Here is a 72,089-nt window from a genome sequence, read left to right as displayed (position 1 = left end):
ATCGAAGTCCATTGTCTCACTTGTAATCGTTCCCCAAGTCCTAGATTAGGGCTTTGGAGGATCGAATTTGATCAGTGAAGCTGGTGTGGATTCTTGGACAGAGATGATGGGTGCGAAAGTATGAACCCTAGCTTCTACAGTCTACTACATCTTTCTTATCTCTAAGTCTCCTGATCTCTCTTTATGAATACATATAGAATGCGTATTTATTTATGAATAACATTGTATTCATCTATGAATAGCAATGCATTCATGTATGAATGAATGTAATTATTTATGATTAGAAGTATTGATTTATTCATTTGTCAATAGCAGGGTACTCATTTGTTAATAGCAGTGTATTTATTTGTGAATAGCAATGTAATCATGTATTAATGAGTGTATTTATTTATAATTAGAGGTATTCTTTTTATTTTCAGCTGATTAAAAAAAAAGAATTGGATTACTTGTAAATTAATATGTGTTCATTTGTGATTGGAGTAGTTTCAGGTTTTTTCAAAAAAAAAATCATTTGTGAATATAAATGTATTTGATTTGGGGTTGGATTTCTATTCTTTTTTTTTTTTTTTGAAGAAAAAAAACGTGAAATAGGAGAAAAAATTTTGATTTTTTTCATTTTTTAAAAAAATTTGGTAAAAATATTTTTTATATTCCATTGATAAGAAAAATAAAAAATCAAATATTTCATTCTTTTTGGTAACTAATCCTAAATTTAAGGGAATTTGATTGAATTTTATTTTATTTTAATTTAATTAAAATATACAATTACTTATATACCCTTATATCTTGATTGGTTCAGAACTATTCTCGTATTCTCAACCTTTTATTTATATATATATATATATATATATATATATATATATATATATATATATATATATATATATATATATATATATATATATATATATATATATATCCAATATCATATTTTGAATATGATTAAAAAACCAAGTGGACCACACCGAATTGGTCTTTGATGTCACCATACAAAGGATAACATTCTAAAATATTGTTTTAACTTGAAGCTTTCCCTTAGACTCTTACCCGATGACCTCCATACGTTCGGGTCCATTTTTCAAGATGCTTAATTCATTGACTTGCTCCACTGCGAATGAAAATGGATGGCGTCTAGGTACATGCATGTGTAATTTCTGATTGCATCATTCTCATCTAATTTTACTAAGCTGTTTTGTTTATTATTATTAGTGCAAATTACATAAAAATTGATATAATCATATGAACACTAGGTTATTTTTTGTTCAAATTTAGTCATAATTTTTTAGTTTTTATAATTTTGACCATTTAACCTGTCAATCCTGTTACGCGCTCACATGTTCATATTATGTAGTTACCCGCTAACATGGCATAACCGATCAAATTGTCAAAATTGCAAAAATTAAAAAACCTAGTGACTAAATTGTAATATATATATATATATATATATATATATATATATATATATATATATATATATATATATATATATATACACTAAGAAATTATAACAATTTATATGACAAGATCAATTACATTACAAACTCCAATAAAAGTAACTTGTTATGCTTTACATTTAAGATCAAATACGAAAAGCATCCGTTTGGAATCTTTCATCATACAAACTCCAATGACCATATCTTTCACCCTGAAAAGCTGACCTTGGAATATAGAAATTAGGCTTCTTAACAGTCTTCAATTTGGTCAAATTCGAAGTAGAATTTGCAATATCTCGGCTAGTTACATTGACACATCCTGATAGATCAATATACTCAAGGTTTTGACACCCTTTAGAAATCAAAGCAAGGCCTTTAGCTGTTAGTTTGGAGAATTGAAGTTCAAGGTGAAGTAATTGAGGCATTAGGGTTCCAATTGCAGCAGCTTCTGAATCACCATCTTGAGGGCAAGCGTTTAGATAGTCACTGGGTACGATTCCTAAGTGGCGTGAAGGGTCTAAATCATTCATGAAGTTACGTTTTAGGATTCTGAGATTGGTGCATTTTCTTCCCAGTGTGAGTAGAGATTTGTGAGAGATTTCATAGCAAAAGCTTATGTTGAGTTCTTGAAGTTTTGGGCACTCGGAAGCTATTTTTACCATGGATTCATCTGTAACATTTGGGCAGCTCTTGATTGATAGTACTTCAAGGTTAGGGCACCTATTGAACAAAGCAACGGAGTCAAACAAATCTACATGAAAGGCTTTCTGAATGCCTAATTTATCGAAGATCGTTTTCCGGCAAATTTAGGTTTAGGGTAGATCATGAGAAAAAATTACTCGATACCAGGATGATGATAAAGATATGAAACAATCTCAGGAAAACACTAGCTTGAACAAATTAAGGAGGAAAGGAAAGGATGTATTAATACCTTTGAGCAACGAGAGAAAGTGAGCGATCGGAGCAGTGTCTAACCCTGATTTTAGTAAGGCCTCCATCGCTCCAATTCACAACAGATCGGAGCATATTATCGATTTTTCTCTCGAATTGAGGACTCCACCAGCGAAACGATTCACGTGGGCGCGATTCGAAAGATGATTCGAAAGAAGATTCGAGGTCGAAGACGGAGTGAAGAGAAGGATCCTTGGAAGCCTGAAGCCATGACTTGCAGACAAGCATGATGCCTCGCCATCGATCCTCAACAGTGAGGCGGGTAAGGATGTTGAGGAGGCACTCGTGAGTCAAATCGGCCCAGCCGGAGTAGAGTTCTGACTCGTCGGTTTCTTCTTCTCGACGGTGGTTGTTCTCGGCCATTGGTGGTTGATAACTTGATACAACAATTCGATGGGTTTTTTTTTGTTAATTTTGTAAATCCCGTTTCCAACGAATCCGGACACGTGTCAGTATATAATTAATTTCGTTTTTATTTTTCATTTTTTTCTCTTTTCAAATGCTCAAAAAAGTCCATGACACAACCTTTTCTTGCACATTAAGATATATTTAAGGGTGGCTCAATGAGTTCGGGCTCCATACAAACCAAAATTTTAGGGCCTTTTAGCATTCAGTATATTTAATCGAGAAAGAAGAATCTGGGAAGACTATTCTACATCAAAGTTCAAAAAACAAATTTATTCCTTTTTTTGTGCAAAAATTTAAAACAGATTTCTACATCAAACAAATTTAATTTCATCAAAATAACAAAATTTATCATAGATTATCAAATTAACACAACACACAAATTCACAATCATAACAATGAACAATTATCAGTTATTAAAAAAGGAGAAAATGATGCATACGCCCTATGAAGTTTCTAGGGTTGACTCTTTTAGTCACTTAAGTTTTTCGTGGTTTTATGAGGAAACCAACTTGTGGGCAACCTGTTCTTTTAGTCCCATTTACTTATTTTAGCCGGTTTAGAAGACACATAGACAAAACTTGGGGCCCACCTCTCTCTCACACACACACCAGAAAAAACCCAGCAACAACCAAAGTTGTTGCCTTCTTCAACCCATCCTCTCGTCTTCCTTCTATTTTGATGGTAGACTGATCCAATCACCACCAAACCACCGCCATGGCCCGTTGAAGAAAGCCTCCGACCACAAACAGGACTATCGACACTGTTCACCGGAGAAGAAAAACCGGCGAGAATCACCATTTTCCCTCCTGTCTTCATCTCTTTTCGACCTTCAAGCAGCTTCCAATCATTTTTCCTTACTCCATCAATCTTAGGTAACCCTTTTTCTTTTCTATTTAGAACTCATTCAAAAATCTCCAAGAACAGTCAGCACCTATCATGGTGGTCGGTTACATGAATAGTTCTGACCCCCGGTGATGGGTTCGATCCTAAACAAATATATGTAGTTCCTCATTGGCAGTACTCTCTTCTGGTAGTCACCTGTTAGAGCCAAGAACTGTAGAAGTGATGATTGTTGAATATCATCGGTGATGATGGGTACCACCCACCACAACAACGGCGACGAGTGGTGGTAGTACAACAGCTCTGCTGCTTCCGCCTTCCTAATCCAGCTTTGATCGAATAGGAAAGAAGGTGCATATATCAGGGTTGTTTGGAGTGGGGCTGCGGTGGTTCTATGGCAGACGATGGTGGTTTCCAATGAGGAAGAAGATGTTGGCAATGGTAGAGAGAGAGAGAGAGAGATGTTGCGGGACCTTTTAGTTTTTTTAATTTATTAAAATATAAAAATAAATGAAGTGTCATATTCATTTTCTCAAAAATGACCTATTGGAACCGACAAAACTAAATTTGTTCCCTTAAAAAGCCATTTAAAAAGTTAAATTACCAAAAGAGTAAACCCTAGAAACTTCATAGGGCGTAGTTGTCATTTTTCCATTAAAAAATGGAGAATCAGAAGGACATACATTTTCACATTTTCAGAATTCGGCATTGTAGCATTGTCCACATAAATGAAGTGTTTTGGCTACATCATAGCAAACATAAAAAAATAAAAATAAAAAACTTAAATTAAGAGCTTCAAAATCCAATAATATCATTAAATAATATAAAGCATAATAGAGCTGCACCTTTTTCTACCACCTAAACAAAACACCTATATATCAGTTGTTTCACCAATGTAGGTACAAAACAATACAAAGGCAATTCTCTATTTATGTTTTAATCAATCGATTCCACACATTAAAAGGACCATCTAACAACTAGTTTTCAAATTCAGAGCATTAAATGTTAAACTAAAGATCCTTTCAAGAAAACAAGCTACCAAAGTTCAAATTGTGCAATCCCAATTTCAACAGGATGACAAGGGGGAAGAAGAATCGATCAGAGCCAGGAAGAAGAAGAAGAATCGAGAATCAGACTGGTAATAGTTTCTGTGGTTCTGAGGAGAATGAAGAATAAAACCAAAGATTCAGAGAAAGAAGAATCGATCAAAGCTAGGAAGAAGAAAATTTGAGATTTAGAGAATCAATCTGGTAATGGTTTTTGTGGTTCTAGGGAGAATGAAGAATGAAACAAAAGATTCAGACAAAGAAGAACAATCGCATTCAATTTCTGTCGAAAAATGGTTTATGTGGTTCTACTTCTGTCCGCGAATGGAGAATATAAATTGGCAATTCCCTAATATTTGGGTTCTCTGGGGCCTCTTAGAATTAGGGGCCCTAAGCAAGGGCTTAGTTTCAATCTATGTAAGGCCGACCCTGGATATATTTAGGCACTTTATTATTATATTGTGATTCTAAGGACTCGAATGCACAAGAAAAATTTATATATCAACGTATATTTTAGGTATTTAGTATTTAAATTGTAAGATCCGATTTTCTATCATTTTTATTTTACGATCAAAGGTCGGAAGTCGATTAGGTAAAGGTTTTGGGCCTTAAGAAGGTAAAATTTTAGTCCTTGTGGAAGGAGGTAATGATGGTTAATGTAACATCCGTTTTCAAGGATGGGTCAATTTAGGGTTTTAAGTAGTCAAAAGGTCGAATTTTTGAAGAAATGGAGCCTCACAACGTGAGCTTTGAGTGGTCACGACGTGAGATTAGTTATTATGGAACTTTTGTTCGGGATTAGTCTCACGGTGTGAGACATAGAGGCTCACAACATGAGAACTAATGCAGAACAAGCCCATGATCATTTAGGGTTCCCTTCGTATTTAAGTCCCCTTAAATCCATTTTAGGGTTCATTATCAGCCTCCAAACCCTCTTTCACCTCAGAAAACCCTAGACTTCACCCCTTGCATGATTTTTGGCCATTTTGGGAGCATTTCTTGGTTTGAAGAATAAGAGAAAAAGAAAAAGAAGGTCAACTTTTGAAGAGGCTTGCAAGGAATCATCATCATCATCACCTCACATTGTTTCTGGACCCTTATAAGTGTAAAGCTTCCACCTTTACTATTTTTTGTGGCTAGATGCAAGTTTTGTCCCACTTTTCTCCCTATTTGAGAAATTATGAATGAAGGAAAACCATAAAGTTGGGAACTTTATGGGTCTTTAGATTGTCTTGATGTTCAAATCTAGTGAATGATTGGGTTTTGAACCTTTTCATGAAAGTTGGATGATCTTTTTTCAATTTTGGTCCCAAATGAGATCTAGACATGTATTGGACATACATGCCCATAATGCATGAACTTTTAAATTTATTATGGAGTAATAAGACCTTCTGGAAAGTTAGATTAAAAGGCTTAATAGATTAAGGCTTAAATGGTTGGATTTGGACTTCAGACTGTGCTTATGACGTGAGACATAGGCAGGGGCGGACCTAGGGGTGGTCCACGGTGGCACCGACAACCCCTAACTTTTCCTGCCATAGTGGAAAAGTTTTCGAAAATTTTATTTTTTCTACTACCGTGCAACCCTAACTCTCCCGTGAAACCCCCACTGTAAAATCTTGCGTCCGCCCCTGGACATAGGGTCTTACGAATAACCCCGTTTTCTGTTAAGCTCCTTGGAGCTCACGACGTGATAGAAGGTTGCTCACGTCGTGAGGTCAGCTTAGGTGATTTCCTTAACTATGTTGGCTAGGTTGGGTCGAGACGAGTTGGAATCGGACCGAGTGAGCTCTCACGACGTGACCAAGGGCTGGTCATGACGTAAGGCTGAATAGTTGACTTTGGGTTGTTAACCTTGATTTTGATCATTGACTTGTGGCTTGGGTTGACTTTTGATCAATTTTTATTTTTAGAAGGTAGAGTTAGGGTTTACCATGTGTGGTTTGATTGAAGGTGTTAAGCACCCATCATTTGGCAAGAGAGCAGTTAGATGTGGTCAGCGCAGTATGGAGCTAAGTGTTAGTCGGCTTTGTGATTCATGTGAGTTTTCCTCACTGTACTTATGGGTCGAAGGCACCAATATCGGCCAACTCGATTATGTATCTTGATATATAGGATGTCGTTATGTTGTAGTGATATGTTAGATATGTATCCTCATATATAGGATGTGTTATGAAGTAGTGATTTGTAGATCTGCATGTTGCTTGTTGACTGGTTATATGATTATATGCTTGTTGAACATATGTTATATGTTATATGTCGACATGGTATGGTTGAGTTGAGACTTCACTGCTTTGTGTGGTTAGTCAACAAACTCAGGGCAAGCCAACCGAGAGGTTGTGGGCCAGGGTAATCAAACCAGGAGATTGTGAACCGATATGCAATATATAAGGCAAGCCAACCGAGAGGTTATGGGTCAGTGTAATCCAACACGGAAGTTGTGGACCCAGTATACAATATGTATGACAATCCAACCGGGAGGTTTTGGGCCAGGGTAATCCAACCGGGAGGTTGTGGACCCAGCATGCAGTATGTATATTTGTTTGGTTGTGTGTGGTACTTTGAAGAATTCAATAAACTTTGTGCTTACGTATTCAGTTTATTAATTCAGGTACTTCAAATGATCATGACAAAGCTAAGACGTAATCGTGCACATCTGCCGGTTTTTATGGTATTGGATTTTGGGACACTCTAATTATGGATTTTGTTTTTGGAACAATGATTTGTAAACAATTATGGTCTTTGAATTTGTTTTGAAAGATGAAAATTTTACTCTGACTTTTGGGATATTACATAAATAAAATTCATTTTTTTAGTATTTAAATTGGTTGAGATTATATCATGGTCTTTGACAATCGTTAATTCGTTTTTTTGATGAACGATTATGATTGAAGGCACTATTGGTCACCTTGCTCGATGATGACAAGGTCTCGGAGATGACATTGCCTAAATTTTTCCTGTGATGTTTTCAAGTGAGTGATGTATAGATGTATTGTATATCAAAGTTGCGACAAGATGTTCATATCAATTTCATATTTTCCATGTGAATTGTCCAGCAAAGTTACTTGTCTATAGTGAATGCGTCGAAATAAAAGGACTTGGACATATTTGACATGTTAAAATGAGTGCAAAGCAATATGGGTCATTTTAAGTGGGTCCAGTGTTGGGCAGAGTGCATCAATCTACCGACACTTTTGCTCCAAATCTTTTTTTCCAATTTTAAATAATTAATGCATAACACAAGCTTACAAAGACGTTATTATCAAAATAAAAAAAATAACTTTTAACAAAACAATTTGAGAGTTTATAAACATGTCTAATACGACCTTCGGTTAATTGAGCCTTATAACCCAGTTCGTTTGTTTATTATCTATTTAACATATTAAAACAAACTTGACACGATTAAATCGGTGTTTTTGATAAACACGTTAAAATAGTCACCTCTAATATATACCAATTGCCTCCGACTTTATCCGTTGATTTTCATCTAACAAGTCCATCGATGTTTCTTATAATTAATTAAAAGTTAAAACTGCAAATTTGAGCGATGTGATTAGTCGGTTTTTGTGCTTTTAGTCTTTGTGGTTTTGAATTTACAAATTCCGTCCTTTTAAATAGGTTTCATTGCGGTTTTGGTTCCTAGAGATAACATTCGTTATCTTTCATAACTCACCCCATGTGCCACTTGTGTGAGGGCATTTTAGTCATTCTATATTGCATATCTCCCCTCCTCTATTAGACTTATCTGTTAAAAATCTTAATTCCTCATCCTCGTCTATCTTGGTTCTATCTAAGGATATCAAGAAACATTACAAAGAAAGTCTCTCTTTAATGTTGACAAAGCTTGTTTATATGTTGATGTAGAAAATATGGCCAAACTGTTGTAAGGCATGCATGGGGATGCTAAGACTAAAGTAAGGAATTGTGTAATGGTCAATCTTAACTCAAGCAAATGAGAGTGATTTACATTTTAAGAGCTCACTTTATAAAGTTATTGCAAGCATAAAGGCAACTCATAGGGAATTCTGAAGTTATTTTCAAGGTGTAGATAGTGAAGTTAGTGTGGTATTAGAAGGTGGTTGGACAAGTGGGGAAATTTTTGATGTTTTAGTTTGAACTAGTAATTAAGTTCGCGTTTTGTCGTGGATTTTTACGTGTTTTCGTTAGATTGGTAGGTGTGGGCAACGTCCACACTGGCGTTATTGGGAAAAGGACAAAAAAACGAAGTTATAAAATGTTATGGTGGTAATGGGGAGCAATGCGCATGCTAATAACAGGGAAGGGGGCGGTGTTCACGTGTTATAACACCTAATAATGCCCATTGGGGCATTGCCCATACCCACCTCTCTTACATATTAGGAGTAAGAATTTATTAAACATTTGGCATTCTATCAGTTCAAAGTTGATGATCAAAGTAACATTGAAAAAAATATAGAGAGGTGGAAATGCATTTTATAAAGTAGATGACTAAACATCAAGTTTGAGTTTGGGAGAGGAAATTTACAACATCTTATGCATAATATACAAGTGTGTAAAGTCCAAATTTAATCCTTTAATGAGAAACCTTATGTTTTGTAGAATGAAAAAAAAAAAAATACCTACATTACCCTGTCAAAATATAATATTTTTCATCCCTTGATTTTTTAAACTATCACTTTCACCCCCTTCATTTTTCTAAACGTTTATGTTTCTCCCCCGTCCCCGTTTTCTGCATGACTAGTTTGTTTTTTAGATTTTCGTATTTATCCCCGTCCCTATAGTGTGCGGGTGTCTCTCTCTCTCTCTCTCTCTCTCTCTCTCTCTATATATATATATATATATATATATATATATATATATATATATATATATATAGAGAGAGAGAGAGAGAGAGACACCCACACACTACAGGGACGGGGATAAACACGAAAATCTAAAAAACAAACTAGTCATGCAGAAAACGGGGACGGGGGAGAAACACAAACGTTTAGAAAAATGAAGGGGATGAAAGTGATATTTTATAAAATTAAAGATGGAGGGGAAAAAGTGATAGTTTAAAAAGTCAAGGGATGAAAAATATTATATTTTGAGAGGGTAATGTACGTATTTTTTTTTCATTCTACAAAACATAAGGTTTCTCATTAAAGGATTAAATTTGGACTTTACACACTTGTATATTATGCATAAGATGTTGTAAATTTCCTCTCCCAAACTCAAACTTGCATTTTAGATATATTTGTAATATGTTTAGGGATTTTTTTTTTGAAATAAATCGATGATTTTGTTATGAATGAATATGGTTTAAATAATATTATATTTTGACAGGGTAATATACGTATTTTTTTTTTTCAGGTAACGCCATTTCTAATGGGTTTTTTTTACAACTTATTATTATTCGAATACAAAGCATAATTGTTTTATTTTTTATTAATCACTCAATATATATTAGTCAATAATATGTATTGTCATTTAACCCCTCATATTTTAGTTATATTCCAATTTCCTTAAATATATTTTAGTTTAAAATATTTATTTATTTATTTACATATTAATTATTTGTATTAAATATTTAATGATATTTCTTCTATGAAATATAAAATTATAATGATTATATAACTTTTTATTATTTTTTATGACCATTCCATAATAGTTTTTTAGTATTATTTTTTCCGAACAATATGTTGTAACATATTTCTTTTGAAACAATGTATCGTAATACTTTTAATAAAATTAAAATACAATATATGTTTAAAAAAATAATTAAATAAGGTGGTTTTATAAAACATTTTAGATATATATTGATAAATTAGTTAAATTTTTATTTAAAAAAAAAAAAGCAAAAAGCTATTATTATAAGAGGTTAACCATTGTAGTGATTATTTAATATTACATATTTAAACATGGATATTAAATTATGGTTATTAATAAATAAGTTGACCTGATTGCTTATTAAAAGTACAAAATTGTGTACAAAAGTTGATATACTTTGCTGATTTATATGGTTCCTATCTGAAAAGACAACTTTACCCTCATATAAAGACACGTGGGATGGGATGAGTTGATAGAAGGAATATAATAGAGATTATCTCCAAGGCGAAAACCACAAAGAACGCTACTAAAACTAATTAAGTTTACAATTTATAACCACATGGATTAAAATCCTAAAAACAACCATAGAGATCAAAATTTACAGTTTTATCTAATTAAAAACGTTTTAAACATTTAACCAATAATTAGGTGGGTGAGCAATCAAAATCAATTAGATCAAGAAATTAAGTAAACTGACTAGCTCATCATTTTGAACTTGACATGATCAAGTCAATTTGAAAAAAAAAAACGCCAATGTGAAAAAATCGAAAATTTTATTTTATCCAAAAAGATGAGGCAAAAAAAACTTGAACATCTTCCTCATTTCTATATTTATTGACAAAATTATAAACTCTCTAAAAAGAAAAAAAAAAAAAAAAAATCCAAACACAACGAAACATAAATCATCATCACCATACACCTAACAGTTAACATGAAATGTGATGTACACGTGTTACATTTATGAATTTCACATGTTCTATAGGTTACGATTTATCTAAAATATCTTCTGACATGGATCTCAAAAACCAAGATCAAATCATAAATCATAATTATAATCAATTTATGTCTCAATTATCCACACAGATTTGTCGACACCCACATAAAATTCCATATGGATTCACCAATCTTGAATCACCATAACAACAAAATATCAAAACTTGTCAAGATTCATCATCAAGATAAAAACTTTTCAAGAACAGAAATACCCAAATACATAACACATTCAAGAAGAGATTCACAAGTGTATAAAGTCACGAAAGTAAGCAACTAGAGATTAGAAAGGAAACACATGAACTTAAATCTTTTGGGCAAAGTATATCAAATACATGAATTGAATTTGAAATACCCAAATACATCACATAATTTCACATAGTAAAAACGAACATAGATCCAATATCGGAAGAATACCATAGTTCTACGCAAGCGAAGCGTAACGTTCATTATCATGATCGCGATCTGGATTGACACATAGGATAGCATAGAGGGCGTAGATTATGCCAGGAAGATAACCCAGAATAGTCAGCACCAAAGCAATAAAGAACTCAACCTGCAACAGCAAATATATCTCGGTTAGACATTTTTACAAACAGTTGGTGTGCAAAAACAAATCAACTTACAGTGCAGCAACCGTAACGAAGGCAGACGCCGAGAGGAGGAAGGAGGATCGAGAGTATGATCTCGCAAAGAAGAAGACATCCTGACGACATTTTTGGTCGAGATTGGAGCCGATGAATTTTGGATTCAGAAGATTGATTGATTTGTCAACAAAATTGTGGAGTTAATACTTAATAGATGACCACATGTCTGACATCGTGAATAAAATAATCAAATTACAAATAAGGTCCCTCATCAATGTTCGTGTTGTAAAGATTAGTCCCCGAAATATATGCATGTTTCAAGAGGTGGTTTATAAATTTATGAACTAAAGATGCGAATGGTGTTTTTAATACAAGATCTTAACAATCACGCTCGAGGGTGTTTGTTGAAAGGGATAATCATAATAAATACCAAATGAGGAGAAACGTTTTTTTATATATATATATATATATATATATATATATAATGCATGAGGAAATAATTATCTATGTTTGTAGAAAGGGTACTTATGAGATTTCAAAATGTTCAAAATAATTTATGATAAAATAAGGTTTTTGTGAATTGTTTGCAAATTAATTTTGATTTTGTGATATTTTTGAAGAAAACAATAAACCTTTAACTTTAGGATTAGCAAACTATATACCTGCTTGTCTACACGAAGAATCTTTAGTTTCTTAGTGACAAACGATTTGTTGTGTTATTTTTCTTGTATCTAATATCATTAAACATGAGTATAAATCAAATCATTCTTGTATATGTTCAATATTGGTCTCTTTATTTATGATGAATAAGATCAACATAATCATGTGGGTGCTAATCATGTGGATGCTGCCACAAGCTCATAAAGTCTACATATATCTCAGCTCAAATGACATTGATACTTAACTTTTTTTTTTTCAAGATTCACTTAGTTTCATGAAGTGACATTAAGGTGGGTTATTCCAATATTTATAAACAATGAATATATGTGAATTTGACTCTTTTCCCATATATTCATCGTTGCTTAATGTTCCAATACTCAAATATTTTAACAATTTACTAGTCATAAATGAGTTGTTTGCATAGCGAAGACCAATAGTTACCAATAGTCTTTATTCTTAACTTACATACTAGAATTCATTTGAGTTCACATATCAACATATATATCAAAAAGTATGGTGATTTCACGAAACACTTTTTTTAGCTGTGTCTGATTGGACACATCACATCTCTTTTCCGTTTAATTAAAAAAAAAAATCGAAGATATTTGTAAAATTCTCGAATCCTAGTTTGAGTTTGGAATCACATGCATGTTTATCCAAATCTCTCAAACTATGGTGATGATACCAACTTGTAACGTCCTAATTTTCATGATAAATTTTTCATTTTTATATAAGATAAATATCCATTTAATAAGATCATAATCAAGATAAAACCACTTGTTCATAAAACCATATGTGACATCTTCATTTTCATGGCAAGAAAATACCGATTTTGTTTATGCTTTATAAAAATCAGAGTATCTCTTTTAATAAAAATATTGCGGAACTTGTTTCCAGAAAAACATAATAATTTCATTATCAAAGCAGTTCCGAAGAAATGTATTTTTATTCATTTTAAAACATTTGAGATGTCATCGTCAATACATAAACATAAGCATAAACAGAACTTACATTCATTTACACTAGTGATCTATATCTCCTTAATCTCTCGGTGTAATGTAACTTCATCTCGTCACCCGTGATACAAGTAAACTGAGTAGGTCAAGTTGGAAAACCTGGTGAGTACATAGGGTTTTCAACCCACAATAATATAATTATTATGTTTAATCATCAAACAATTAACCCAATTACTCATCTTCATTATCTTCTTTATTCCTAAGTAACTTCCCTAAGGATTTATCCTAAGGATCGTCTCCTACATCATATTTACCTCGCATCTCCTTACATCGCATTTCCTTATATGTTTGTTCCTAAGGACTCTCCCTAAGGATCATCGCTTACATCGCATAGACAGTATTGATTCAGGGATTACTCTCTCAATACATGCCCAACAAGGGTTAGGGTATCATCGTACGAATATGTAGTTACAACATCGTCTGAACTCGTAATTCATAGTAAGGAGTTAAAGTATCATCGCATGAATACGTAGTTACAACATCGTCTGAACTCATAATTCATCACCTACAGGTTATGGGCATGTTGGTGTTTCCACGGGGGTGTCTATAATAGTCTGTGGTCGCCATCTATACTCTTGTAGATGACTACATCTCCAAATTGTCGGACAAGATTATAGTATCTTTCATCATACATCACCGATTCATCATCACCTATCTATCCTCACCTAATTATCATCACCTATCTCTCATCATTTTATTTCATCACACATCAGTTATTTCATCTACCCATGTTTTATCCCAATATATTTGTAGATATAAAATAAATATATAGTTTAAATCATTTAAAACATGTATAAAATCATTCATCCAGCATAGACAGCAAGTATCCAGATAGTATGCACACATGGCATGTAATTTATATAAAATACTTCATATCTATGTGTAAGATGAAAGTAACTATGCACTCACAGCACGTAATTCATATTAAATACTTCATATCTATGTGTAAGATGCAAGGGACCATGCACTCACTTGAAAAGGTGGTGATTCCGAACTCAGACAGCGCTTCGCTTCTTAAAAATAATTTCTCGACGAAACCTAGTATTATTACCACTAGAGTTTAGTCTATTATTCGCCGAGACTAATTAATAGTCTAGCTAGTATTACTATTATATAAGCGTTAAACAATACTTATATAACACATAATAATAGCCCAAGTACTTATTATAAGTTCCTAATAACGTTACTATATTTAAATAAAAGTTATATTAAAAATAGCGTAGGCGTAGCTCACTTACAACGGGTTTTGTAGAAAACCGGGCTTTGCTTGGAGCAGTGTTCTGGAGCCGAAAAGCTCTTCTTATTGGAGTCGTCAAGCACTACGGGGCTTCCGCCTCATGCTAGGGAGGTTCCCTAGGCTTTTCTGGGGTTTCGAGGCGAGAGAGAGATTCTAGAGAGAGAGTGAGTAAAGAGAAGAAAGAATAGGAAAGGTGTGAAGAAAATGAGGGTGAGAGAGGTTCTATTTATAGGGTGAAATATGGCTGAACTTGGTGCCACATGTCACCATCTGGTGGCAAGACTTAGGGAGAAAGCAATGGCCAAGATTGTGCCACGTCACCTATTTTCGCATAGTACACTTCCGACTTCTAAAATCCGTAACTTTCACATACGAGCTCCGTTTTTGACGTTCTTTATATCCACGCGTAGGTAAAAATAAGATCTATAACTTTCGTTTTGACTCCATTGGCTAATTCTCGACCGATCTTAAATTTAACAGTACAAGAAAATTAGACTGTTAAATGACCGCGAAAAATTCTTAACTCCTTCATACAGACTCCGTTTTCGTCTTTCTTTTTAACGTTGAGTTTCTATTAATAAGATCTTCAACTCTCATTTAGGTCACGTAAGCCAAAAACCACTCTAACTAAAATTCGAGTTTTGGGTCGTAGACTAGTATGCCAAATCTTAGAAAAATCATAACTTCCTCATACGAAGTCAGATTTGGACATTCTTTTTATGGACGTTCTCAGGTTAACATATTCTATGACTTTCATTTAGATCATCAAGGTTAAAAGTCGCTCTATCATAAATTCACTATTTACGTCTCCCCGGTGTCTTGTCGGTTCCGCCGTGAAACTTCGACGGGTCATAACTTCTTCGTTATAACTAAGATTTCAGCGCTCTTTATATGTACGGAACCCTTGAGACATATTATACAACTTGGTTAAGATTATTTATTCTAAACAATCTTTTGTCGAAAAGTCGTTTTCGACCTCTATTATCTCTAAATTGACTAGCCCGGATCTACGGGCATTACACCATAATCCAAAACTGGAGATGTAACGACCCAATTTTCACGTTCAAAAATTTCATTTTTAAAACATTACTTTAGAAAACGCTAATAATTAAAAACATTGTTTAATCAACCACATCACATCGTAAACCATGTCAAAAAGCCAAATCATACAACCAATCAAAATATCAGAGTATAAATCCCAGGGAAATCTAATAGATGCGGAAACCAGCATGTGTGCATGATGTGCCGCTACCGTGCCAGCTCCTTCCCCTTCAATGAAGAGGTACCTGAAACCAAAACTGTAAACTGTAAGCACAAAGCTTAGTGAGTTCCCCCATTGTACCATATACCATACAATCACATAACATACATAAATTGTCAGGCATATCTGGGTGCCCGACCTAGCCCTTCGGTCCTCTCGACCGGATACTGCCTAACATATTTGGGTACTGGCCTCCCCTTCGATCCTCTCGACCGGATACTGCCTAGCATATCTGGGTGTTGGCCTTCCCTTCGGTCCTCTCGACCGGATACTGGGGACTAGTTCACCCCCCTACTACTACCACATAACACATATATCACATAGTCTATCTAGCATGGCTGGGCATGACCGCCCCTTCGGCCCTATCAACCGGTATTCTGGGGGACTATCTCCCCCTACTGTCGCTAACACATAACATAACACAGGTAGTAGCAACCCTAGATGAATATCACAAAGACAATCATCTAATCACACATCTCCTATTGATGGGTCGGCATTGTGGCCTTAGACCCACCGCTACTGGAAGGTAACTCACCTCGTAGTAGCTGCTGATCTGTGTGGGAATAGTCTGTCTGTCTACTGCTGCTCCAGAAATCCTTCGGCTGAAATTCCCACCAAACACTTAGTCAAATACTGCTAACTGTCCTTTAGGTAAAATGACCATTCTACCCTTGATCACGCCTTAAGTCAAAGTCAGAGTCAACTTTTAGTTGACCCGACTCGCCGAGTCCATGTCCAAACGAGTGACCTGAATTCTGCTTCTACTCGTCGAGTTAGGCGTTGACTCAACGAGTTCTCCTTCCAAACTGATGTTCAAGTCCTTCATCCTACTCGCCGAGTTGTATGAACAACTCGTCAAGTTCATCTTCATCCGATGAACAATTTATTCTGTGACTTGCCGAGTTGTATGAACAGCTCGTCGAGTCTGTTCTTGATCTAAGGAGATTGCCTTGAACTCGCCGAGTCTGGGCATCGACTCGCTGAGTTCCATTATGGGTGACTTTTGGCTTTCAACTCACCGAGTCCACCCTAGACTCACCACACAACTCGACACAGCTAAAAGGGGACAATCGCAGAGACTCGCGATCAGACTCGCCGAGTCAAATGAGTGACTCGCAGAGTCTGCTTCATGCAAGAGCCATAAACGCGATTTTGCTCGAATCCAGTCCATGCCATTCGTAGATCTGGGCTCCTAGAGCATTAATAACACGTAAAGTTTCCAACTTTACGTGTAAATATCCATCTATGAGGGTTTTAGGGTTCAAAATGCACCAAAAGAGTAGATCTAAGGTTTTCATGCAACATGGGTCCATAAAGGCAGTAGATCTGAGCTCTTGGAGCTCAACCATGCCCAGATCTAGAGGTTACTCAGCTTATTATGAACCCCCACACATACACAAGCTTGGAAATGGTTCAAGAAAGGCTTTAATGGATCTATAAGGGACTATAAGCATGAAAGCAAGGGGAAATCGAGTCATGCCTTACGGAACACACTGAGAAAGCTCAAAGATGCTTGACCTCCTCTTCTTCTTCTTGATCTACTCTTTTTCCCACTCCAAAACTTCAAGAGAGCACACCAAATGCTTCAAACTCACAAGGAAACAACTCTTGAACAAGGTATAGAGCTCTGAGGGTGAATGGGGGTGATATTGGGGCAGAATGAGAGTTTAAATAGGGTGCAAACCCTTGAAACTTAGGGTTTCATCCAACAGCGGTGACTTGCCGAGTCCAGGATATGGACTCGCCGAGTCGCCAACTTATAACGTGTCCCGGGTCCCAGCTCTACTCGGCAAGTCGGACCTATGACTCGCCAAGTTGCAAGGCTAAAAATGGAAAACACTCAAATAAGATTTACATACCAGGAACCAGGTGCTACAAATCTCCCCCACTTATTTTAGACTTCGTCCTCGAAGTCTGTTGCTCGATCCTGAAACAGCTCGGGGTAATGCTCCATCATCTCTTCCACTGGCTCCCATGTCCACTCCGAACCCTTGCGGTGGTGCCATTGCACCTTCACTAGTTCCACCCTCTTGTTCCTCAAATCCTTCGACTTCCTGTCGAGGATTGCGACTGGGCGCTCAATGTAATTTAGGTTGTCATCAACCTGAATATCCTCCAACAGCATCACTGCTGAATCATCCACTAAGCACTTCCGCAGCTGAGAGACACGGAAAGTGTTGTGGATCTGGCTGAGCTCGACTGCCAGATCCATCCTATATGCCACCTTGCCCACCCGGGCTACGACCCTGAATGGTCCGATAAATCTCGAGCCCAACTTGCCCCGCTTCCTGAATCGAATGACGCCTTTCCAAGGCGACACCTTCAGGAGAACCATTGTGACATCCTCAAAATCATGGCCAGAAAAGACCGATTTTGTTTATGCTTTATAAAAATTAGAGTACTTCATTTTATAAAAAGGTTGCGGAATTTGTTCCCAGAAAAACACGATAAATACGTTATTAAAACATTTTTGAAGAAACGTATTTTTATTCATCTTAAAACGTTTGGGATGCCATCGTTAATACAGAAACATAAGCATAAACAGAACTTGCAATTATTTACACTAGTGATCTACATCTCTTTAAATCTCTCAGTGTAATGTCACTTCATATCGCCACCTGTGATGTAAATAAACTGAGTGGGTCAGGTTGGGAAACCTGGTGAGTACATAGGGTTTTCAACCCACAATAATATAATTGTTATGTTCAATCATCAAACAATTAACCCAATTACCCATCCCCGTTATCTTCTTTACTCCTAAGAGTCATATATTTTGCATTCGTTATTCCAAAGTCCCTTACTTCCAGGGTTATAGGACTGGCACTAAATCCATAGCTGCCGATATTCATTCGTAAAGCACTAATTCCATAGCTGCTATATCTTACTTATCGGGTACTAAATTCATAGCTACCAGTGCTCAACAGGTACTAAGTCCATAGCTACCAATTCCTACAGGTACTAAATCCATAACTACCAGTGTCTAACTAATAGGTACTAAGTCCATAGCTACCAATTCCCAACAGGTACTAAATCCATAGCTACCAACGTGTAACAGGTACTAAGTCCATAGCTACCGGTGTTTGTCACATAGGCACTAAGTCTATAGCTGCCAATGTATACTCACGTCATCTTCTATCTCTCATCATTCATCTACCCATCATCATACCCAACATATTCGTGTATATAAAATACATATACAGTTTAAATCCTTTAAAACATGTATAAAACGTTCATCCAACATAGACAGCAAGTATTCAGATAATATGCACACATAGCACGTAGTTTATATAAAATACTTCATATCTATGTGTAAGATGAAAGGGACTATGCACTCACCTGATTAGGTGGTGATTCTGAACTCAGACAGCACTTCGTTATCTCAAAACAATTTTCCTCGACAAAACCTAGTATCAATACCACTAGGGTTTAGTTTTTAACGTTAACCACGACTAATTAATAGTCTAGCTATTATTACTATTATATAAGCGTTAAATAACACTCAATATAACTCATAATAATAGCCCAAATAATTATTTTAAGGTCCTAATAATGTTACTATAATTAAATAAAATCTATATTAAATATAGTATAGGCGTAGCTCACTTACAACGAGTTTTTATTAAAAAACCGGGCTTCGCTGGAGCAGCGTTTCCAAGCCGAAAGCTTTTCTTCTCGGAGCCGTCGGGCGCTCCGGGGCTTTCTTCTCGTGCTAGGGAGGTTCCATAGACTTGGGAGGGGTTTAGGGAGGCTAGAGAGAAGTTAGAGAGAGAAAGAGAGGCTTATGGTGTGAAAAAAATATGAGGAGTTCACCCTTGTATTTATAGGAGTTTTATAGTAAAGTAGTCTCTAAGCTTCGTCCGTAACTTTTGCATACGAGCTCCGTTTTTGTCTGTCTTTTTACCGTTGAGATCCTATTAATGAGATCTTCAACTTTCATTTAGACCTCGTTAGCTAATTCTCATTCTATCTCGGATTTACAAAACTGTATCGAATTCGCCACGCTCGAAAAGTAGAGACTAAGCTTCATCCATATCTTTCGCATACGAGCTCTATTATCGATGTTCTTTATATCTACACGTTGGTATTTACGAGTACTACAACATTCATTTAGATCCCGTCGGCTAAAAATCGACCGATCTAAAATTAAGATTTCGGGTTGTGCACTGCTATGCTAAATCTTAGAAAAATCATAACTTCCTCATACGAAGTCAGATTTGGGCGTTCTTTTTATCGATGTTCTTAGTTTAACATATTCTACGACTTTTGTTTAGAGGTCTAAGGTTAAATCTCGCTCTATCGTAAATTCATTATTTACGCTTCCCGGTATCGTGCCGGTTCTGTCGCGAAACTTCGACGGGTCATAATTTCTTCGTTATAACTCGGATTTCGGCGTTCTTTATATGTACGGAAACCTTGTGACATATAATATAACTTGGTTAAAATTATTTATTCTAAATAATCTTTTGCCGAAAAGTCGTTTTCGACCCATATTGCCTCTAAATTGACTAGCCCGGATCTACGGGCGTTACAACCATATCCCCGACTTGGAATTCCAAGTCGGATCGACGCTTGTCGACGTAATTTTTCTGCCGGCTCTGAGCAGTCTGAAGCCTGCTCCAAACCTGTTGGATCCTCTCTGTCGTCTTGAGCACCATCTCGGTGCTTCCCATGACCCTCTGGCCAACCTCACCCCAGCATATCGGGGTCCTGCACCTCCGTCCGTACAACATCTCGAATGGGGGTTGGTTAATACTCGCGTGGTAGCTGTTATTGTATGAGAACTCGGCTAAGGGAAGATAGGTATCCCAGCTACCACCGAAATCTAACACACATGCCCGCAACATATCCTCCAAGGTCTGGATGGTCCGCTCGCACTGACCATCCGTTTGCGGGTGAAAGGCGGTGCTAAAATGCAAACGAGTGCCCAACTCGTCATGAAATCTCTTACAAAACCTGGAAGTAAAACGCACGTCTCGGTCTGATATCACTGACACTGGCACCCCGTGTCGCGCTACTATCTCCCTGATGTAGATATCGGCCAACTTTTCGGCCGAGATGCTCTCCTGGATTGGAATAAAATGGGCGCTCTTGGTCAATCGGTCCACGATGACCCAAATCAAATCTACTCCACGTGCAGTCCTGGGAAGCTTTGTGATAAAATCCATCATGATGTCTTCCCATTTCCACAACGCGATGTCCAACGGCTGCATCTTCCCATGCGGTCTCTGATGTTCGGCCTTGACCTTCCTGCAAGTCAAGCACTGCTCGACATACCATGCCACATCACGCTTCATGCAGGACCACCAATAGTCTAGACGAAGATCCCTATACATCTTCGTCGCCCCGGGATGAATAGAGAATCGGGACTTGTGCGCCTCCTCCATCAAGATCTGGCGCACGCCTCCATGGTACGGCACCCACACCCTGCGGTGTAGCGTCAATAGTCCTCGGCTATCATAATTGAAGGAGGAAACCTGACCCACCACACGCTCTCTCTTCCGATGTTCCTCCTTGATAGCCTCCTGTTGAGCCTCCCGAATCTGCTCCAACAGGGGATTCACTACAGTCATCCTCATGCAAATGTCCCTGATCAGCGCCGCCTTGCGGCTAAGCGCATCAGCAACCACGTTGGCCTTTCCCGGGTGGTAAAGGATCTCACAATCATAATCATTCACTACGTCCAACCACCGACGATGCCTCATGTTTAGATTCGGCTGATCCATGAGGTACCTCAAACTCTTGTGGTCCGTGTAAATGGTACACCGAACCCTGTAGAGGTAATGCCGCCAAATCTTGAGGGCGAAAACCACCGCCCCCAACTCCAAATCATGTGTCGGGTAGTTCGCCTCGTGAGGCTTGAGCTGCCTCAAAGCGTAGGCAATGACATGCCCCCTTTGCATCAATACCGCGCCCAACCCTGAAATAGACGCGTCACAATAAACCACAAAATCTTCTGCGCCCTCTGGCAGGGCTAAGATCGGCACCTCGCACAATCTCTGTCTCAGTATCTCAAACGTTGCCTGCTGCTCGGGTCTCCACCGAAAGACCACGGTTTTCTTCGTCAACCGTGTCAGGGGTACAACTATCTTGGATAAATCCTGAATGAACCTCCGATAATAGCCTGCCAATCCTAGGAAACTCCGAATCTCATATGGAGACTTCAGAACCTCCCATCTCATCACGGCCTCGACCTTGGCCGGATCGACCAGAATCTCGTTCTGGTTGACAAGGTGTCTGAGAAATTGCACCTCGCGCAACCAAAACTCACACTTGGAGAACTTGGCATACAAGCTCTCCCTCCTCAGGGTCTCCAATACCTCTCTCAGATGCTCCTCATGCTCTTCCTGCGTCTTGGAATAAACCAAGATGTCATCGATAAAGACTATCACAGACCGATCCAGCATCGGTCTGCATATGCGGTTCATGAGGTCCATGAACGCGGCAGGAGCATTGGTGAGCCTAAATGGAATCACCACGAACTGATAGTGGCCATAGCGCATCCGAAACGCGGTCTTCTGCGTATCCTCCTCCCTGACCCTCATCTGATGATAACCCGAACACAAATCAATCTTGGAGAACCAAGATGCTCCCTGAAGCTGGTCAAAGAGATCATCAATCCTCGGGAGTGGGTAACGGTTCTTCACCGTTACCTTGTTCAACTCCCGATAATCCATACACATCCGGTGCGACCCGTCCTTCTTCTTCACAAACAGAATCAGGGCTCCCCAGGGTGAACTACTCGGTCTAATGAATCCCTTGTCTAGCAGCTCCTGCAGCTGCGTAGATAACTCATGCATCTCAGGAGGAGCCAGCCGATATGGTGCCTTGGCTATCGGAGCCGCACCGTGAACGAGGTCAATCCTAAACTCCACCTGTCGCTCCGGAGGTATCCCAGGAAGCTCCTCTGGGAAAACATCTGTGAAATCCCGCACCACCGGAACCTCGCTCACGGTCTCATTACCCGCCTCCCGGGTATCCATCACATACGCGACATATCTTGCGCATCCCTGCTGAAGGTAGCGTCTAGCCCTCGCTGCTGAACATACTGCGGGTCCACACTGTGGCCTCTCGCCATGAATCACTAACTCTCCCCCACCTGGGGTCCTGACTCACACTAGCTGTTGCGCGCAATCTATCACCTCCCCATTGGGGCTCAACCAATCCATACCTATAATCACCTTGTTCCCACGCAACGGAATGGGAACCAAGTTTCCCAGATAACGCTCCTCAAATAACTTCAAAACACAATCCCTAAACACTGTTTATGCTCGCACAGATCGATCATCGGCAATCTCTACCTCTAAAGGGCAATCCAACATGCCCGAAGACTCCATGAACTTCTTGCTAAGCGCAAGGGAAACAAACGACCGGGTAGGGCCCGAGTCGAACAACACCTGGACTGGGATATCGTTCACATGGAACGATCCTAATACATATGTATACATAAACCGAGCACATATCAATATCATAACATCATATAAATAAATGAGAAGGAAAGAATCATACCCGTCACCACATCGGGTGCAGCGCGTGCCTCCTCGGCGGTCAGCTGAAATGCCCAGCTCCTCACCACGGGAGCCTCTACCTTGCCCTGCCGGCCATCTGTGATCCGCAGGGTCGCTGGAGCTGGCGCCTTTACCGGCGCTGAAACTGTCAACTGGGGGTAATTGGCCTTCTTGTGGCCCCTCTGGTTGTAAGGGAAACATAGCAACTCAGACGTCTGAATAATTGTTGTCAGAGCAGTGCAATCCCTGCTAAAGTGCCCAGACTTGCTGCACTTGTAGCAGCCTGATGATCCCAACTTGCATGCCCCCTTGTGCGTCTTGTCGCATTTCCTGCAGCGGCCCCGTCCCTGTTGGCCTTTCGGCCCCACATCTGATCCCTTGGGCTTCTTCCCCGAAGACCCTCCTGGCTGACCCTCCTCCGCCTTCCATTTCCGGATGTGCTCCAAATCTATCTCCTTCTCCCTCGCCCTGGCAATCATGGAGTCCAAGGTGGGGCAAGCTGAAAAACTAACATGCTCCCAGATATCAGCCCGGAGCATGTCATGATAGCGGGTCCTCCTCATGTCCTCATCACCCGCATATTGAGGCACCAACAGTGCCCTCTCCCGGAACTTGGTGGTGATCTCTGCCATAGTCTCTGTTGTCTGTCTCATGTCAAAAAACTCCCTGGCCAACTGCTGAAGCTCGACAGCCAGCGCAAACTCTGCCCTGAACCTGGTCACAAAGTCCGACCAGGTCATAGCCTCGATAGCTGAGGATCCCAAAGAGTCACTCACTGACTCCCACCAATCTTGAGCTCAGTTTCGTAAACACCCTGCTGCATACCTCACCTTCGACCCCTCGGGGCAGAAGCTAGTCAACTGTGCAGACTCGATGTCTGCAATCCATCGCCTGGCAACAATGGGGTCCTTCACCCCATGGAAATCCGGTGCACCACTGCCCCTGAAGTCCTTAAAGGATAGTGTGCGAGATCCCGACTGGCCAGATGCCATGTCACTCCTGAATGCCTGGAGGCGATCCTCCATCATCTCCAATATCCCCTCCTTGATCGACCCGAAGATAATGGGGGTCGACTTAAGGATACCTCTGGTGATCTCTAACGTGATAAACTCGCGCAGCCTCTCATCTACTGGCTCAGAACCTGATCCCGAACCCGATACCTCTCCTGAACTGCTAACTGCTGGCCTCGGGCGTAGTACCACCATTCTGAAATACAAAGAAATAACAACTGTTAGCGATACTGATACCCCTGGAGGGATCCCACCCACTACAAGTTCCCTAGTCTTATCTTAGCCTTCCTCGGTTCGGGTACGGATCCTCTGGTTTCAGTAGTACGGGCCCATACTACCTTCCACATCTATCCATACCTTCCCCAAGGACCGTCTCGACTCAACCAGGTCCCTTCCCCTACCGCTGATCACTACTACTCTTTATCCTAGGCTTACCCTAGGAAACCTCTGACTCCACCCAACCCAGTCCTTAGCTGTTGAAGGCATCTTGGTGATGTCAATTAACTATTACCTGAATACAATCACATGTGCTGAGGCTCGAATAATCCTTCGAGTAAGGGACTCATCTCTACAACGGTTAAGGCTCAAACAAGAGCTACGCAATATAATCAAATCCAAGACTCTGAGATTATTCAACCCTGATCACATGTGACTTTAACGTATTCACCTAACAGTTAACTCCCATCACTTCAAGGCCCACATAGCACAAAGCAAACAACATTTGGACGTAAGAAAAACAATCTCAAGCAACTCTATCCTCGAAGAGAGAACTGAACCAGCATACAATGCTAAACTCGTACTATCAGGAATAACCTAAACACGCTACCCTACTGCTGTCTACTCAACTCTAGCATGAAACTCTTTCATATACTGAAGCACATAAAGCAGGCACATAAGGCATCACTCCTAGATCCTTAGTCCTATTCTAGCATGTTGTTCTACAGAAACTGATAAACATAAATAAACTTGTATGGGTACATTGGGGAATACTTACTTGAGCTTGGTCGGTCGCGCACATCACACACATTGTTCTTTCTTAAAACCCGTTACTTAACCTTTTAGAAAACATTTTCTCCCTCCAAAATCTTTTAATCCCTCGATTTGAGTTCAAACACCCCTGAAGGTGTGTCCGAATCCCTCAAACCAGGGCTCTGATACCAACTTGTAACGACCTAATTTTCACGTCCAAAAATTTCGTTTTTAAAACATTACTTTAGAAAACGCTAATAATTAAAAACATTGTTTAATCAACCACATCACATCGTAAACCATGTCTAAAAGCATAATCATACAACCAATCAAAATATCACAGTATAAATCTCAGGGAAATCTAATAGATGCGGAAACCAGCATGTGTGCATGATATGCCGCTACCGTGCCAGCTCTTTCCCCTTCGATGAAGAGGTACCTGAAACCAAAACTGTAAACTGTAAGCACAAAGCTTAGTGATTTCCCACATTGTACCACATACCATACAATCACATAACATACATAAATTGTCAGGCATATCTGGGTTCCCGACCTACCCCTTCGGTCCTCTCAACCGGATACTACCTAGCATATCTGGGTGCTGGCCTCCCCTTCGGTCCTCTCGACCGGATACTGGGGACTATTTCACCCCTACTACTACCACATAACACATATATCACATAGTCTATCTAGCATGGCTGGGCATGACCGCCCCTTCGGCCCTATCAACCGGTATTCTGGGGGACTATCTCCCCCTACTGTCGCTAACACATAACATAACACAGGTAGTAGCAACCCTAGATGAATATCACAAAGACAATCATCTAATCACACATCTCCTATTGATGGGTCGGCATTGTGGCCTTAGACCCACCGCTACTGGAAGGTAACTCACCTCGTAGTAGCTGCTGATTTGTGTGGGAATAGTCTGTCTGCTGCTGCTGCTCCGGAAATCCTCCGGCTGAAATTCCCACCAAACACTTAGTCAAATACTGCTAACTGTCCTTTGGGTAAAATGACCATTCTACCCTTGATCACGCCCTAAGTCAAAGTCAGAGTCAACTTTTAATTGACCCGACTCGCCGAGTTGGCTCGCCAACTCACCGAGTCCATGTCCAAACAACTGACCTGAATTCTGCTTCTACTCGTCGAGTTAGGTGTTGACTCGATGAGTTCTCCTTCCAAACTGATGTTCAAGTCCTTCATCCTACTCGCCGAGTTGTATGAACAACTCGTCGAGTTCATCTTCATCCGATGAACAATTTATTCTGTGCCTCGCCGAGTTGTATGAACAACTCGCCGAGTCTGTTCTTGATCTAAGGAGATTGCCTTGAACTCACCGAGTCTGGGCATCGACTCGCCGAGTTCCATTATGGGTGAGTTTTGGCTTTCAACTCACCGAGTCCACCCTGGACTCACCACACAACTCGACACAGCTAAAAGGGGACAATCTCGGAGACTCGCGACCAGACTCGCCGAGTCAGATGAGCAACTCGCCGAGTCTGCTTCATGCAAGAGCCATAAACGCGATTTTGCTCGAATCCAGTCCATGCCATTCGTAGATCTGGGCTGCTAGAGCATGAATAACACGTAAAGTTTCCAACTTTACGTGTAAATATCCATCTATGAGGGTTTTAGGGTTCAAAATACACCAAAAGAGTAGATCTAAGGTTTTCATGCAACATGGGTCCATAAAGGCAGTAGATCTGAGCTCCTGGAGCTCAGCCATGCCTAGATCTAGAGGTTACTCAGCTTATTACGAACCCCCACACATACACAAGCTTGGAAATGGTTCAAGAAAGGCTTTAATGGAGCTATAAGGGACTATAAGCATGAAAGCAAGGGGAAATCGAGTCATACCTTAGGGAACATACTGAGAAAGCTCAAAGATGCTTGACCTCCTCTTCTTCTTCTTGATCTACTGTTTTTCCCACTCCAAAACTTCAAGAGAGCACACCAAATGCTTCAAACTCACAAGGAAACAACTCTTGAACAAGGTATAGAGCTCTGAGGGTGAATGGGGACGAGATTGGGGCAGAATGAGAGTTTAAATAGGGTGCAAACCCTTGAAACTTAGGGTTTCATCCGACAGTGGTGACTCGTCGAGTCCAGGATATGGACTCGCCGAGTCGCCAACTTATAACGTGTCCCGGGTCCCGGCTCTACTCGGCGAGTCGGACCTATGACTCGCCGAGTCCAGGGCTAAAAATGGAAAACACTCAAATAAGATTTACATACCAGGAACCAGGTGCTACAGGAGATCAGAGTATAAATAAAATCATCGTGGAAGTCTTAAAACATAAAAGTTGTTGATGTGTGTGTGCAGTCATGCATTCACTTTATCAAATAAGTACTTGAAAAATATTTAATTCACAATTATAAGTCAAAGCTTAGTTAATTCCTGAAAATATCACATATAACACATAAAACTTTACATACCAGTTTTGGGTCTGTTTCAACCCAACGAGACTATTTCAACCGAATGGGTCGGTTTCAACCCAACAAGTATATTTCAATAAAATAAAGCATTTAAACATACAAGCAACAAGCAAACCCTTAATAGATTATCTAATCATACAATCATGTTGCAACAACTATGTCATAAGTAATATAGTAAGAAAACTTATCTGAACTAAAGAGATGATACTAACTACTCGAAGTCCGGAGACTTACTGGATCTCTCCAGGGAAATAGTGGATAAAGTTTCCAACTTTATCCATTTAGAGAACTCTATAATACAATATCTTAAGCGTTAACACTAAATGGACTTCAAATGGTCACAAATCCATGCATGGATTGAAGAGAATGGAAAGCTCTCAACTTTCTAATACCAAATAATCCAAAAATCAACTTACAATCAATGCAAGGTCTTTAAGTTGATCAAACTCCAAGAACAAGAATAAAAAGGACAAAAATGACCTCTAAGTCACTAATAACCTAGATCTAGCAAGAAATTAGCATAAAGGTGGAAGTTTTGCATCATACCAAGGTCTAGAAGCGATTAGATGAATATGAAATCCAGTTGTTTTCCCATGGAGTTCATCTTCATCTAAACGTTTCTTTCTTATACTCCAATATTGAAATCAAAGCACCAAAAACATCAAAACTTGTAAAGAAATGGAGGAGAAACAATATGGAGGCTAGGGTTTACACTCAAGAGGCTCTGTGATGGGATAGGGCTTTTAAGTGGCCAAAAACACTGAGATAACACCTTTAACTACGGGATAAAACTTTAAATACATGGGCTTGAGATTAAACAACCTTCATGTCATGAAGTGTCTTTTCCAACAAGGCCCAATTCATCTTAAGCCTAAATTGTTTCCGACCCAAAACTAACCCTTTTAGTTTGAGCCTTATTCTCTTAGCTCGAAAGCCCCATTCCTTTAGGTCCAAAACTTCATCATTTAAAGCCCGAGACATTCTCTTGATCAAATGAAAGTTCATCTTTCCAGATAAAGAAACATCCTGAAACTGAATGTTATACTAATGTACAGTGAAACAAAGTTAGCATTTTACATATACTTATGGTACCCTAAAATAAAAGGTAAAGTTGTTATTGTTGTTGTTGTTGTATAATTATGCAATATGTTTATCTTTTTTGCTTTTTTATGTTGTTGTTGTTTTATAATTATGCAATATGTTTATCTTTGTTTTTTTCTATCTTGTAATTTTATGGGACAACATATGTTTATGATTTGTTAAATAGATCGTATATTTCAAATCATGGAATAAAGGTTGATCATAGTTTGATAGAACTAAGATGGGAGATGTTGTAGAAGTGCATTTATAATAATTGTCACTAAATGCTTTTTCTAGTAATGCATTTACAATAGTCCTTTGATATAAAACAATACAACATTACTTCAAAATTTAACAAATATTTTCGTACAAATTTTTTACAAATCAATAAATTCAAACAATATTTAATACAAATGTATGACAGGAAATAACCATCATTTGTCTCTTCCATTAGAATATGCACAATTGAAAGATTTCATATGTTTCATAAGAATATAATTCATTCCCTATAAACAAATAAGCTCATTACTTCTTAAACACAAAATCATGAATCATTTGAGTGAACCTCTTTGTATAGGCTTTGAATCGTGAGTACAAGATACATATAAGCAACGGCGGATGCATAATACTCCAAAGGGGTACATTGTAACGACCCAAAATTTAAGACCAAAAATTTCTTTTAATAAATCATTACTTAAAGTAAAGTCATTATTCCAAAACATATTATGAGTATAAGTTTTCAAAACACATGTTCATTATCAGAGTAAACATTCCCAGGCTGTCTAATCTATGGTGTGTGCCATGCGATCACCCCGAGGTCTTCCCTCTGCTACCGGAGGTACCTGAAACCAAAACTGAAAACCGTAAGCACGAAGCTTAGTGAGTTCCCCACCCTACCCCATACCATGCATAACCACATACTGCACATACTGGGCCACGCCCACTATCTTGGGCCTCGCCCCCTACCTCGGGCCTTGCCCGCTACAACGGCCCCGCCTGGCTTCGAGCCCCGCTCGGATACAGATCTGTTTTACTTAGGCCCCGCCTATCACAGGGCCTCGCCCGCCAACAAATAATAACACATAAACATTTCACAACACATAACTAACACATACAACTGGTTATGTCCTAAGGCCTCGCCTATCCTGGGCCTCGCCCATGTCCTGCTACTGATGAGCCATGGGACCCCGTCCACGCTCCTAATGGTAGTGACGTACGGGCCTAGCCCACTCTCACTCCTGTTCTAGTTCGGGCCTCGCCCCTATTCTGCTACTAATGAGATATGGAACCCCATCCACACTCTGCTACTGGTGAGATACGGGACCTCGCCCACACTCACCTCCCTACCAGGCACATACATGTATCACACAGACAACAAGTATAAACTATCATATAAACAATTCCTTGGGCACCCGCCCGCTATTACTGGACCTCATCCTGAAAATAATACTAGCATACTGTGCCTAAGGCTAACCCCCGGGTCTTCTACTCATAACTACATGGGTCGGTATTGTGGCCTTAGACCCATTCACACAAAGGGAAACTCACCTGTACTGGCTGAACTTGCTGATGATCTCACTAGTTGCTGCCCGACAACTCATGAAACTCCTGCTCCCCTTGCTCCCCAAACTACCAATTATCAATGCAACACTGAGTCTAACTGACCCCCGAAAGACAACCAAGTCCACCCTGGTCCAAGGTCAAGGTCCTGGTCAAAGTCAACCTTCCAGGTCAACCCTACTCGCCGAGTCACCCTACTGACTCGCCTAGTTCAAAATGATCAGATACCTTCCATTCGTGACTCGACTCGCCGAGTCAGTCCATGACTCGCCGAGTCTACCGATTTCTAAGTCCAGACCTGTCCAACTCACTAAGTCTCCACCCGACTCACTGATTCGAGTCACAACTCAAAGGGTTTGGGGTTTCGCGACCTGACTCGCCGAGTCCAAGAACAGACTCGCCGAGTACAAGGCAATCTTCATACGACTCGACGAGTTGTTCATCCCACTCGTCGAGTTTCTCCACAACTCCATGCTACTCGCTGAGTCCACTCAAAGGACTCGTCGAGTCCCTTCAGTTCTCCTTACATGCAGAGGACTTTTGAGTCATGCATGGACTCCAAACTGTAGATCTACCCTTCCCAAGCCTATTCCCTACATAAAGTTGCAATCTTTACGCGTAGAGAAGGAGATCTAGGCAAAACATGCCAAAAACTAGGGCTTAAGGCAAAAAGACTACATGATCCACTCAAGGGCTGATACTTTACGAAATTCTAGACCAAAACAAGCATGGATCTGAGGTAGCAACCTCAGATCTGGACCTCAAGCTTGAGATTGATTTCAAACATGGCTTAAAAGCCCCAAAACTCATAACCAAGGAAAATCTGGAGGAGAGAAACGACTTAATACCTTCAAATGCTCTGAAATGATCCCCAGACTTCGGATCCAATGCCACTCCTTGATGCTTCAAAGATTCCCACTTCTTCTTCTTCCTTTAAATCACTCAAAAATGGCCAAAAGCATGAATGAGCACAATGGGGGCTTAGGGCGCGGCGTTCTGGGTGTGAGAGACAGTAAAGGAACACTAGGAAGAAGAATGAGGCGATAAAATAGGCTCCAAGCCCCGGATTTAGGGTTTTCCTCGCACAGACCCTACTCGCCGAGTCGCCTTGGCCGACTCGCCGAGTTGGTCACTTATTCCTCGACTCGGATCCCGCTCGGACTCGTCGAGTCCTTCCTTGGACTCGCCGAGTCGACCCTTAAATTAGGGCTTTTCTTTCCTTTCTTGGCCTTTGAAACTTTGGGTGTTACATACATGGACTCCATTTAGCTAGGAATCTTACTTCCAATGTCAACTTAGGGATATGAGCGACAATAAATCATGACTCAGAGCAACACTCAAAAGTGGGGCATCAGTTATGGGTCAAACGATATTTGATAAACAATGAAAAACGGTAAAGTGATAAACCAAAAAAGGAAACGTGCCATCACCATTGGAAGTAGCAAGCTCGGTGCTAAATAGAATAGTAGGCTACATGGAGTAGGTACGATAAGTTCACCATACACTGTCCCCTCCCTTCAACATATTGAGCTCAAACTCAATTCTCCGCAAAAGATTGGAGAAGAGGGAGAAAGCTAAACTCAATTGTTTTTCCCACTTTTCAATCTTTTTTCTTGCAACTTAACCCATCCCTCATAACTAGCAAGTTCTACATGTCGTTTGGCAAAACCAATATGGCAAACAAAAGTTGAGGTGAAATAAATCATAGTGAATCACCGATTTCTGATTTGAGGACTCAAACTCTCAAAGAACAAGATTCAAAGACAAAGCCATATGCTCCCATGATTGCCTATTTGCATGAAGCTCTTTTGTGGTTAATAGTTATGCCTTTTAGGAGTTCAAACATCCAAAACAACAACATGCACGAGTCTAAGATGTGTATATGGTAACGTGAGTATAATGAGATTTTAAGGTAGTATTTGAGATTTATCTTTGTCGCTTTACTTCGCTTTTATTTTATTGGGGGTAATTTCATATGTTTTGATCCAATCTCATGTCTAGTTCTAGGGATTAATTGAAGCATTCTAGTTTGTGATTTGACAAAATTGCAAGAATGAGCCCTATGGTTTATCAAAACTAGCAAGTTTGGTCCAAAAAAGTTTGGACTCACAAGGGTGGTCCAATAGTTTGGTTTTGTTGCGAGTTTGGTCTAATTTGGTTTGAACTTTTTTTTATTGATGATTTTTCCCCTTATTATTTTATTTTTCATTTTTTTTATTACAACTATTAAAAATATAAAAAAAAATAGAATACATCTCTCTCTCTCTCTCTCTCTCTCTCTCTCTCTATATATATATATATATATATATATATATATATATATATATATATATATATATATATATATAGCTATATATCTATCTATCTATCTCATGCATAGAAAACCTACAACAACACCTAAACATGGTTTTCGAAGACCTGGAGCAGTGTGTCTTCTCGTTGGACCTCCCTTTCACAGATCGGAGGCATCAAACTCTCCACCGTCCGTCGTGGGAGGAGAAGATCTAGAACTCGATATATTGACAACGACTGAAAGGGGAGAAACCACCATTGCAAATCCAGCTCAATTAGGGTTCTTATATTTAGCCCCATCGTCTCCGCCATCACCAACCTCTGATCTCAAAGTCGTCGTTACCTAGAGAAACCCAAATTAATCTGAAGTCGTCGTCATCTAAATAGCTAGGATTTTGTTGTCAGCGGTAATCTGCAACCCAAGCACATCCTCCCACCTCTATGCTAGTAAGCTTGTTACAGTCACTACCTTAATTTTGTTCCGATTGATTTGCAAGTTTCAAAAGAAGAGGGAGAAGGGGAAACGGGGAGATCATTTTACATACTTACATCTCTTGGAATCGATTTGAGGCCATGAAATTGTTGTCTGAATTTGTATACAGGTGGGTCTCTTTTTACTCGATTTATTTGAAGACAGATTTGCAGGTGGGTCTCGATTTATCTTTATTCTTTGCTACCAGATTACCCAAACAAGGAGACCCCTAAAATTTCTGGTTCCATCATCTGATTTTGAATGTTTTATGTACTTATTAATTGGTGAATATTCATAGATAGATTGGTGCTTTTGAAATTTGAATCAGATTTTGGTTATGAATGCTAAATATTTGATGATTTAGATCGAATAACTTTTCTTTTGCAAGAATTTGAAACAAGAAACAAAAACATTTTTTTATTTCTGATTCTTTTATAGTGGTGGCATCCAGTGCTAGTAGTGGTGGCGAGAGGTGGTGATGATAGCTATAGATTGTGGTGGACGGTAGTGATTTAGATGGTCGAAGCAGAAGAAGTTAGGCACATCTGTCGGGTCCAATGGAGAGAGAGAGAGAGAGAGAGAGAGAGAGAGAGGTATTTTTTTAATAGTTTTTTTAATTGTTGTAATAAAAAAAATGAAAAAATAATAAAGGGCAAAATCATCAATAGGAAAAAGTTTAAATAAAATTGGACTCGCAACAAAACCAAATTATTAGGTCATCCTTGCAAACCTAAACTTTTTTTAGATCAGACTTGCTAGTTTTGACGTACCACATGAATCAATTTTGCAATTATATCTTGTGTTTACTTATATTATATAGGGTTTAGTTATTGGTTAAATAAGCTCCAGGATTAATAAATAAAAAAAAAATGATTTTGTGATATTTACATCAACCACGTTGTTTGGAATTTAGAAATTTGTGATATTTACCTTCACATCTTCACGTGTGTTCTGTAAGTCTATAGATTGTAATTTTATCTTGTCTTCGGTAGCTCATTCATCACTTATAAATGTGTTCTGACTTTTTACTTTTTACATTTAACTTCATACTTATTACTTCTGTGTCCAAATGTTTGTTGTTATTTTTGTAACTTATAATTTGTTTCTCAATGGCTCAAGCCAAATCAACTGGACAAACATGACCAGCTGACCAAATATTCAGAATTCAATGTGTTTTTTTTTTTCTTAATTTCATTGTTTATCATTTGTCAAATCACTCAAATTGGTTAAATAAATGTTTCAACAGTGTCAACACATCAAGTGCAACTCTGTATGCGTGCAATACCCATTTATTTGTTTGTATATTCTTGGTGTTTGTTATGAAGTAAGTGGCAAAATGAAAAAAATGATTTATCAATTGTTAAAGTTTTTCAATTTCTCGTTACATTTTCGTACACAACAGTTTTTATCCCTTTCACAACACCATTTTATGATTAACAAAGAGAGTACAATAATACAACAATTCCATTAAAATAAATAACCCCCCTTTGATTAATTTGCTCCATGCATTAGGTCTTTGGTATAAAAAGAACCTTTTGTTTCAGAAATATATAGAACACACATTTGTACATTTCAAGTTTCAACAACTCAAAAGAAAAATATCATGGTACACGAATCCACAATTAAAAAACTTAATGAATAATAGATAGAACACTTAAAAAAAACCTTCACAATCATTTCATCAATCACCCAAACAAACCAACAAAAGAATTGTTCTCTCCCATTCTCATAACCCACAAATCTAAGAAATTTCCTCTACAAAAAAGACTTTCCTTCTAAACCACAAAATCACTCTCAAAACCCTAGAATTAAACCACCATATAACATTTAACAAAAATCTAACTCATTTCTTTCCATATATAGCAAAACCCTCTATTTATACACCCCATACACTTAGAGCCACAGGATCTTGCCAAGATATCTTCCTCTTCACAGGCTTAACCCTCAAACCCGAACCCGACCCCAAACCCGTACCCGGACCCGGACCCAAATCCAAACCAGAACCACCCGGAACATTCCTAAAGATTGATAACCGCACATTTGTTCGATGATCAAACGGCTGACATTGATCTTGTAATTCCTCTTCTTCTCTCTACAATCAAGAAACATAAAATTAGAACAAGTGAAACAATTAATAAACAATAATAAAGTATGTAATAAAACATTGTATTAACTTACAGAAATCTGGTTCAAGTCGATTATGGGTTTTTTTTGACCCGTGGGTTCTGGGTATCCAAAAAGGTTGTTTTGCGGGTTTGAATCACGAAATGGGTTAATCTTTGGCCCGTTGATCCTGACCCGTTGGTTTGAAATTGCTCTTTGAACAGATTGTTCTTTCACATGTAAAGAATTTCCAAGATTCAAGTCGAATTCAGGAGCTTTTTTCTTGATGTTGTGTAAAGGTGATTGCTTTTCATGATTAACCTTCTCTTTTTTGCTTTTTTTGACTCGGGTTGGGTGCCATTTTGAAAATAATTGCTTTTTTGGAGTCGATGATGACTTGTTATTTGTTAGAAATTTGTATCTTTGCCTCAAGAACCTGTATTTGTAGACATAAACGAATGAGAAGAATAATCGAATAAGATGCTCTTTTTTTAATTAGTGCACTTAAAAAAAAAAAAAAAAAAAAAACAGGTTAATAGCACAAAATAAGTAAGTTTATACCTAACTTCGGCTTGTAAGGTTAGTTTCTTTTGTTTCAAAGCCATCAAATTGCTTCTTTGGGCTTCTGTTTCCTGTTAAATAACATAAAATATGTCAAAATTATAAAGAAAGAACAGCGAACACATATACTTGACTATAATCATCGAAAACAGACAGCTGAACACCAAATTAATGGTGAAATTTTCAAAAAGAAAAGATTTCGATTTATCGAAATTTGATGAACAGATAACTCCTCTCTTTCTTTCACAGAATCAATCAAGAACAAAAGCAAGAAAATAGATCATCGATCGAGCAAAACCCACAACATAAACGTTAAATTCATCAAGAAATCATTGGCACACAGATCAAACATATTATAGATCGTGGGAAAAAATAAGCACGAATCGATATTCCAAAAAAGATTAAAAAAAGATCGAAGGATATTAAAAACCCTAAACTATATCAACGCATAAGATCAAAATAACAAGAACCCTAAATAAGATCATCGACACAAATCCGACCCAGAACCCAAAAAAACAAGAGATCATTAGATCAAAAACAAAAGATAAATAAAGATCATCACCTGTTGTAACTCTATAAAATCTTGAAGAAGGGTTTGATGCTTAATTCTTGCCCTAGCATCCTCATACGACGCATGAGAAGACAAATCAAAAGTAACCCTTTTCATCTTCTTACTCATCAGATCTCAAGTTTCGTGAAGAAGAAATAAAAAGACAAGACTCTCGAGAGAGAGAAGGGTGTGGGGAAGATGAAGAAAGACTTAAATAAAGAAAGACGAAAGGGTGTGATGGGTGATGAGAAGTTTCTTGCTTTCCCTGTTTTCTCTGTTGTTGTTTGTGATGAATATGAATATGGATATCTGACCAAATAGAAAGCCCCAAAAAGACCACATTTTGGGGGTTGCAGAAGGGTATATCTGTCATAATCATAATTAAATCGGTGGGTTTGGTTGGAATTTGAAGACATCTCATCTATCTATCTCTCTTTTCTTCTTTTTCTCTGTATCTTTCAAGATTTTTGTTTTTTGTATTTCTTGTTCGACATAAATCTTGGTCCAAGTTGGGCCATTGATGAGGGGTGCGTGTTGACTCTTCGGCTCCATGTTTTGTTGATGATGGGTTCGTGGGTGGACAGCAAGATAAATAAAGGAAAAGATTTGTAGAGAGAGAAAGAGGATCAGGATGAAAGAGGTAGTGTGTAAGTGTGTGTTTTGCAGTTGGTGATCGTACCTTGTTTTTAGGCCTGAGAGTTTCCTTGCTGGCTGGTTTTAATTTAGATTGTAATCGTGATGGTGAATCGTGATCCAGTGTGTGAAATTACGTTTTTACCCTTCTGTTAGCTTTTTCTTGTTGAATGCCGGCTGTTTTCCCGGAACTCCGTATCTAAAGTTGAGGCTTGACATCATGAGAGAAGAGTTTCTTTTAACAAAATTACGAAATGTATCGGATTTTCTTTTTATAATTTTTTTTTATAAAGATGGTTTCTAAATTTGAAAAACCTTACAAGAAAAGTCATTATGGCTAACTAGTTTGTTAAGTTCGTTAAGTTCCGTTAAATGTAAACCCTTGCTATTGAAATGATAAATTTAACCATTAGACTCTCTTGTAACCAAACATTTCCGCTTCATCTCTGTGAAATCAGTAACACATCCTCGTTCGTCAATTCATTGCCTCCTCGTTCGAAATTTACTCACTCCGTTACGCATCGGAAAACCCTAACCCCTTTCATAAACCCCATTGTCGTCATCAAGGTCGGAAACCTTATCATAAATAACAATGAAGTTTGAAAGAGGTGATAGGGTTGAGATTCTAAGGAAAAATGTCGGTTTCAAAGAATCTTATCACGGACGATGGTTTTGTGTAACGACGTGAAATTTCAAAACAATTTTTTTCATTTTTAAAACATACTTTTAATCAATAAGTAATTCAAAACATGAGGTGTCCACTGTTATTACATCAAAACATTTCCCAAGATCTCATAACATAAACTTCATAAGTGTGTACGAATCATGTCGGTGCCTTCCCGCGATCATCACTGGTACCTGAAACACATACACAAACACTCTAAACATAAATGCTTAGTGAGTTCCTCAAAATACCACATACAGCACATACATCTTTCCAGGCCATAACTCTATAGGATCTTCCGATCCAAGTGTTTTAGGGGATTTCCATCATCCTAACATTCTGGTCCACATCATCATAATCATATCATAACATATCACATATACAACATGCATCACATATTCATCATACACATAAGACCTTCCGGTCACACATAATCACCCCATCGGGTAAGGCATAGTGAGAAGACTCACCTCGAAGATGTCGGATAAACACTCGTGCTCAATTTTCCGACCTAGCTTCCTCCTATAACATAAATACATCTCTAATTATTACTTCCTTGACTTAGTTTGACTAATACCCTTAAATCAACACATGTCAACTCTGGTCAACGCTGGTCAACGGTCAACTCTTGACCCAACTCGTCGAGTCATGCACCGACTCGGCGAGTTCAGACGTGAACTCCAATTCCTTAAATCCCATATGACTCACCGAGTCACTCACCCAACTCGGCTGGTCACCAACTGACATGAGTCACGGATCAACCCGGTCCGACTCGTCGAGTCTACTCATGGACTCGGCGAGTCCATTCCATACTCAAAGAAAAATAACCTTCTGAGGTCAGATCTATTCCTCTAATCCATAGATTTGTCCTTCCCAAGCTCAATAACCACGTAAAGTCTGAACCTTGACACTTGATATGAGCATATTTAGTTATAAACTTCATGCATTATCTTAATACTTTATGTTGTTTTTGTCTCATTTAATGAACAAAAGGTGCTTAATTAGTTTAGAATTTCATTTTTTAGCAATGATGACATGCTCAGATGGAAAAGGAAGCGGAACTAGCGATTGGAAGCTTGGATCTTGGATTTTGAAGAAAGAAGGACATTGCTAGACAGCTTGACCCCTCGTCAGTGTTTTGGCCATATCTCATGAACCGTAACTCCGATTGACGAGATTCAAAATGTTCTGAAAACTAGACACAATTTTGGACGACTTTCGTGTTTTGAGAAAATGTTGATTCCAAACGTACTCGGCGAGTAGGGTCGATTACTCGCCGAGTTGGTCAGAAGTTTCGCGATTCTGGACGTGCTGACTTGCCGTACACGGGTTTTAAGTGATGGACTCGCCGAGTAGGTCACTGGACTCGCCGAGTAGCCCCTGTTTTGTGAAAATCTATATAAAGGGACTTTCAGATCGATACCCTAGGATAGAGATGAACCCTTGGAGGCCAATTGTCGACTAAAGGTGCTATTGGAGCGTGGGAAGCAAGGGAATCAACCCTACATTCAATTTTAAGGAGAATCAAGTCAAAATCAAGTTTACTCTTACCTAATCTCTTGTTTGAACTATGTTTTTACCAATTGATTTCGTTTTTGTGCTTGTTTCTGCTGTAATCATGAGCTAAAAACTCATAACTTCTGTTTAGGTAGATGAATTTGTGAACATGGATTGATTATTTGATTAGGATTAATTTTAATTGGTGATTATGTTTTATTAAGCTTGTTAAAGAACCTTATGTGTTAACAATAACTATTCTTCTGTTAATAAATTAGTAATTAACTTGTATAAACATCTCTTAGTTATTAATTTCATATGATTTATTGTGACCACATAGTTGTATGTCTAGGAATAACGAATGTGAAACTAGAATTAACTAGAAGATAGGTAAGTTAATGTGTGAGATTGTTTGATGAACATCAGCAATAGGTTAATTGAAGGGCCAATTTAATTAACCATTACAAGTCTTATTTAACCCGAATCAATAACTAGGAAATTCGTTAATTTAGATAACTGGCCACCGCTTGAGTTAATTTGTTTCCTAAGGATTAGTAATAGCAAACGTGAAACTAATCATCTTAGTCGGTAGCCAATGAAGAATTAATCCGATACATTGAAATCATCCATGGGAACAAATGAGTCGAACCTAAACAGAAGTCCTCTTTATTATTGAATTTAGTTGATTTTTATTTGCTTAGCTCTTAGTTTGTTAGTTTAAGTTTTAGTTAATTGTTTAAGTTTCTAGTCTTGCAAAACTAGAGAAAACCCCTTTTCTATTATTTGTTTTATTTAGATAATATTAGCATTTATTTTAATTGTTTACCGTTCCTTGTGTTCGATACCCTACTTGCTTGAACTATATTACTAATCGATAGGTACACTGCCTTTCGTGTGTTTATTTTGTGTCTAAGTTAGTAGGATTAAAACTAGTTGGTTTTACACACATCAACACTCATGCAACGTCCATATGACTCTATTTTATGAAATAGCTTATAAAATGGCATTCTAGGTTCATTTCCTCCATGGAATAACATAAAGCATGATAAATAATGCTCTCTGGACCTCTAAAGGTCCAGATCCAGAGTCTAACACCCAAAGGGACAACTTATATATCATTACAAGCAAATAAAGGGGGTTGGGAAAACCCTAGATTCAAGGTAATTAACAATTACACGAGATTAAGCACAGATTGATAGCTTTATCAGCTCCATCTGACCAAAATATAGAAGATCTAAGCTCCTCAATCCTCCTAGCATGCCCTCCTTCCTTCTCTATTTCTTAAACACTCAAGAATGATGAATTAGCCTTCCTCTTGCTCCACAAACGATTTCTCTGCCCTCTAGGGTTTCTCAGGGGTGAAGTGGCCGCAAATGATGGCCATAAGGGCCCTTAAATAGGCTCAGGCCCTGAGATTTAGGGTTTCACATAACAGCGCGGACTCGTCGAGTCCCTTCATTAATCCAGTCAACCAATCGCGATCCTACTCGACGAGTCTAGACATCGACTCGTCGAGTCCCTCCTCATGACTTTAAAAGAAATACTCAAATTAACATGCCTGGAAATCCGGATGTTACAATTCTCCCCCACTTGAAATAGATTTCGCCCTTGAAATCGTTCCTCAAGCACATAGATAGAAATCAAACACTCATAAAGCACCGCTGAGAGGCTCTCCCATCAAACGTTATCTTTCTCCCTGCATACCTGAATCCGCCCAGGTACTCCAAATTTGGAACAGAACCGGATCCTCTGCTGCTAAAATAACCCTTTCCAACCTTCCCGAACAAGAAATCCTTGTGGCCTGGCCCCCCGCCAAACCGCCCACTCACGCTATCACCATGATATTCTCCCTTTGAACATCAAATCCTGATAACTCACTGCTCCTATGATTACCTCAAGAAAAAATCTGGTAATCGGCTACCAATCACTCATACCAACGTACCAAAACAGTCCAAATCACGCCCCAAAGAACGAAAGGTTTTACATCGAACCAGGGCTTATCCACTGAACCACTATCATAATCCATCTGAATCAGTAACTTTCAACATCCTGTCCTCTGACACAAAAGGACCATACCTGCTTAGAAGTCCTCCATCTAAAATCATAAGCCTCGGTTGCAACCTTCATATCCCTATTTAACACTAAGCACCAGGTCTGATCTTGACCCGAAAGTTGACCTCCAGGGTCACCCATTGCATTATCCCAACCGTCTCCAGGTTACTATCACCATATCGGCCCAATGCGACACCCAAGTAATGAAGTTCGCTCAACCCTAAGCGAATGCTACCTTCCCCAACTGGAGATCGACTCGACCCCGACTTCTGCCTTCTGATACTCATCGCTCAAGCAAATTATAGTACCTCTTGTACCCGAGTACTGACCCACATAGGTCTAAGACGTCAGATGACAGACAATACTCCTCATCATGGAACCCACCTCATAATCCAAAATCTCATCTCGCCTATCCCACGTACCACCAGAGCCAAACTCAAACTTGAGAGTCTGGTCCGACCTAGAGTTGGAACCACTCGTCCCAATGAAGCACTTAACTCCAAACTCATTTCCTGCAAATCATGCGTACCTCCCTCATCCCATTCCTTCAGATTGAGATAACCACACTTACTCATATCATAATGACTCCTTATCATTGAGGAAACCCCGATCTCGCCCCTGGTCCGACCACCAGGTTCCCAAAAACTCATAAATTAGGGCTACCCAATGCCTAAGACTCTTCTGCGTCATGCTCTGATCAAAGAATACCTTATCATGACAACTTCTCGCAGACTAGTGAGTACTACAGTTCCCGTAGCAACACAACAACCCCTGACCAGTGAGTACTACAGCTTCCCGTAGCATCACAACAACCTCTGACCAGTGAGTACTACGACTTTCAGTAACATCACAACAACCTCTGACCAATGAGTACTACGGCTTCCCGTAGCATCACAACAACCTCTGACGAGTGAGTACTACGGCTTCCCGTAGCATCACAACAACCCTGACCAATGAGTACTACGGCTTCCTGTAGCATCACAACAACCTCTAACCAGTGAGTACTACGGCTTCCCGTAGCATCACGGCAACCTCTGACCAGTGAGTACTACGGCTTCCCGTAGCATCACAGCAACCTCTGACCAGTGAGTACTACGGCTTCCCGTAGCATCACAACAACCTCTGACGAGTGAGTACTACGGCTTCCCGTAGCATCACAACAACCTCTGATGAGTGAGTACTACGGCTTCCCGTAGCATCACAACAACCTCTGACAAATGAGTACTACGGCTTCCCGTAGCATCACAATAACCACTGGCCATACCACTGAAACCGGAGCTTCCCGTAGTCTACCGTACTTTCTCTTACCTCATAACAATCTCATCCTCGCATTGACGCCATACCGCGATCAATAACTCATGCCCTGCACACCGACCATGCATAAATATAAACATCTACTCAAGTTATGCATTGCCATTTTTGATGACATCCACTATAACGAAACACCTATCCCTGTTGCAATCCTCATTCTTGAATAATCTCGCTTGATGTCCATTGGCCGAAAGGTCCCCACTTTCCATCTCCTTCTCACAACTCGAAATAATCCAAACGTAATGACATCATACTCAAACACCTCATGAAACCATCACTAAATCTCACGATTCCTTGCCTCCATTTACTAACCTCACGCTCACGACATCATACCCAAATACTGCCTTCCTTCACTAGATTCTAGCAACCGAGCTTCCTCTTGCAAAACTTGCATCCTCGAAATATATCCTTTCCAAAATAAACATAGGCCATCAACATTGACTCATAACCCGGCTATGAAAACTTGAAGTTTCACCCTCTGTTGATCGCTACTTACACAAAGTTACTCATACCGGAGAAGGAAAGACAGAAACGCAAATAGAGAAGGAAAGACATTACCGTGGAATGCAGAAGGGGCTGACAGCGGTGACGGGAAGGAGGAAGCTAAAGTCGGAAACACTTAATAAACCTCACTGGTCGCCGGTGGGAGTTGGAGACGATGAAAAGTCGCAGTCACCGTCGGAGAAGTTGTTGGTCGCCTACTCGATGGTTGCCTACTCGCTGGCCGAGAATAAGAATGAACGAGTCGATCGCCGGGAAGGAAGGAGGAAGCTGAAGTCGAAAACATTGAATAAAACTCGTTGGTCGCCGGTGGGAGTTTGAGACGATGACAATTGACAAGTCGGCAAGTCGCAATTGACGAGAATGAACAAGTCAATGACGGAACAAGGAAAGCTAAACTGCTAAAGTCCTAATTTCCTTTCCCATTTGTATTTTAAATTTTATATATATATATATATATATATATATATATATATATATATATATATATATATATATATATATATATATATATATATATATATATATATATAAACGGGGCACCCGCGGGAGTACAGGACGTAAATACTCACTCCCGTCCCTGGTCCCGAAAATAAACGGGAGTTAAAATCGCCCCCGCACCCACTCCCAATTTTTTTAAAAAATTAGTCTCGTACGGTATCGGGGTCCCATGGGAACGGGGTCCTGCGGGGGGTTTTTGACATCCCTAATCACAAGCTAACAAACCGGGAAGATTTTCAAAGTTAATGGACATAGATTTAAACCGTACTATGAGAGATTCCAAGTGAAGAATAAAGAGATGGAGGTGATTGAGAACCCTACATATCAACAATGAAGCATATTCAGGGGCCAAGTCGAGCCAACGACATAAAAAACGAGCGGCTAACCAGGAGGCAACCCGGGGGTATTTTTGTCTTTTCCTTAATTTTCCATTTTCTCAATAAATTTTCTTAGTTTCAAAGGTTTCAAGTTGTTTTTCATGTTCAAAGAGGTCAAAAAATCATTTTTCGGGCAGTAACGGATTAGCGGGTTGAAATTTGCAAAAAAAATGAAAATCAATAATTTTGTTGGCAATGCAGGGATTTACACGACCGTGTAAACTTTTGCCTATAATTAATTTACACGACCTGTGTAATCGACCAACTCACGTGTTTTCATTGTTCCATTTACACAGACTGTGTAAACTTAACCTTATTATTTACACGGCCCGTATAAACGTAAAAAATGGGTTGTCCGTTTTTAATAAAAAAAATCAATTCTTTCTCATATTCATCTTCAAAAAACTTGTGCACCTCTTTTTCCCTACTGCCTCTCTTCGAAAATTCTCTTAAAAACACTCAATCTTCCTCAATTTTGCTCTATATTTCAAGCTCTACGGTATGAAATTCTTCTCTTTTCTTCATATTCTTTGTCAAACAACTCAATCTCACCCTCCCATGGCCGATTTTGGGGTTTTAAGCAAACCCTGGAATTTTTGGGTTTCAAAATCTCGACTTAATACTTGCAATTTCTTGTAGGATAAGCCTGGGGAAAGCTTGGGGAAGCACTGGACATCACTCAAACTCCATTTACAAGCACACATTTGGTATAATTGTTCCAAACCCTTTTCTTTTTGCATATCATTAAGATCACATTTTTGGAGTGGAATTGGGTGTGATTGTTCACTTTTGGTCATGATCTAGTGTTTACAATTGTCCATCTATCATACATTGTGTAAATGAGTGTTTATTTCATTGGAGAATGCACATCCCGTGGCAAAAGGACTAGAGTTGGGACCTCCAACATAGGTGGTCAAGAGGCTCATGATGAACAAGACCAAGGTCCCATGGAAAATCCATACCAATTTGGCGATATTTTTTAGTCAAATTCGCAAGAAATCCTATACTCAAGATTTATCTGTAGGGAAAAAGGAGCCCAAAATTTTATGGATCTCCAAACTCTAAAAGACCTCTATATCTTCATAGGAGTCCAAATTTTTTTGAAAGACATAGGTTGGGATGGTCTTTTGAATATTAATGCAGTGAGTAACCAAACACCCATGTTGGAGTTTTTATCCTCTATCACTTTCAATTACCAAATGCACTTCCTATCCTTCCGTCTACTCAACCAATCTCATATGATTCATGTATACACCCTTTGTGATGTTATCGGTGAACCAAAAGCAAAAAAAAAAAAGATATGTATCAGGCAAAAGGTAGGATGAATGCCGAGTTTGAACCAAGATTTAGAGGATTTTGGAGTGGCATCTCTTGTGAACACGAATTTCAATCGGGTACTGCAAAAGCTTATGGCATCAAATATCCGATCCTTAAAGTCACACACCGGATCATTGCTTCTCTCTTGTTCCCTCAATAAGATATTAGTAAGGCAAATAAGATGGAACTAGAAGTCTTATGGTGCATGATTCACAAACCCGAAAAACTTCCTCACTTTGGGTGTTGGTTAATTCACAAGATGCTCAAAAACTCCATGAGCAATGGTGGCCAACTTCACTGTGGAGAAATGGTTTCAATAATAAGCAAACATCTTAGTCTCCGCCTCCCCAATAATCCCATTGACATAATCCTGGGCCGCACTCACTTATCCATTGAGGTCATGGAGAATATGCACCTCTTCCACCTTAAGCCAAACAGGAATGTTCACTGGACCGTAGATGGTCAAGGGCATCTATGTATTGATAGCCAGAACAAGAAGATACTCGCTGTAAATAACAACATTCCATCTACAAATTAGGGCATCTGGTAATTCTGGGTATTCTTGTAATCCGTGGGCTCCCAACCACTACATCCCATCCCCCTGCTCCACCCTCAGGTGCCTCCAGCTCGACTCGCCCCATTCCCTTTCCAGAACACAACATTTATATAAGCGAGTTTGCATGATTAGACAATCATTACACGAGCCTTCAGCAAGAGGTAGGCAAGATTTACACGGGTGTCGTTGAGCACACCTTCGAATTCCAGGACTACCACAATTTACAGGAGGAGCATTGGGCCTAGCAGGAGCTGTGGTGGGCCGAGTTTGATCAACGATGGGCCGCTCAAGAGAAGCATAACCGCAACATGTATCCTGCAGATTACTAGCCCTATTTCCCTCCCAGTTCCCGCCTTAACCTCCACCGCCTGGCCCTCAATAGGCCGACTATGCCTCTCTCTAAGCATCGAGGATGATGCTATATTTTAAGCTCGGGGAAGGGAATCTATCCATGCAAATAGATCCCGTTGCATGTAGGTTGCATTTTTGTACATATTGCATAATAACTTTTACTTTTTCGTTTTATTTTATTTTTCATTTTATTTTTTGTTCTCTTGTTTTCTGCATCTATTGCATCTCAATTTTTGCATTGCATAAATTTCAAAATAAATAAATAAATAAATAAATAAATAAATAATTTTATGTCTGTTTTCATCCAATCGAATCACTTGAATTTTCTTAAAACAGTTGAGTTGGTTGGTGCCTTAAGATTAGACTTGCTCTTTTTATTAAAAATCTCAAAGCAAACTAATCACACAAGAACACAAACTCCTGAATCTACTCGTGCAAAATAGAAAATGAAAAGGTTTTCAACATCGGAGCATAACGACAAGTATGAGTCAACCTTTGGGACATGTGACCGGTCTTATGAACAGTAAGTGCTCAATAGGACCCAAAATGCCAAATTCAAGAAATCATAAAAACAATATAAAATTTCAGTGACCTGAGCCTCCCAACACTCAAAAAAGTCCTTTCTGTCTATTACCTTTTAAATACCCTGCTTGGGGACACAATTTCCAACTTTACTTACGGGCATTTGCGTGTTGACATCAATCCCCCCAAAAAAATGTCTTAGAAGCCCCCCATGGTAATAGACCATGAGATGTTTCAACAATAGAAGAGTCGATGACGAAAATATAAAGAAATAAGCCTAGAAAATAAATTAAAAAGGGTATTATGAGTTGTCTGAGCTTTTAATTTCAAAAAAATATATATTATTAAGCTAATCTGTGACCTTTGGTAGTCGAATGAGTAAACTCCAAGGGGTGTTCTACACCTAATCGCCTAAAGCTTAATTGTTTGGGATTGATTGGGTTGAAAGTTCGGTACACGGATTCCATAGAAAGTCATGAACTTATATATATATATATATATATATATATATATATATATATATATATATATATATGTGTGTGTGTGTGTGTATTCAAATAAAGTTACTCCGTGGCCTTTGAGGTTCGAGCAAGTAAACCCGAGGGATTTCTTTAAATCTAGCACACTAAGGTCGTATGGTATGGATGTGTTGGTTGAAAGACCGTTACATGGATTTCAAAGAAAGCCATGAGCTTTATTTGTAGGAAAAATATAATTAGTTGTTATGTATATATAATGATATTTATATTAGTTCTAGTTTAATTGAATATCATGCATCATTGTATACACTCAAGTTAGGAAAAATGCTTGGCTGCTAAAAAGATTTCCTTGGACTTGGACTTGACCTTATGACGGTATGACTGACTGTTAATTACTTTGACTAGTGTAAGTAGTTTGAAATATGTAACAAATCTGGGTAAATTTTAGAGAATTTTTAGAAAAGATTTTTGAGAAAAAGATTGTTGTTAATCAACAAATAGCTAGAGTTGGTCATTATTATATTTTGTGAAATAAAGATGGTTGAGCATATTTTTCATCACCTGTGTTTTCACGAGAGTAATACCATAGTTTGTTTAATGTGTTGACTCAATTCTAGTAAGAGTGAACAAGTGTTATGACTTTGGATTCTATTGAGTTGCATTAGGGAGTGGCTAAATTTTTAGTTTTTACTGTTATATAATATTGTGAGACTAATGCCAAGTTGACTCAAGGCACGACAACTACATTCTCAACTATGCTACAAAAATGAGGTTAATTGGGTTGGATTACCTTCATATTTGTTTTGGTTATTGCATTAAGTTTCAAAAGTTTGAATTTTGATTTTTTTTGTGTTCTTCATTTTTTTGTTCTCTCTAGCCTAAACTTTTCTTGTTCTTTCTTGGGGACAAGAAAGGTTCAAGTTGGGGAGATTTGTTAGGTGCATCTCATGCACCTATTTTGTAGTTTTACTTCATAAAAAGTGCATTGCATTAAGCTAAACTCATGCATTTTTACATGTTTTTTTGGGATTTTTCAAGACAATATTTCACTCACAGACTTTTGTAATATTTCAAGGACTTTAGGGGTAGGATCTTGTTTGGGGAGATAAATAAGAGATGTAGACAAAATTTTAGAACTTGCAGAGCACCGGGGATGAAGATATTAAATAATTGAAGATTTTGGCAATGTAGGAGATTACACGGTCATGTAAACTATAACCTTGAGTTTACATGGACCGTGTAAACGAAGATTCTTCAGCAACGCACTTTAAAGGCCTGACAAAACCAAGCAATATACTTTTGCAATTACACGGGCCGTGTAAACGTGGTTATGGATTAAAAAGCAGTTTTTCTTCTCTCTTAAAAGGTGTAACCGATTTCATACTTTCAACTATTGATTTTGGGAGCTTTGGGGGCGATTTTATGGAGGACTTTAGAGTCAATTAACACTTGGAAACACTTGGATTTCATTTGGATTTCATATTGTAAGAACTTTAACTTCATTTTCTAGATTTGTGTTATTGTTCTAATCATGTGTAGCTAGAACCCTAGACTCTCCAACTTTATGTCTCGACATTTACGAGTGATTTCAATCATGTGACTTGATGTTTGTTTCGATTTCTATCTAGTGATTTTGGTTTTACTTCAATTGAATGTTTGATTTAATTGTGATTCTTATTGGCCATTTGAATTAGGATTAGGTCATTCAACTTATCTAATTGCCAAATCCGTAATTGTTTTGTAAATTGGACCAGTAAAGAAGCACTAAATTGATTTTTATTAAATGAATTTATTGTAAATCTTATTCACATGTTCTTACGCTCCCGAGATTGTGAGTAGTATTGAATGTTGTTGGGAACATTCACATAAAGTTTAATGGAATCTTTCAACTTAACTCTAAGAGCTTGTTTATATTAGATTGGTAAGATTATGATTAATCAAAGAGCTTATTTTGGTTAATTAATGTGGTGAACGGGAAATGCTAGAGCTTGTTAACATTTTCAAACACCAACTTAGATAAAATTAAACAAATATCATTTCATCTATGGAATCACATTACTAATTTGTCTTGCATAGAGTTGGAGTCCTTATAAAGCTTGAATTTGTTTTATTTAATTAACCATTTACTTATTGCTTTATTCTCTTGTTTAAATCATTGCATCTAACACCCCCTTTTGTGACCATCTTTGTACCTTATGCAAAAAGGTAAAAACACTTGTTCCGTGTCTCTGTAGATCGACCCTATTTAACTTGTATTAATTTTTTTTTGTGTAAAGTAACAGTGTTCTTGAAGTCATTTTGTACCCCTTTATTTGTTAGGTTTGACACACCTAACAATTTCCTTGAATATAATCGAGATTCAAGAAAACAAAGTCCCATGTGACCAAGAAAAAAAATCAGATTTAAATTGCTGCAAGGTGTTGATTTCACTTTTACAACTGGGTTTTTAACAAGAAATAATCAATTTCTTCTATATCATTTTTACATATGAGTTTTCCAAAACCCACCCCATTCTTGAGTCATCGTCTTCCCACTTTACCCTTAAAACCCACCATTGCAATACCATCTCATCGGTTAAGATCCAACACCAACACGACTGTCCACCATTTTCACACTTCATCATCATCTCCATCAGATATCAACACAATAGGTAATGAAGGGTAGATTGATTTCCCCTAAAGAAGAACCTAAGACTTAGGCAAAACAGTTACTCGATTTCCCCTAAAGCGATGATGGTCGTAGGGAACTCTAACTTGGTTGACGGTTCTTTGGTTTAGGGTTTGCAAACCCTCGCTCCGTTGACGACTCCCTGAAAACCCTCGTCGAAACGCTGTTGAAAGATGAAAGAAGGCGTTGGTGAAAAATCAAATGACAACTTTGGTGGTGGTTTCTGATGAGATTTGTGGCTGTCGATTGTTTCCGATGAGAATGGAGGCTGTTGCAAACGAAATATGGCAAATGTGGTGAGGCCGAATTGGATGAGAGATAGAAGAGGGTAAAAGATTAGATAGAAATGTTGGTGGTGGTTTCCGGTGAGATATGTGGTTATAGGTGATTGTTTCGGATACTGGGTTACGTCGGAGGGTGGAGTTGATTGGAAGGGCTTCCTTGTTCCTAAACCTGATAGAGAAGGAAGAAGGAGGGGTTGGTTATTTGTTTATTTGTTTATTTGTTTCAAGTTAAAAAAGAAAAAAGTTAATTATAAGGGCATAACTATCTTTTTAAGTATAAAGGGACCAAAATCAATAAAAATATCATATTTTGGACCATTGGCGCATCGCCAAAACTTTTTGGACCAAAACTGCAAAATTTTGCCAGCCACAGGGACCGATTTTGCAATTTTTTCAATCGAAAATGAAAAGGGATTAAAGAGTAGGACAAATGTTGATAGTGATCGGAGGGTAGCAACGGAGGGCGGCTATGGTATGCATCGGTGACGGTGCTTTGACTAGGCGGTGGTGCTCCAACAGGAAAGAGGAGAGAAAAGATGGAGTTGATATATTAAAAAAGAAAGGGTTGGCATGGTAGGTTATTAGGTTTTTTTTTTCATGTTTTAATTAAATATTTAAGTAAATAAGAAAAATGGAAAAGAAAAACAGGAGGAAAAAAATATTATTTTCAAATGCATTCAAATTTTCAAGGAACCAACATTTCATCATATTTAAATTTTGGATCTGCGGTGCATGGTGAACAATAAATTGGCCTCAAACTGCACTTTTCAAAAACCACAGGGACCAAATTTGAAATTTCTTTGAAGTGTTTGAGTTGCGTTTATAAGTCCGTGACGAACGTTATAACTGGTCTGTCTTTCCATAGAAATGACAAACCTGTTATTTTAAACACAACAGCAAAAAGATCGAGCAAAAATAAATAAAATATCCATTAAACAAACCTCGATACTCTATCCTTCCATTTTCATCGTCTCCAAACCCTCACTTTGCGCACGGAAAATGGCGTCGGCGAGTGCTTTCACAGCTCAGATTTCGAACTTCAATGGAGGAGCGTCATCTGATAGAAAAACGTTCATTACTTTGTCATCCTCTTCATCATCCTATTCCCGTAAGCTCTTTTTTCACGGTCATATTAAACCCCCTTCCGATGGGTTATCACGGATACTTTGCTAGCCTGTAATTGATTTGTTCTTACAATTCCATGAAACTTAAAGCTTTTGCTCCAACAGTCATTGCAATTTCTTCGCTGATTTTCGATTTGTAGAGTCCTGATTTGAAATTGGAATTGTCGAACCTACTGTTTCCTCAATCTAATTACTGTATTTTTATTTAGTTTTACACCGTTTTTTCTTCAATTCGTGGTGCTTCTCTCTGTTATAGTTACCGATTTTGAGCTAAATTTAGTAACATTCATATAACACAAATTAGCTCTTACAAACACAAAAAGGTTTGTCAATTTCTACACTTTCCATCGTGAATCCTTGTGATTTTACCAACGGAGTCATAATCAAACGCATTGCAGTTGCCATTTCATACAATGAATAACAGTTATAACAAAAGACTCGCCTGTTTTCCCTTCCAATTTACACAAGTGTCTATTCGTTTCCCTGTTTCCCTTCTTCTCTTGAATAACTTGTTTCTTCTTGCTACATTCACAGAAAAACTAAGCTTAAAACCAAATTCAGTTGGTATGAGGACCCTATCTCACTCTCATAATCAAAAACTTGTTGATAATCCCCGATCTCTTCGTGTATTTGCCCTCTTTGGAGGAAAGAAAGATGGTGACAAGGATGATGGAAAGGTAAAATATTGTCATTTTTCTCCAAAACTATAACATCTTTGTTTGATAGTTGTTGATCCAAGGGTCAAATTGGGAAACTTTGATTAAAACTAATAAATTTGATTTGATTTGACTTTAGGCAGGTGTGTTTGGAAACATGCAAAATCTATATGAGACTGTAAAGAAGGCACAAATGGTTGTCCAGGTTGAAGCAGTGAAAGTGCAAAAAGAACTTGCAGTGTAAAATTATATTTATATTTCATTTATTTATTACATAATTTTAAACTTTATTGTTTCTTTCTTTATTACAAAAGCTCATAAATGAAGATTCTACTTCTTTTATATTTTGTAGAGCTGAGTTTGATGGTTACTGTGAAGGTGAACTAGTAAAGGTATGTAGCTCTATAGATATTAGATTAAATTACATAAATGGTCCCTCAACTATTACTTAACTACCACTATTTGTCTCCTGTTGAATTTTTTTTGCATCTGTGGTCAACAAAGAGAAAATTAATAACATTTTAGTCCCTCAAGTCTATATTGTCATATGATAACCATTATGATCCCCATGTGTAAGCACCTTATAAAGGGCATTTTAGGTATTTCAACTCCAATTTCATGAAGTTTGAAATTGATTAGGTCACTCTCTCTGGGAATCAGCAACCTGTACGCACAGAAATTACAGAGGCTGCAATGGAATTGGGATCAGAAGTGAGTAATATTATAATATTTATTTAATTTTATGTTTTTCTATAAAATGTTGCATAAATCAGATAAATTAGTCAAATAATGATATATTGTATCATTATTTTTTTTTTTTTTTTGCAGAAATTGTCACTTTTGATTACAGAAGCATATAGAGATGCACATCAAAAAAGTGTCCAGGTTTGTATGATAATATAAAAGTACATTTTTATTTTTACCCTTGGAGTAATATATTTTGAATTTGACCATTTTGCCCCTGTTTAGGCCATGAAAGCACGAATGGGCGATCTTGCACAGAGCTTAGGAATGCCCCAAGGTTTGGGTGATCAGTTCAAGCAATAATTCAATCCCCGTTTTGCCCTCATCCTTCTGAAAGCTGCAGTTTTGTAGACTAACTGTGCCAAAAGGTCAATATTGTTATTACCCCTCAACTTTTAATAATAATTGTAGCAGTTCTTGTTCAGTTTATTGATTTTTTTTTAGGTTTGTTATCGGGTATTCAGATAAAAAAAGCAGTTTGTTGAATGAAGAAAAGAAAATGACAAGGACAATCAAGAAAGTTTAAATATGAAAGAGATGTAAAGGAACGAAAATTGCATCTCTTTCTGTGTTTTTTTTTGAGGTGTTGTTTGTTAAGTTATGATTCTATACGTTTGGTGTTGAAATTATTTGAGCACTTATACTGTGAGAAAAAACTAGAATTGCATATTTAATCTTATCCAAGTCATATTACTATACTAATCACTAATGCTTTTTGACATATTCTAATCTGAATAATGGGCTCAACCAATTTGCATTAAACCTTGTTTTTTGTGGGAAAGAAGGATCATCATCACGCATTTGTATGATTTTACTATTATACAAAGACCATTTTTGTAATTTTACATTCTCAACTCTCAAGTATTACACATGGACCATTTATGTAATTCTACCAATTTAATTCATTTTCCAAACAAAGAAAAAAGTTTTACATAGACGTGGCGGGTAAACGAGACACATGCTATGTCACAACTTCATTTTTGGATGACAAAATTAATTCTTTTAAAAACATCTATAGATTTTGGGGTCATAAAATTACTATGCATGACCCGTCGGACTTTATTGAGTAGTTCCATAGTTTTTGGCATAAGGAAACCGAAAGTATCAAATGCAAAAGATATAAACGTGTGTTGATTTTCCATGCACGATTTCTTATGTTTTGTCAGTTTGTATGAAATAGCTTTTAAAACAGTTTGCCTTATAGTGAAAATCCTACTCCCTAAGCCCACAAGAGGGGAAACTCATGTTAAATCCACACATGCATACTTCCTTCCAGTCTATCCACATACTAAAACATCAGCTGGTTTAAATGTTGATCTTCCTTCCAATGGGTCAATTAGAAAGTTCATAGATGTCTCTTTCTTGGTAGAAACTTCAGCGCGTCTAAATATGTCGAAAAGAACATTCCTAACCAGATTGTAACGATACTTGAAACCCGTGAGCTCTTTACAATGAATTGCATGCTCCCCAAATGAGTCGAAGCATGCCTTGCGGCAAACATGGCAAGTCTCATAAGCCGGAAATTGAGGGATCATAAGATAATACTTGAGGATGACGCGATACTCCACTGATGATATATGCTGACCAAGACTGTCAATAAAAATAGTCAGAAGAAATTCTTTAACATGTGAGACCCTTAGACGCTCAAAAATTGCTTTCTGCCTAATCGTCATGTCGAAGTAAACTTTCATGTTTTGGACAATTTTACTAAAAATGACACTCGTCGGTATTAATGTATATAAAAACATTATTACCTGAAATACAATATCATAAATATTAATGTATATAATGCCACATTTTGTACTCACTTCTACAAGAGTCGACTTTAACTCTTTCTTATAGTTTCTCTGATAATATGATATTAAGTCTAAACCATACTATTCGGACGTGTACATAAGCATGAGCGTTGTGTAAATGTATTATTTTTAAATATTATTATTATTATTATTATTATTATTATTATTATTATTATTATTATTATGTGTAGCCCTTTCATTGATTAGCCGTTTATCTTAAAAGGCATTTTGCATTGTATTTTTGTGAACTTCAATGGGGATGCAATCATAGCCATTCATTTTGAAGATAAAAAAAAAATATTTTTAAAATGCAAAACAAATGAAAATTTTCGATTTTTAAAAAAAAAATATTATTTTCGTCATTTATTTTATCATTTTTTTAAAAAAAAAAATATACGCGAAATATTCTAATAGAATATTATAATGTAAATATTAAAATCGCATTTTAGAATGTTAGAATTTTCTACTAGAATAATATTCAAAAAAATTATAATAGAATATTAGAATATTCGAACAAATCTAACAATTAACGTAGAATATTAGAATATTTTATAATATATATCAATTTGATTTTTTACAGTGTAATATTCTATTAGAATATTTTACTTATATTTCGAAAAAATAGTGGTTTTTTATTATTTTTTCTGAAATTTTATTTAATTTTTTTGGATAAATTAAATAACGAAAATAATATTTAATTTTTTTTTGGATTTTTCCTTTTATTTTGCAAATTATATATATATATATATATATATATATATATATATATATATATATATATATATATATATATATATATATATATATATATATATACACACACACACACACACACACACACACATATACACATGAATTGTCCATGTGGTTTGGTGTAATTTGCGTGTTTGATCCTTAATTTTTTTTACTCTGAAGGTCCTTACTGTTCGTTTTTCTTGTGCGTTTGGTCCATATATAACCTATAAAGACTATTATGCCATTGCTACTTTCTTTTTAGTTTTTTGTTATTTATTATCATTTTTAAATAAAAGAAAAATAAAATAAAAGAAAAAGAAAAAGGAAATAAATAGAGCTTTAATGTAAACCATATACCCTCTTTCTCTCTCTTTAACATAGCAAACCTACACCAGCTCTTATGTCATTCCGTGTCTCCACCATTCGTAACCTACCAATCGTCGAACGCCTCTCCTACTTTTGGGTTCTCAAGTTTCCCGGATAACTGGTTTCATGAAACACAGATAACCATCTCCATATCAAAATACGCTTTTGTCTTTGTTAGGGAAATCTATAGAAAATTGTCAAACTATTGGGAAAAGTGTTAATAAAGTCATAAATGTTTTTTTGAACAAAAAAGTCCTGATTATTTAACATTTGACCAAATTAACAAAAAAACCATTTTTTAATATTTGACCAGCAAATGACAGATTTTATGATTTTCTCAAAATAATGAAACTTTTCTGTTTTTTTTTTTAAAAGGATTTTATTGAAACTTTTCACAAAAGTTTGAGATTTTTCTGTAGATTTTCCTACTTAGTCTGACCTAAAAAGATTATTATACCCTTGCTACTTTTTTTTATTTTTTTGTTATTTATTATCGTTTTTAAATAAAAGAAAAAAAAAGAAAAGAAAAAAGAAAAAAGAAAAAAAAGGAAATAAATAAAGCTTCCCACCCCAACAATGTAAACCATATACCCTCTTTCTCTCTATTTAACATAGCAAAATCTACACCACCTCTTATGTCGTTATGTGTCTCCACCATTCGCCACCTACCAATCGTCGAACGCCTCTCCTACTTTTTTTTTTTTTTTTTTTTTTTTTTTTTTTTTTTTTAAGTTTCCTAGATAACTGCATTCATGAAACACAAATAAACCAGCTCCATATCAAAATTCGGTTTTGTTTTTGTTTCAAGATGTAATTAATGTAGAAAAGTCTCATTATTTTGAGAAATTTTTTAATAAAATCCTAAAAGTTTTTTTGAACAGAAAGATCCCGATTATTTAATATTTTGCCAAAACTAACAAAAAAGTTATTTTTTTATATTTGAACAAAAAATGACAGATTATGTGATTTTTTCAAATTAATGAGACTTTTCTGTTCAAAAAAAAGTTTAGGATTTTTTTGAAATTTTTTCCAAAAGTTTGGAATTTTCCGTGTATATATATATATATATATATATATATATATATATATATATATATATATATATATATATATATATATATATATATATATGTTTCTTATTTAGACTTTTGAAAATGCTTTATGTTTAGTAGTATTTTTACAAAGACAAAACTGCACGAATGGTCTTTTTGGTTAGCTAAAAATTATCACTTGGTTTAAAAAAATTTCAGCTAACACCAGAGATCCAAAAGTTTCATTTTGTTGTGATTTTGATCTAATTTGGTTTGAACGTTTATATAAAAATGATTTTGCCCCTTATTTTTTAATTTTTTAATTTTCTTTTACTACCAACAAATAAAAACAATTAAAAATATAACAAAATAAAATACATCTCTCTCTCTCTCTCTCTCTCCCTCTCTCTCTCTCTCTCTCTCTCTCTCTCTCTTTGTGTGTGTTTATCTTTGATAAACATCCAAGAACATCTTCATAAGCTCAAGAACATCTTCATGAACTCAAGAACATCTTCCGCCACCACCACCATTCGACCACCATCCGCCACCACCATAGTGATGATGTATTTAACACAAAATTCTTTTGATTCGGAAAAAGAACAAGATGATCAGATATGTAGGAACAACAAGATAAACGAATACAAAAAAAAACTTTAAAACAAGAAATATACATCAAGCACATGCTGAAATCCCTTTCATATCTCCGCCACGGGAATCGCCGAAGCTTGGATATGAAGTTGTTGATGTGCCGTCGGCGGTGGTCGTCGATTCTCATGAGGTTGGAGATCCATAAAGTATGTTCACTAGTAAGAACAACATGTCCATGTTCAATTCCAACCCTCCTACGTCACCACTATAACATACATCGACCATCTATCTTCCCTCTTTGTTACCGTTGCCATCGTTGTGTTTCGTCTGTAAAGACAAAGCTCCAGTTTGCAGCGACTCAACCATCGTCTTCATCGAGTTGCAGATCGGAGCGGCGACAGTTTCTAGTTGCTAGGGTTTACAGCGGAGGATCGAAGTCGGTCTGCAGGTGAGAGGAAAGGGGGTGGAGTCGTCCTTCTTGTTTGAGCTTGCATACAATGACGAATCAGAAACCCTAAACGGCGAAGGATGATTTGGTGGTAACAATGGTTTTGATTTTTTTTTTTTTTTTTTTTTTTTTGAGAGAGAGAGAGAGAGAGAGAAAGAGAGAGAGAGAGAGGGTGGGTATTTTTGCTTTTCTTTTTTTATTGTTGTAATAAAAAAATGGAAAATAAAATAATAAAGAGCAAATTCGTCATTATAAAAATGTTTAAAAGACTTTGTACCAAAATCACAATAAAATGAAACTTTTGAACATCTTGTAATTATCTAAACTTTTTTTTAGAGGAAAGACAATTTTTAGCTAACCATAAGGACCATTTATACAATTTTTTGTTGTGAAACATATACTTTTAGAAGTTATATAACTATACAATAAAATTAATTCAAAATGTATACACTCAAGCTTACAAACCACTAAGTATATATTTTATGAACTCAAACTTGAAAATAGAAAAGTAAGAAATTTTAACATAAATTTGTTATTAAAAGAATAATATATCAATTTAAGTGTTTTGTTTGTTTTTTTAAAACAAAATGTTTGCAGTTTGTGAGTCACATTTGCAAACCTCTATAGAAGAAGAATAGACTAAACGTCTGCAGTTTGCAAGAAGAAAATTACTTGTTTTTTAACGTTTATATAGACTGCTGAAATAAATTGAAATTTAAATAAACTGATTTTATAAACATAAAGTAAATTTTCAACACTGAAATTTACATAATGATTGTCTAACAACAGTGAAATAAAATAACAATTGTAATTTAAGACTCCATTTAGTAAACACATTTTACTAATATTACACCTTTTTACAAACTTTTTTTAAAACCTTTTTAATAACTATTTGAAACTAAATTACAAGCTTTATTAAAAAGTACAACCTAACGGAGCTGGAAAAGAAATTATAAGTAAAAAAGTTCAAAAAATTTGAACATAAGTAAAAATGTCTTAAAATGAATAACATAAGTTGCAAAAAAACATTTTGAAACTTTTCTTAAAAAATCTCTAAAAAGAAATTATCTTTTTTAATTTCAAGTAACATTTCAAACTTTTTAAAACATTTTTATTTTGTTTTTTTCAACCTTTTTATGTTATAGAAAAAGTTTAAAAAGGCTCTAAATTTTTTAAAAAGACTTGTGAAAAAATTTAAATATGTTATGAATAAAGATTGTAAAAAAGTTAAAAAGAATATGTAAAAGATGTTTTAAATGTTATTAAAAAATTTTAAAACGCTTTAAAAAAATACAACTGATGTTATAAAAAAGTTGTAAAACGGTAGTAAAAAATTGTTAAAAAAGTATAAAAATCTATAAAAAGTTTGTGCAAAAATTCTTTAAAAAGTTTTAACATGAGTAAATAAAATGAAAAAGAAATTAATTTTGGGAAACCTTTCTATAAAAAAAATTCAAACCAAATTTTTAGGTTTTTATATTTTATTTTTTAGTAGAGATCTGAGAGAAATGTTTTCTTGCCCGAAAACGTTGGTCCAGGTTTTTTGTAACGTTTTCACATGTATAATTTTAAAAAAATATGTCTTCCTACCTGCAGACATATGTTTTTTAAAAAAAATATATATTTTTTTTAAAAACAAACGACACATTAATATGTTGTATTAGCATTAAACTAAATTTGATATAGAAAATAATATTAGATGCAATAGATTTATATAATATTTTACAACAAAAATAATGTTAACACCAAATAAGATGTTTTTTAGAAGATCAGGAAGTATCACTATCATATATACACAATTATTATCATCAACAAAATCAATTTAAAGATAAGAGTATTTAACAACAATTTAGTTATTAAATGAAATTAATCCCACTAACAAAGAATAATAATATATAATACTAAATGGTTTAAATTTTGCTTCAAAGTTCAATCCTTTGGGTCAATTTGGTAACATGCTGGTTGACGTGCTGCACAAGCAACCACCTGCGCCCATTGCTTCAATCTTCTCTTCACCATTTCCGGATTCTCTCCTGAAATTAATTATTTCAGGATAATAAATACATAAATCTATTAAATAATAATATAAATCAAAAGATTTACCTGAGTTGAATAGGGTGGTGGTGGAGGCGTTATGAGGGCTACCAGGTTGTGGCGGCGAGTCACCGTGATTAGAGGTGGTGGCTGATGTATTTGAGCTTGACGTCGGTGGTGTTGAGGTGGCGTAATAGAGGTCAAGAGCCGGGAACGTCTTTGATAGTTTAGTTGGTTCCGATGCGAAGTTGAAACCCAGATCGACGCACCCTTTGAGCTCGTTAATGTCTTCGGTTGTTATCATTATCAAGCTCTTGCTCCGCCTATGGAGGTGGTGGCGCTGCTGGTGGTGATGCTGGTGATTGTCCTTCAGCTTCAGCCACGCCTCTTCACGATTATAGTCCGTAGACAATGATTTATGTTTGTGAAGCAACGGCGGCTTTGACAACCGCGATGGCGGAGAAGTTGTATTCGCGTCTGACATGAGTGGTGGCAGCGGTGGCGGTGGCGGTGGCGGTTCTGATACCGGCCGCCACGGGTCCGGAGACCAGTATGGGTTAGGTTGTTTGGAAGGTGGGTTATCGTTCAACAATGGAGGCTGAGTTTTTGTTTGAGAAAATGGGTTTGTGGTTATTTATATAATTGTGGGTGGCGGAAGTGGCGGCGTGTGGTGGTGATGGGTGGCGGGACCCGTACGCTAAAGACTGGTTGGTTTTTTGTGAAAATGATCTGTTTGTCAAATTAATTTAATTAGTGGGGTTATTTTATAATAAATAAAAGTTGGGGGTATTAATATTTTAGAACAACGTAATGGAAAAGGTTGCTTTAGGTTGGCCAATTGGAGAAAGCATAAAGCTAAAACAGGTCAAGATTGCAAAGCATAAAAACTTTTGAGCAAAACAATAGATTAAATGTACGTTAACATTCGGTTTCTTTTTATTTGAATTGCTTAATAATCTATGAATTGATTTACATAAGAAGCACTTGTAAATTGGAATACATGGACATTATTATTAAGATTTAATACTATAGTTAAAATAGTAACGGATCTAGAATGAAATCTAATTGAGTTCTATTATTCATAAAAAAAATTATACTAATAGCAAACCGGGTCTTCTTAGGGGGGGAGGACGGGCTGTTCATCGTTCGTCCATTTTCGTTATTGTTTAAAGTCTTGTTTGTTTGGTTGTTGCCAATATTTGTTCGTATTTGTTGTTGGTATTAATTTGTTTTGATTATAATTAATATGGATCTCACGGATAGACTAGCCCGCACAATTGATTTTAATAAAAGTGCTTAGTATAGACAAAAAGAACCATTGGAAGTCTTAGTGCCCATTGTTACCCAACAAGGGAAAGCAACAACATAGAAGACATACAATAGAAATGAATTTTCATGCCACCTCCACCCCACCTTTTGCCTTGGATTCTTAAGTTTTTGAGGAGTTCAGACAGTTTCTTGCTTACAACATAACAAAGGATGTGTACGGTTACGCCTTCACTTTCCTGCGGTCATTAGAAGTACCTGAAACAACAACTAAAAACCGTAAGCCAAAGCTTAGAGAGTGTCCCCCAAAGTACCAGTACATAAACATATAACATATACAACAACATGTTGGGTCCAATCAACCATCGGGTTGGAATACCCCAAACCCAGTCAACCTCCGAGTCCAGTCATCCTCGGGATGGAATACCCTAGGCTGGAATGCCAATATACAACAAAGTCACTCAGTCATCGAACTGGAATACCCTAAGGCCCTCAGTACGAGTCTGGCATGCCAACTGACCCTCAGCTCGTTTCTGGAATGCCCCCAAGCCCTCAATATGAGTCTGGCATGTCGACCAACCCTCAACTCATATCTGGAATGCTGCCAGGTTTGTTGGCTACATCACAAAGTAGTACAACCTCAACCCAACACAGTATATCGACATATAACAGATAACAAATATATTCAACAGACAAATAATCATGCAAACAAAAATCACAGGTAGTCCTATAAACCTACCAGTCTATGCATGTCAATAACTAGCATATAATCATACAGATCTAACTTATACTCAACATATCAATATATAACAGGATATTAATCCAATGGGTCGGCCTTGGTGCCTTAGACCCGTAAGTACAGTGAGGAAAACTCACCTTACAGTTTGAAGAATAGCTGATGAGGTATTGACTACGAATCTTAACTTTAACCGTTACCTATCGAACCATATGACCAATCCTTAATCACAACCCAAAATACCCTTAAGTCAAACTTGGTCAAAGTCAAAGTCAAATTGGTCAAAATCCATAATTCAACTGAGTCAACCCAGCTAAGTCAACTCACACGGGGCGTACTCAAGTCTTGACCGCAGTAATGTGAGTTGACCATGTCCGCACTACATACTCAGGTTACGTAGGGTGTACGCCCAGACTTCCCAAACTCCATTAAGAGCTTAATGCCTTAAGCTCTTATGACCCATTTTCAGATCTAAAGCTAAATTAACCTCAAGAGTCATAAAGTTTCCAACTTTATGACCTTGCATGTCCATTAAGTGCTTAACTCAACATCTTAATACATTAATACCTTCTAAAAATGCATGGAGCAAAATCAACCATTAAGACCCTGTTTTTATGGCTCAAGACCATTCCTGAGGTCTGAAAGGATGGCTTAATGGGTCAAGAACATGCCATGCTCAAGAATCACCATTTTGGGACCAAAACGATTCTTAAAAGAGTAAGAATCTAGATCTACAAGATGGAGTGGTAAAGTTGCAAGCTTTATACTTCCTAGAGTTGCAATCAAGGTAGAAATCCTAGATCCAAAGTGCTCACAAGCTCCAAGTTCTTCTCACCACCTTCTTAACGCTTTTACACACTTTCAAGGCTCCAACATGCTCTCGTTCTCTTAGGGTTTTCTTGGGGGATCGATTGCTGAATGAGAATGGGAAAGTCAGGTTATAATGAGGTTTAAATATGAGCCAAAACCCTAAAAATTAAGGTTGCACGATCTTCAAGTATGCCTTGTGTACGAGGTGTACGCCCAACGTACTAAGGTGCACCCTCTTAGCATACACACGTACGCACAACGTCCTCCCAAAATTCCAAATATACCGAAGTGTCACTATGGGCCCCTTTTGCACTCTTTCTCATACTTAGGGACCAAAATGTAGTATAATTCAATTATAGGGTCAAACTTAGAAGTACCTTTCAGTGGAACATGTGAAAGAGGTGGAGGATTGTTGGACCTTATCCGTAGTGATGTATATGGGATCTTCAGATTTGCTACAAGGGATGTAAATTGATACAACATGACGTTTACAAATGATTATAGCGGATATGGGTATATCTGCTTAATCAAACATAAATCAGAAACCTTTGAAAAGTTCAAAGAGTTTAGATACGAGGTCAAGAATAAATTGGGAATGAAGATAAAGATGCTCTGACCTGGTAGAGGCGGAGAGTATCTTAGTATCAAGTTCCATGACTACCGCAAGGAATGTGGAATAGTTTCACAATTAACTCCACCTAGGACACCACAACTTAATGGTGTGGTTGAGAGGAGAAATCAAACCTTGTTAGACATGGTTCATTTCATGATGAGTTTAGCTTCTCTTCCTATTTCTTTCTGGGGGTATGCCTTGGAGACAACCGCCTATATCCTAAATCTTGTTTCTACTAAAAAGGTTGCCAAAACACCCCATGATACATGGACAGGAAAAGTGTCCTCACTCGCACATATCAATTTTCGGGGTTGTGAGGCTCTCGTGAGATGAGAAACTCATAACAAACTAGAACCCAAAGCCGAGAGGTGTATTTTCATTGGCTACCCACAAAAGTCTTTTGGATACTTGTTCTACAGACCTAGTGAGAACATGGTCTTTGTAGCTTGAAGGGGAGTCTTATGTGAGAGAGAACTTATATTCAAAGGGAACACTGGGAGTGCAATTGACCTTGAAGAAATTCAGGAGTCAAATAGTGAAGGAACCTTGGAAGACACCAACTCTCAACCAGAGGATGAGATTCCTATTGATCTCATTGGTAATTCATTACCTCTTCGTCCATCCAGTAGGGTTAGAATGCCACCTTCGTTCTATAGTTTCCATATTACATCGGATGGTGACATGTTTATCAGTGATGGAACACTAGTAAATTTGGATGAGCTAGCTAACTACAAAGAAGCGATGGTAAGTTCTGATACTGCTAAGTGGAAAGAGGCAATGGATAGCAAGATTTAGTCTATGTATGAAAACCACGTTTGGAATTTGGTTGATCATGTACTAAGTCGAAAAACAGTTGGGTACAAATGGATCTTCAAGAAGAAGACCGACATGGATGGAAAGGTGTACACATTCAAGGAACGACTAGTTGCGAAAGGCTTTAATCAAACCTAAGGGGTTGACTATGATGAGACCTTCTCACCAGTGGCTAAGATAAAGTCTATCAGGATAATGCTAGCAATAACTGCGTTTCATGATTATGAAATATGGATTATGGATGTTAAAACCACTTTCCTAAATGGGAAGTTGACTAGGGATGTTTATGTAACGCCCGTAGATCCGGGCTAGTCAATTTAGAGGCAATAGGGGTCGAAAACGACTTTTCGACAAAATATTATTTAAAATAAATAATCTTAACCACGTTGTAGAATATGTTACAAGGTTTCCGTACATATAAAGAACGCCGAAATCCGAGTTATAACGAAGAAGTTATGACCCGTTGAAGTTTCGCAACGGAACCGGACGACACTGGGGAGCGTAAATAATGAATTTACGATAGAGCAAGATTTAGCCTTAGCGATCTAAACGCAAGTCGTGGAATATGTTAGACTAAGAACATCGATAAAAAGAACGCCCAAATCTGACTTCGTATGAAGAAGTTATGATTTTTCGAAGTTTCGGATTAGCAGTGTACAACCCGAAATTCGAAGGTTAGATTGGGTGATTTTTAGCCGACACGACCTAAACGAGAATCAAAGATCTCGTTAAGAGTAGCATAACGAGAAAAAGATGGGCGAAAACGGACATCGGATGAAGAAGTTATGAGAATTTAACGGACCAATCCTGTCCCGGTCTGTTAATAATATAAAATTTAAAATCGAGCCAAAATTAGCTGATGGAGTCTAAATGAAAGTTGTAGACTACATTCCCACCTTTACGTGGATATAAAGAACGTCGAAAACGGAGATCGTATGCGAAAGTTATGATTTTTCTAAGTCGGGAGGGTGTTGTGCGAGTTTGGGTGATGTGGCACGATCACAGCCGTTGCTTCCTCCCGAAGGCTAGCCACCAGATGGTGACACGTGGCACATTACGCCCAACGTAATTTTGAGTACACTCAGTGTAACCATTATGCTTAGTGTAATTTTTTAGTACGCTCGGCGTACTCGGCGCTGACAGCCTATAAATAGAGGCGAAAATCTCACATTTTCTTCACAACTCTCCACTTCTTTCCTCCCAAATACCCCCAAACCTTCAAGGTTTTTCCCTAGCACCTCCAAGGTGTTAGGAGCAAGTCCCGGAGCACTGGGAAGCTCCAAGAGGAGGAGCTTTTCGTCTCGGAAACGCTGCTCCAACGAATCCCGGTTTTGCAAAAAACCCGCTGTTAGTGAGCTATGCCTACCCTATCTTTTGTATAGCTTATGTTTTAATATAGTAACGTTATTAGGAAATTAAAATGAGTATTTGGGATATTATTATGAGTTATATAAGAGTGTTTCTTAACGCTTATATAATAGTAATAATATCTAGACTACTAATTAGTCGCAGTTATCGTTAGACTAAACCCTAGTGGTATTGGTACTAGGTTTTATCGAAGGAAAATCGTTTTGAGAGTATCGAAGCGCTGTCCGAGTGCTAAGACACCACCTTTCAAGTGAGTGCATAGTTACTTTCATCTTACACATAGATATAAAGTATTTTATATAAATTACGTGCTATGTGTGCATATTATCTGAGTACTTGTTGTCTATGCTAAATGAACGATTTTATACATGTTTTAAATGATTTAAACTGTATATGTATTTTATATCTATGATAATGTTGGGGTAAACATGGGTAGATATAATAGATGGAATATGAGTAAAATGATGAGTTGAGAGGTGTTATAGACCACGAGGTGAGGGTGAGAGGTGGACAATGTGAGAAGCCTTTTTTCCAAATGATGGCCCCATCATTCAGCAGAGTATGGATGACAACCACAGACTATTCTAAACAGTCCAGTGGAACACTAGCAGGCTCGCAATCTGTAGGTGTTGTGAACGACGTGTTTACTCGGTGTACTCTAAACCTTGGTGATCATGCAGACTTGATGCCTAAACCCTGGTGATCATGCAAACTTGATGCCTAAACCATGGTGATCATGCAGACTTGATGCCAAAAACTTGGTGATCATGTAGAGTTGATGCCTAAACCCTGGCGACTATGCCGACTTAGTGCCCGTTGTGTAAACCGTGGTAATGATGGACTTTGTGCCGATTCCTTAGGATAATCCTTAGGAATTAATTAACGAGGAATAGCTAATTCTTAGGGTAGATCCTCAATATTAAAGAAGATAATGGGGATGGGTAATTGGGTTGATTGTTTGATTGTTTAAACATAATAATTATATTATTGTGGGTTGAAAACCCTATGTACTCACCAGGTTTCCCAACCTGACCCACTCAGTTTATTTATATCATAGGTGTTGATATGAAGTCACATTATACTGAGAAATTTAAAGAGATGTAGATCAATAGTGTAAATAAATGTAAGTTCTGTTTATGGTTATGTTTCTATATTAATGATGACATCCCAAACGTTTTGAAATGAATAAAATACGTTTCTTTGAAAATGTTTTAATAACGTATTTATCGTGTTTTTCTGGGAACAAATTCCGCAACATTTTTATTTAAAGAACTCTGATTTTTAAAAAGCATAAACAAATTCGGTCTTTTCTGGCCGTGAAAATGGGGATGTCATAGTTTACATGAGTCAACCAAAGGGTTTTGTACATGCCAAGTTTCCTGAAAGAGCGTGTAACCTTTAGAAATCTATTTATGGATTGAAACAAGCATCTTGTAGCTAGAATCTTTGCTTCCATAAGATTTTAGTTTTTTCTAGGAGTGAGCATGAGTCATGTGTATGTATCAAGGCTAGTAGGAGTATAGTGACTTTGCTAATATTGTATGTTGATGACATACTCCTTATGGGAAACGACATTCCGACCTTGCAAGAAGTAAAATATTGGCTTGGAAAGTGTTTCGCCTTGATGAATCTGAAAGTTGGAGTCGACACCTTGATGAATCTGATCAAACATGAAAACTAGTATTTAAAGCTGTTTAGGCTACTTGGTATGGGTTGGGTGTTATAACACCCAAACCTTGGCACCTCATATTCTAACATGTGATAACATGAAGTGATGGTGGTATTACATGTGATAACATAATGTTAAGAGAAAGAAAAAATGACTTGGTGTTACCATGCCGTTTTGGCATATCCATGTAGGTAAAAACGTCATTTTTGTGTCCTACAACACAACACCCTTAATGAGAATTTGAGTTTGAATCTTACCCACATGAAAAGTGAAAAATGTCGTATTCTTTTAGAATGACAGACCGTCTTATTATATTTTAAGTAAATATAACAAGTTATATTGTAATATGTTGTATACTATTTTTAATATTTTGAAACAAAGTAATAATCAGTTATCTTTATTTATAATGACAATTATTTAACTTAAAAAATTAAACTGATTTTAGAAAATTATACAACCACTTCACTACTTTGAACAATCGAAATGTAGTACACATTTTAATTTTAAATTCATATTAATAAATAATATGCTATCATTATTTCTATCGAATTGTGGTTTTTTAATCACATGGATCTCGGGTCATAGGGTTTCAACAAGAGAAATTCTATCAATAATTAAGAAAATAATCAATGAACATTACATAAACAAATAAAACTACAGTAAATAGAGGAAATATTTATTTTATATATTCATAGCATACTAGATAAGAATAAGAAGTTTTAAAATACACATTTTAGAAAGTTGGGTTATTTAATCGTTTTCACAACACAAAAATAGAAGCATTAAAATTTAGTGAAAAATTCCATATTATTGGTTTCCAAAAACCACAAATTCGGGCAAGTTTTGTCTTTGAACATCTCCTAAATTCAATGATAGTCATTTACGTGTCAACCACCCACAAACAACTTATTTCCATATATTTCTCTACCCCTCACATTTTCCCGTTTCTCTATCTTTTTCATCCTTGGGTTAGACTTCATAATCACCAACATAAAGTTTCAAAAGTTTCACACGATTGCACATCAAATTTAACAAACAAAAGAGAGGAAAACACAAAAGGTGAACATGGTAAGATTTGGAAATGTGATGAAGGCAATGCCTCAAATCGATAAACAACAACCACGAGCTAGCGAGGCCATGGCAACGGGTCAAGTTCTACACCAAACTTCAAAAGGGGCACCAAAGTCGCCGATTAGGATGATGTTGGGTGGATTTGTTGTTATTGGCGCTCTTGCTTACTTTACACTGTATTCTCATAAGAAACCTGAGGCCACGGCTTTGGACGTGGCCAAAGTTGCTACGGGTACTGCAAACTCGGGAAATACTCATCCCCAAAAGTGAGTAGTGCAAGGCCATACTTTGAGTTATGGACCAAGAATTGTGGGAGCAATTGTAATTTGGTACTTGTTTGGTTGTAATTTGATTCTTGTTGTAGCCCTTTCAAATATACCGAATGAAATAAGTTTTTAACATGACAAAATAAAGCTCTTAAATACCATATATGGTTCTACTATTGTTTTAAATGAAAAAGATTAAAATCAAAAAGTTGGAACATCTAATAAACGGTTATATGATATTATTCTTTTGTGTGTGTATGTATTTTTAGTGGTGATGGTTTTTCTTTTAAATCAACATTGTTGTATTAAATGTTTTAGTTATGTTGCTATTAGATTTGATGAGTTGAGCCTCTGAAAAGACAGCAACAATAAAACTAAAATAAATACTAATGATATGGGACAAAAGCCTCTAACATTCCCATGTAAGGTTCGTGTAAATTAAAGTCTTTTTTCTGCCTATCATTCATTGCCGGAGAAGTTTGTACATGTAAGAAACAAAATTCTCATATTTTCCCTCGGTAAATATTTGGGGCATTTGGTTTTGGATTTAAGGTTACCCTTTACTTCTTTTCTCCATTTTTTTTGTCTAAGGAGAGATGGTTATGAAATAGTATAATTTTTTTTTCTAACCATGTTTAATACATTAGTAATTCACAAAATAAAACAGCCTGATATGTTTTGTGGCAAAGGCCTTAACTCTGCTTAATTACCTTCTGTAACACCATAGACCATGGGTAACAACAAACAAAAAGATGTTGATGTGGTTAAATTAAACTAATTGTAGTCAAATAATACTTTTGCCAACAAAACTATGGCTTAAAAAAAACTAAAAAAAAACTTCAAAAACAAAATGACGAACACATTATTTGTAAATTTTACTTCATTGAACGTCTGGATTGTGATTTTGTCACTGCCTCCAGGAATCTATACATCCATTGATCAAAACTTTCCTGTTAACTACTAGTGTGGATAAATGATGTGAGTATCTAAGCCCATTGTATCTTGTATATATACATCTATTGTTTAATGAAATCATTATGATAAAATATTTACCAAACATGGTAACAGAGACCTTCTAATCTCGTTTACCTCCAGCCGTTCTTATTTATGGACATCTCCCGTTCTTAGCACTAGTGGTATAAAATACTATACCATTTTTCTTTACAACTATTCACATTTTCTTTGGGTATATCCCTTACACAATAAATGAGATGTGTTTGGAAAATTCCTACATTTTCGTGCATATGTCAAAACCCAATTTAAATGTGAAATCAAATCCTTTCAATGCGACCACGATGGTGAATTTGACAATCACCAATTCCATTCCTTATTTGACCACAATTGGCATTCAGTTTCATTTCTTTTGCCCTCGCACTTCTCAACAAAACGGTAGATCCAAACGCATGATTCGGTGTATAAATAATGTCATCCGAACCCTTCTCTTTCATGCTAACATACCTCCTACCTATTGGGTGGAAGCCTTACATATGGCTTGCCACATTCTTAACCTCACGCCTTCCATAACCATCCAAAATATCATCACTTTCTTAAAACTCTTCGGCACAAAGCCCTCATATTCTCATCTAAAAGTTTTTGGATGTCTGTGTTACCTTCTCATACCCACTTCTCATAAGCTTCAACCCCGATCTACACCATGCATCTTCCTTGGCTACCCTACTCAACACCGTGGATTTCGTTGCTTTGACCTTCACATTAGAAAAATAATAATCTCAAGACATGTAACCTTTGACAAAACCACCTTTCCCTTTAAATCCATGACACCTAACACCACAACTTCATATGCCTTCCTTGAGGACCTCCCATTACAACACCCCACTTCCGCCCCTACTCCCTTATCCGTGGATACACCATCTCACCCACCACATTTATCACATATACATAATCTTCTTGATCTTCATCAAAACAACCCCCCTACACCACTTAACACTTCCCCAAACAACCCTCTACCATCCCCATCTTCCCCAACCAACCCTTCACCTTTCGCAACCCTTCAAAACAACTCCCTCTCCAACGATAACTCTCCCAACAGTCCCTTGTCATCCTCATTGTCCCATTTCCGCCACTCTCTGCCTCACTTACCAAACCATCCTCCTAATATACCCATCTCTACTCACTCTATGGCCACCCGATCTAAGCATGACATATTTAAACCCATATCCAAACTTAACCTACACACTACAACTGAGTCCCCATTACCCAAATCTCACTTATCCGCCCTCAAAGACCCAAATTGGAACCGTGCTATGAGCATTGGATTTAATGCTCTTATTTCTAATGGGACATGGGCTCTTGTACCTAGACCAAGGGACGTTTATTGTCCGATTTATGTGGTTGTTTAAAAAGAAATATAATGCAGGAGCGATACAAAGCTCGCCTTGTGGAAATGGAAAAAGTCAAAGATCAGGAATTGATTGTGATGAGACATTTAGTCCAGTTGTCAAACAGGCTATCATTCGTACAGTTCTCAGTCTTGCCACGTCTCATAAATGGCCGGTGCATCAGCTTGATGTTAAAAACTCTTTCTTACACGAAAACCTTAATGAAACTGTTTACATGCACCAACCTCCTGGCTTCCATGACCCAAAGTTCCCGGATCATGTTAGCCATCTCAAAAAGTCTTTATATGGCCTAAAACAAGCACCTAGGGCATGGTTTAATCAGTTTGCTTCCTTTATCCTCACTAGAGATTTTTCACAAAGCAAAAATACGATTCTTCTCTGTTTATATATAGATTCGGAAATGCCTCTGCATACCTGCTGCTATATGTTGATGATATCATCCTTACAACATCAAACACGTCTCTCCTTCAACAGATCATCAAACTCTTGGCTGCAGAGTTTTCTATGATGGATCTTGGTACCTTATCCTATTTCTGGGGTATCTCGGCAACTTCCAACAAAGATGGCTTATTTCTATCCCAAAGAAAATATGCTTTGGAGGTTCTCGACCGAGCAAACATGTTGCATTGTAATCCATGTCGGACACCCGCTGACACAAAAGCCAAACTCGACGACTCCGGTCCACCCGTTGCCTACACAACCCTTTATTGCAGCCTTGCTGGAGGCCTTCAATACTTAACATTCAATAGAACAAATATTTCTTTTTTTGTTTAACAGATCTGTCTCTATATGCATAACCTGCGCGAAACTCATTTTCAGGCTTTAAAACGTATCTTGCGCTACATTCGTGGTACTTTGGATCTTGGTCTCCAGTTTCACCATTCATCATCCACTGGTCTTATTGCCTATTTAGATGCAGATTGGGGGGGGGGGGATACGTCCCTCTACTAGATGATCTAATAGTGGTTATTGAATCTTCCTTGGAGATAACTTAGTATCTTGGTCATCTAAACGGCAACCAACAGTCTCACGATCTACTGCCGAAGCTATATACCACGGAGTTGCCAATGTGGTTGCAGAAACATGTTGGCTGCATAATCTCCTTCGCGAATTACATACCCCTATTCCCAAAGCTACTATTATGTATTGCGAAAATGTGAATGTCGTTTATCTCTCCACATATCCAATTCAACACCAAAGGACAAAGCACACTAAAATTGATATCCATTTTGTTCGAGACAAAGTCGCTACCAGTCACGTTCGGGTCCTTCACGTCCCTTCCTCGCTCCAATATGCATATATCTTTACAAAAGGGCTTCCAACGTCTCTCTTCACGAAATTTATA

At 37.3% G+C, this 72,089-nt stretch overlaps 5 protein-coding genes and 1 long non-coding RNA gene across 8 annotated transcripts; 2 read left to right on the top strand and 4 right to left on the bottom strand.

Moving 5' to 3' along the window:
• The first annotated feature begins 1,033 nt into the window (after positions 1 to 1,033).
• Positions 1,034 to 7,453, top strand: LOC145004216 (uncharacterized). The gene is made up of 2 exons (XR_013662321.1): positions 1,034 to 1,135; positions 7,290 to 7,453. It is a non-coding gene; the product is annotated as an uncharacterized LOC145004216 (long non-coding RNA).
• On the bottom strand, positions 1,512 to 2,786 carry LOC145006419 (F-box protein SKIP1-like). Its single transcript, XM_078965507.1, has 2 exons — positions 2,365 to 2,786; positions 1,512 to 2,153 (listed from the first exon to the last, which is right to left on the bottom strand). The coding sequence occupies exons 1-2, from the start codon at positions 2,745 to 2,747 to the stop codon at positions 1,580 to 1,582; spliced, it is 957 nt and encodes a 318-aa protein (XP_078821633.1). The 5' UTR covers positions 2,748 to 2,786; the 3' UTR covers positions 1,512 to 1,579.
• A 3,979-nt stretch (positions 7,454 to 11,432) lies between the features above and the next one.
• On the bottom strand, positions 11,433 to 12,022 carry LOC145005956 (PMP3 family protein At2g24040-like). The gene is made up of 2 exons (XM_078965057.1): positions 11,863 to 12,022; positions 11,433 to 11,792 (listed from the first exon to the last, which is right to left on the bottom strand). Exons 1-2 carry the CDS (start codon positions 11,950 to 11,952, stop codon positions 11,661 to 11,663), a joined length of 222 nt encoding a protein of 73 aa, XP_078821183.1. The 5' UTR covers positions 11,953 to 12,022; the 3' UTR covers positions 11,433 to 11,660.
• A 22,956-nt stretch (positions 12,023 to 34,978) lies between these two features.
• On the bottom strand, positions 34,979 to 37,240 carry LOC145005974 (uncharacterized). The gene is made up of 4 exons (XM_078965072.1): positions 36,551 to 37,240; positions 35,989 to 36,059; positions 35,503 to 35,863; positions 34,979 to 35,416 (listed from the first exon to the last, which is right to left on the bottom strand). Exons 1-4 carry the CDS (start codon positions 36,665 to 36,667, stop codon positions 35,201 to 35,203), a joined length of 765 nt encoding a protein of 254 aa, XP_078821198.1. The 5' UTR covers positions 36,668 to 37,240; the 3' UTR covers positions 34,979 to 35,200.
• A 13,950-nt stretch (positions 37,241 to 51,190) lies between these two features.
• On the top strand, positions 51,191 to 53,476 carry LOC145006424 (nucleoid-associated protein At4g30620, chloroplastic-like). Of its 3 annotated transcripts, none has more exons than XR_013662898.1 (8): positions 51,191 to 51,358; positions 51,909 to 52,051; positions 52,170 to 52,270; positions 52,383 to 52,422; positions 52,670 to 52,741; positions 52,859 to 52,915; positions 53,000 to 53,142; positions 53,239 to 53,476. XR_013662898.1 is itself a non-coding variant. In XM_078965511.1 (7 exons), the coding sequence occupies exons 1-7, from the start codon at positions 51,250 to 51,252 to the stop codon at positions 53,075 to 53,077; spliced, it is 600 nt and encodes a 199-aa protein (XP_078821637.1). In that variant the 5' UTR covers positions 51,191 to 51,249; the 3' UTR covers positions 53,078 to 53,147. The 3 variants fall into 3 exon arrangements, 1 of the variants encoding a protein (XP_078821637.1); XR_013662897.1 differs by having other exon boundaries at positions 53,219 to 53,448; XM_078965511.1 differs by lacking the exon at positions 53,239 to 53,476 and having other exon boundaries at positions 53,000 to 53,147.
• A 6,061-nt stretch (positions 53,477 to 59,537) lies between these two features.
• LOC145005526 (uncharacterized) lies at positions 59,538 to 60,479 on the bottom strand. Its single transcript, XM_078964609.1, has 2 exons — positions 59,842 to 60,479; positions 59,538 to 59,771 (listed from the first exon to the last, which is right to left on the bottom strand). The coding sequence occupies exons 1-2, from the start codon at positions 60,254 to 60,256 to the stop codon at positions 59,668 to 59,670; spliced, it is 519 nt and encodes a 172-aa protein (XP_078820735.1). The 5' UTR covers positions 60,257 to 60,479; the 3' UTR covers positions 59,538 to 59,667.
• Positions 60,480 to 72,089: the final 11,610 nt, after the last annotated feature.

This window comes from Lactuca saligna, chromosome 7 (assembly GCF_052625555.1).
Source record: "Lactuca saligna cultivar CGN05327 chromosome 7, ASM5262555v1, whole genome shotgun sequence".
In the NCBI taxonomy this organism is placed as follows: domain Eukaryota; kingdom Viridiplantae; phylum Streptophyta; class Magnoliopsida; order Asterales; family Asteraceae; genus Lactuca; species Lactuca saligna.
The sequence above is the reverse complement of the archived record's forward strand: the minus strand, read 5'-3'. Positions and strand labels throughout refer to the sequence as shown.

Excerpts from the sequence above, each read along its gene's own strand:
- LOC145005956 (XM_078965057.1), bottom strand. The coding sequence starts at position 11,952 with ATGTCGTCAGGATGTCTTCTTCTTTGCGAGATCATACTCTCGATCCTC. Across the intron at positions 11,793-11,862 it reads TTCGTTACGGTTGCTGCACT|GTTGAGTTCTTTATTGCTTT; the intron begins GTAAGTTGATTT and ends TTGCTGTTGCAG.
- LOC145005526 (XM_078964609.1), bottom strand. The coding sequence starts at position 60,256 with ATGTCAGACGCGAATACAACTTCTCCGCCATCGCGGTTGTCAAAGCCG. Across the intron at positions 59,772-59,841 it reads CACCACCCTATTCAACTCAG|GAGAGAATCCGGAAATGGTG; the intron begins GTAAATCTTTTG and ends AATTAATTTCAG.
- LOC145006419 (XM_078965507.1), bottom strand. The coding sequence starts at position 2,747 with ATGGCCGAGAACAACCACCGTCGAGAAGAAGAAACCGACGAGTCAGAA. Across the intron at positions 2,154-2,364 it reads CTTTCTCTCGTTGCTCAAAG|GTGCCCTAACCTTGAAGTAC; the intron begins GTATTAATACAT and ends TTTGTTCAATAG.
- LOC145005974 (XM_078965072.1), bottom strand. The coding sequence starts at position 36,667 with ATGAGTAAGAAGATGAAAAGGGTTACTTTTGATTTGTCTTCTCATGCG. Across the intron at positions 36,060-36,550 it reads ATTTTATAGAGTTACAACAG|GAAACAGAAGCCCAAAGAAG; the intron begins GTGATGATCTTT and ends GTTATTTAACAG. Across the intron at positions 35,417-35,502 it reads TCGACTTGAACCAGATTTCT|AGAGAAGAAGAGGAATTACA; the intron begins GTAAGTTAATAC and ends TCTTGATTGTAG.
- LOC145006424 (XM_078965511.1), top strand. The coding sequence starts at position 51,250 with ATGGCGTCGGCGAGTGCTTTCACAGCTCAGATTTCGAACTTCAATGGA. Across the intron at positions 51,359-51,908 it reads CTCTTCATCATCCTATTCCC|AAAAACTAAGCTTAAAACCA; the intron begins GTAAGCTCTTTT and ends CTACATTCACAG. Across the intron at positions 52,271-52,382 it reads GTGCAAAAAGAACTTGCAGT|AGCTGAGTTTGATGGTTACT; the intron begins GTAAAATTATAT and ends TATATTTTGTAG.